The sequence below is a fragment of the Scyliorhinus canicula genome, chromosome 6 (genome assembly GCF_902713615.1).
Source record: "Scyliorhinus canicula chromosome 6, sScyCan1.1, whole genome shotgun sequence".
Taxonomy (NCBI): Eukaryota; Metazoa; Chordata; class Chondrichthyes; order Carcharhiniformes; family Scyliorhinidae; genus Scyliorhinus; species Scyliorhinus canicula.
This window is the reverse complement of record NC_052151.1, coordinates 1501644-1573732: the sequence shown is the minus strand read 5'-3', so window position 1 is coordinate 1573732 and position 72089 is coordinate 1501644. Positions and strand designations below refer to the sequence as shown.

General features: G+C 52.5%; 2 protein-coding genes across 2 annotated transcripts in view; one reads left to right on the top strand and one right to left on the bottom strand.

Moving 5' to 3' along the window:
• The window catches only part of klhdc3 (kelch domain containing 3), a 225802-nt gene extending 219854 nt beyond the window's left edge, over positions 1–5948 (top strand). Inside the window, exon 12 of the mRNA XM_038798866.1 lies at positions 4239–5948. Coding sequence (XP_038654794.1) covers positions 4239–4378 — 140 coding nt within the window. The 3' untranslated portion in view covers positions 4379–5948. The remainder of the gene's footprint in view (positions 1–4238) is intronic.
• Positions 5949–40179: 34231 nt separating this feature from the next.
• LOC119966778 (transmembrane protein 121-like) lies at positions 40180–41818 on the bottom strand. The gene has a single exon (XM_038798756.1). It carries the CDS (start codon positions 41689–41691, stop codon positions 40750–40752), a length of 942 nt encoding a protein of 313 aa, XP_038654684.1. The 5' UTR covers positions 41692–41818; the 3' UTR covers positions 40180–40749.
• Between the last annotated feature and the right edge of the window lie 30271 nt (positions 41819–72089).

Below are 72089 nucleotides of genomic sequence, written 5' to 3'. Positions count from 1 at the left end.
CACACACTGACTCTCACTGGGGTACAGTTCCACACACACTGACTCTCACTGGGTACAGTTCCACACACACTGACTCTCACTGGGATACAGTTCCACACACACTGACTCTCACTGGGATACAGTTCCACACACACTGACTCTCACTGGGATACAGTTCCACACACACTGACTCTCACTGGGATACAGTTCCACACACACTGACTCTCACTGGGATACAGTTCCACACACACTGACTCTCACTGGGATACAGTTCCACACACACTGACTCTCACTGGGATACAGGTCCACACACACTGACTCTCACTGGGATACAGTTCCACACACACTGACTCTCACTGGGGTACAGTTCCACACACACTGACTCTCACTGGGGTACAGGTTCCACACACACTGACTCTCACTGGGGTACAGGTTCCACACACACTGACTCTCACTGGGGTACAGTTCCACACACACTGACTCTCACTGGGATACAGTTCCACACACACTGACTCTCACTGGGGTACAGTTCCACACACACTGACTCTCACTGGGGTACAGTTCCACACACACTGACTCTCACTGGGATACAGTTCCACACACACTGACTCTCACTGGGATACAGTTCCACACACACTGACTCTCACTGGGATACAGTTCCACACACACTGACTCTCACTGGGATACAGTTCCACACACACTGACTCTCACTGGGATACAGTTCCACACACACTGACTCTCACTGGGATACAGTTCCACACACACTGACTCTCACTGGGATACAGTTCCACACACACTGACTCTCACTGGGGTACAGTTCCACACACACTGACTCTCACTGGGATACAGTTCCACACACACTGACTCTCACTGGGATACAGTTCCACACACACTGACTCTCACTGGGTACAGTTCCACACACACTGACTCTCACTGGGATACAGTTCCACACACACTGACTCTCACTGGGGTACAGTTCCACACACACTGACTCTCACTGGGATACAGTTCCACACACACTGACTCTCACTGGGATACAGTTCCACACACACTGACTCTCACTGGGGTACAGGTTCCACACACACTGACTCTCACTGGGATACAGTTCCACACACACTGACTCTCACTGGGATACAGTTCCACACACACTGACTCTCACTGGGGTACGGTTCCACACACACTGACTCTCACTGGGATACAGTTCCACACACACTGACTCTCACTGGGTACAGGTTCCACACACACTGACTCTCACTGGGGTACAGTTCCACACACACTGACTCTCACTGGGATACAGTTCCACACACACTGACTCTCACTGGGATACAGTTCCACACACACTGACTCTCACTGGGATACAGTTCCACACACACTGACTCTCACTGGGGTACGGTTCCACACACACTGACTCTCACTGGGGATACAGGTCCACACACACTGACTCTCACTGGGATACAGTTCCACACACACTGACTCTCACTGGGATACAGTTCCACACACACTGACTCTCACTGGGATACAGTTCCACACACACTGACTCTCACTGGGATACAGTTCCACACACACTGACTCTCACTGGGATACAGTTCCACACACACTGACTCTCACTGGGTACAGGTTCCACACACACTGACTCTCACTGGGATACAGTTCCACACACACTGACTCTCACTGGGATACAGTTCCACACACACTGACTCTCACTGGGGTACAGTTCCACACACACTGACTCTCACTGGGATACAGTTCCACACACACTGACTCTCACTGGGGTACAGTTCCACACACACTGACTCTCACTGGGATACAGTTCCACACACACTGACTCTCACTGGGATACAGGTTCCACACACACTGACTCTCACTGGGATACAGTTCCACACACACTGACTCTCACTGGGATACAGTTCCACACACACTGACTCTCACTGGGATACAGTTCCACACACACTGACTCTCACTGGGATACAGTTCCACACACACTGACTCTCACTGGGATACAGTTCCACACACACTGACTCTCACTGGGGTACAGGTCCACACACACTGACTCTCACTGGGATACAGTTCCACACACACTGACTCTCACTGGGATACAGTTCCACACACACTGACTCTCACTGGGATACAGTTCCACACACACTGACTCTCACTGGGATACAGGTTCCACACACACTGACTCTCACTGGGATACAGTTCCCACACACTGACTCTCACTGGGATACAGTTCCACACACACTGACTCTCACTGGGGTACGGGTTCCACACACACTGACTCTCACTGGGGTACGGGTCCCACACACACTGACTCTCACTGGGATACAGTTCCACACACACTGACTCTCACTGGGATACAGTTCCACACACACTGACTCTCACTGGGGTACAGTTCCACACACACTGACTCTCACTGGGATACAGTGCCACACACACTGACTCTCACTGGGGTACAGTTCCACACACACTGACTCTCACTGGGTACAGTTCCACACACACTGACTCTCACTGGGATACAGGTTCCACACACACTGACTCTCACTGGGATACAGTTCCACACACACTGACTCTCACTGGGATACAGTTCCACACACACTGACTCTCACTGGGATACAGTTCCACACACACTGACTCTCACTGGGATACAGTTCCACACACACTGACTCTCACTGGGCCCCACACACACTGACTCTCACTGGGATACAGTTCCACACACACTGACTCTCACTGGGATACAGTTCCACACACACTGACTCTCACTGGGATACAGGTTCCACACACACTGACTCTCACTGGGGTACGGTCCCACACACACTGACTCTCACTGGGGTACAGGTTCCACACACACTGACTCTCACTGGGGTACAGGTTCCACACACACTGACTCTCACTGGGTACAGTTCCACACACACTGACTCTCACTGGGGTACGGGTTCCACACACACTGACTCTCACTGGGGTACGGTTCCACACACACTGACTCTCACTGGGTACAGTTCCACACACACTGACTCTCACTGGGATACAGTTCCACACACACTGACTCTCACTGGGATACAGTTCCACACACACTGACTCTCACTGGGATACAGTTCCACACACACTGACTCTCACTGGGGTACGGATCCCACACACACTGACTCTCACTGGGATACAGTTCCACACACACTGACTCTCACTGGGGTACGGGTCCCACACACACTGACTCTCACTGGGATACAGTTCCACACACACTGACTCTCACTGGGATACAGTTCCACACACACTGACTCTCACTGGGGTACAGGTCCCACACACACTGACTCTCACTGGGATACAGTTCCACACACACTGACTCTCACTGGGGTACGGGTCCCACACACACTGACTCTCACTGGGATACAGTTCCACACACACTGACTCTCACTGGGATACAGTTCCACACACACTGACTCTCACTGGGGTACAGGTTCCACACACACTGACTCTCACTGGGATACAGTTCCACACACACTGACTCTCACTGGGATACAGTTCCACACACACTGACTCTCACTGGGGTACGGGTTCCACACACACTGACTCTCACTGGGGTACGGGTTCCACACACACTGACTCTCACTGGGATACAGTTCCACACACACTGACTCTCACTGGGATACGGGTTCCACACACACTGACTCTCACTGGGATACAGTTCCACACACACTGACTCTCACTGGGATACAGTTCCACACACACTGACTCTCACTGGGATACAGTTCCACACACACTGACTCTCACTGGGATACAGTTCCACACACACTGACTCTCACTGGGATACAGTTCCACACACACTGACTCTCACTGGGATACAGTTCCACACACACTGACTCTCACTGGGATACAGTTCCACACACACTGACTCTCACTGGGATACAGTTCCACACACACTGACTCTCACTGGGATACAGTTCCACACACACTGACTCTCACTGGGGTACAGTTCCACACACACTGACTCTCACTGGGATACAGTTCCACACACACTGACTCTCACTGGGATACAGTTCCACACACACTGACTCTCACTGGGGTACAGTTCCACACACACTGACTCTCACTGGGATACAGTTCCACACACACTGACTCTCACTGGGATACAGTTCCACACACACTGACTCTCACTGGGGTACAGGTCCCACACACACTGACTCTTGTCTCGTTGGTAAATTCAGCAGTTTATTTATTTCACAATGTGAACTGTGCCTATAAGCAAACTCCATGTTTCTTCTGGTTCACAGCTGATCAGCGGAAGCTGGAGTTGACGGAGAAATACCTGGATCTGAAGAAACGTGGAAAAGTGGAGAGATTCCTCGCCAGTAGGAGAAAACGCAATGCAACCAAAGATCGCCGCAATCTACCTGGCAAAAAATCCCACTGAGAACTGTGCTGGGATTGTCCGAAATTCCCACTGGGATCTGTGCTGGGATTGTCTGGAATTCCCACTGGGATCTGTGCTGGGATTGTCTGGAATTCCCACTGGGATCTGTGCTGGGATTGTCTGGAATTCCCACTGGGATCTGTGCTGGGATTGTCTGGAATTCCCACTGGGATCTGTGCTGGGGTTGTCTGCCAATCCCACTGGGACCTGTACCCGGATTGTCCAGAAACCCCACTGGGATCTGTGCTGGGATTGTCCAGAAATACCACTGGGATCTGTGCTGGGATTGTCCGGAATTCCAACTTGGATCTGTGCTGGGATTGTCCAAAAACCCCACTGGGATCTGTGCTGGGATTGTCCAGAAATCCCACTGGGATCTGTGCTGGGATTGTATAGAAACCCCACTGGGATCTGTGCTGGGATTGTCTGGAATTCCCACTGGGATCTGTGCTGGGATTGTCTGGATTTCCCACTGGGATCTGTGCAGGGATTGTCTGGAACTCCAACTGGGATCTGTACTGGGATTGTCCAGAATTCCAACTGGGATCTGTGCTGGGATTGTCCAGAATTCCCACTCGGATCTGTGCTGGGATTGTCCGGAATTCCCACTGGGATCTGTGCTGGGATTGTCTGGAATCCCCACTGGGATCTGTGCTTGGTTTGTCTGGAATTCCCACTGGGATCTGTGCTGGGTTTGTCCAGAATTCCAACTGGGATCTGTGCTGGGATTGTCCAGAAACCCCACTGGGATCTGTGCTGGGATTGTCCAGAAATCCAACAGGGATCTGTGCTGGGATTGTCCAGAATTCCCACTGGGATCTGTGCTGGGATTGTCTGGAATTCCACTGGGATCTGTGCTGTGATTGTCCAGAATTCCCACTGGGATCTGTGCTGGGATTGTCCGGAATTCCCACTGGGATCTGTGCTGGGATTGTCCAGAAACCCCACTGGGATCTTTGCTAGGATTTTCTGCCAATCCCACTGGGATCTGTGCTGGGATTGTCCGGAATTCCCACTGAGATCTGTGCTGGGATTGTCCGGAACTCCCACTGGGATCTGTGCTGGGGTTGTCCAGAAACCCCACTGGGATCTGTGCTGGGATTATCCAGAATTCCCACTGGGATCTATGCTGGGATTGTCCGGAATTCCCACTGGGATCTGTGCTGGGTTTATCCGGAATTCCCACTGGGATCTGAGCTGGGATTGTCTGGAATCCCCACAGGGATCAGTTCTGGGATTGACCGGAATTCCCACTGAGATCTGTGCTGAGATTGTCTGGAATTCCCACTGGTATCTGTGCTGGGATTGTCCAGAATTCCCACTGGGATCTGTGCTGGCATTGTCCAGAAACCCCACTGGGATCTGTGCCGGGATTGCCCCGAATTCCCACTGGGATCTGTGCTGCGATTATCCCGAATTCCGACTGGGATCTGTGCTGGGATTGTCTGCCAATCCCACTGGGATCTGTGCTGGGATTGTCTGCCAATCCCACTGGGATCGATGCTGGGGTTGTCCCCAATTCCCACTGGGATCTGTTCTGGGATTGTCCGGAATTCCCACTGAGTTCTGTGCTGCGATTGTCCTGAATTCCCACTGCGATCTGTTCTGGGATTGTCTGGAATTCCCACTGAGATCTGTGCTGGGATTATCCAGAAACCCCACTGGGATCTGTGCTGGGATTGTCCAGAATTCCCACTGGGATCTGTGCTGGGATTGTCCAGAATTCCCACTGGGATCTGTGCTGGGATTGTCTGGAATTCCCACTGGGATCTGTGCTGGGATTGTCCAGAAACCCCACTGGGATCTGTGCTGGGATTGTCCGGAATTCCCACTGAGATCTGTGCTGGGATTTTCCGGAATTCCCACTGGGATCTGTGCTGGGGTTGTCCAGAAACCCTACTGGGATCTGTGCTGGGATTATCCAGAATTCCCACTGGGATCTATGCTGGGATTGTCCGGAATTCCCACTGGGATCTGTGCTGGGTTTATCCGGAATTCCCACTGGGATCTGTGCTGGGATTGTCCGGAATTCCCACTGGGATCTGTGCTGGGATTGTCCAGAAACCCCACTGGGATCTGTGTTGGGATTGTCCAGAATTCCCACTGGGATCTGTGCTGGGATTATCCAGAATTCCCACTGGGATCTGTGCTGGGATTATCCAAAATTCCCACTGGGATCTGTGCTGGCATTGTCCAGAAACCCCACTGGGATCTGTGCCGGGATTGTCCCGAATTCCCACTGGGATCTGTGCTGCGATTATCCCGAATTCCGACTGGGATCTGTGCTGGGATTGTCTGCCAATCCCACTGGGATCTGTGCTGGGATTGTCCAGAAACCCCACTGGGATCGATGCTGGGTTTGTCCCCAATTCCCACTGGGATCTGTGCTCGGATTGTCTGGAATTCCCACTGCGATCTGTGCTGGGATTGTCTGGAATTCCCACTGAGATCTGTGCTGGGATTATCCAGAAACTCCACTGGGATCTGTGCTGGGATTGTCCAGAATTCCCACTGGGATCTGTGCTGGAATTGTCTGCCAATCCCACTGGGATCTGTGCTGTGATTGTCCGGAAACCCCACTTGGTTCTGTTCTGGGATTGTCCGGAATTCCCATTGGGATCTGTGCTGGCATTGTCCAGAAACCCCACTGGGATCTGTGCTGGGATTGTCTGGAATTCCCACTGGGATCTGTGCTGGGATTGTCTGCCAATCTCACTGGGATCTGTGCTGGGATTGTGCAGAAACCCCACTGGGGTCTGTGCTGGGATTGTCTGGAATTCCAACTGGGATCTGTGCTGAGATTGTCCAGAAACCCCACTAGGATCTGTGCTGGGATTGTCCCGAAATCCCACTGGGATCTGTGCTGGGATTGTCCAGAATTCCCACTGGTATCTGTGCTGGGATTATCCGGAATTCCCACTGAGATCTGTGCTGGGATTGTGCAGAAACCCCACTGGGATCTGTGCTGGGATTGTCCAGAATTCCAACTGGGATCTGTGCTGGGATTGTCCGGAATTCCCACTGGGGTCTGTGCTGGGATTGTCTGGAATTCCCACTGGGGTCTGTGCTGGGATTGTCCAGAATTCCCACTGGGATCTGTGCTGTGATTGTCCAGAATTCCCACTGGGATCTGTGCTGGGATTATCCAGAATTCCCACTGGGATCTGTGCTGGGATTATCCAAAATTCCCACTGGGATCTGTGCTGGCATTGTCCAGAAACCCCACTGGGATCTGTGCCGGGATTGTCCCGAATTCCCACTGGGATCTGTGCTGCGATTATCCCGAATTCCGACTGGGATCTGTGCTGGGATTGTCTGCCAATCCCACTGGGATCTGTGCTGGGATTGTCCAGAAACGCCACTGGGATCGATGCTGGGTTTGTCCCCAATTCCCACTGGGATCTGTGCTCGGATTGTCTGGAATTCCCACTGCGATCTGTGCTGGGATTGTCTGGAATTCCCACTGAGATCTGTGCTGGGATTATCCAGAAACTCCACTGGGATCTGTGCTGGGATTGTCCAGAATTCCCACTGGGATCTGTGCTGGAATTGTCTGCCAATCCCACTGGGATCTGTGCTGTGATTGTCCGGAAACCCCACTTGGTTCTGTTCTGGGATTGTCCGGAATTCCCATTGGGATCTGTGCTGGCATTGTCCAGAAACCCCACTGGGATCTGTGCTGGGATTGTCTGGAATTCCCACTGGGATCTGTGCTGGGATTGTCTGCCAATCTCACTGGGATCTGTGCTGGGATTGTGCAGAAACCCCACTGGGGTCTGTGCTGAGATTGTCTGGAATTCCAACTGGGATCTGTGCTGAGATTGTCCAGAAACCCCACTAGGATCTGTGCTGGGATTGTCCCGAAATCCCACTGGGATCTGTGCTGGGATTGTCCAGAATTCCCACTGGTATCTGTGCTGGGATTATCCGGAATTCCCACTGAGATCTGTGCTGGGATTGTGCAGAAACCCCACTGGGATCTGTGCTGGGATTGTCCAGAATTCCAACTGGGATCTGTGCTGGGATTGTCCGGAATTCCCACTGGGGTCTGTGCTGGGATTGTCTGGAATTCCCACTGGGGTCTGTGCTGGGATTGTCCAGAATTCCCACTGGGATCTGTGCTGTGATTGTCCAGAAAATTCACTCGGATCTGTACTGGGATTGTCCAGAATTCCCACTGGGATCTGTGCTTGGATTGTCCGGAGATCCCACTGGGATCTGTGCTGGGATTGTCCGGAATGCCCACAGGAATCTGTGCTGGGATAGTCCGGAATTCCCACTGGGATCTGTGCTGGGATTGTTCGGAATTCCAACTGGGATTTGTGCCAGGGATTGTCCTGAATTCCCACTGGGATCTGTGCTAGCATTGTCTGATACTCGCTCCCTCTCTCTGTGTGTTGTTGCTGACTGCACACTCTCTCTCCTGTTTACTTGCGTTCTTGAAAAAAGTATTTTTATTAAAGATTTTTGTATATAAACAATAATGTGAATCAGTTAATACAAGTTATTATGGAAGAACAGAATAAAGAATCTCGAAGCCACACAATCGGAGAATCGCCCCAAACATTGCATTGCTGTAGTGAGTCCATTCCTGCTTCCACCTCAAACTAAAATAAGAGAGGGAAGAGAGTGAGACAGTACTTGAGGAGAGCACGAGACCTCCGAGGGACACTCAGTGCTGAGTGTGGATTTAAGAAGGCAGCTGATTGCTGAGTACTTCCTATTCATTAAAGTAATTTAACAGAGAATTAATCATTAGTTGGTGAGAATTAGTTGGTGGGGCTTGGTGTTCCACCTGCGACATGTGGGCAATCATAAATACTGACCACATCCCTGTCGATGACATCTACGGGAAATGTTTCTCGCACCTGGTGTCTGAAAGAATGGAAGGGTTTGAGCAGCAGCTGGAGGTACTAAGAAACAACCAAATGGCGGAAAGCACCATGGCTAGAAGTTATAGAGACACGTGGTCACACCCAAGGTACAGGAAGAAAGATGGGTGACCGCTAGGCAGGGTGGAGGAGTCCCCTGTGGCTGTGCCCCTCTCTAACTGGCATGCCCCTTTGGATACTGATGAGGGGAAAGACCCAATAGGTGACAGTAGCAGCAGTAGTAGCCAGCGCAGTGGCACCATGGCTGGCTCTACTGTACAGAGATGGGGAACAGCAAGGTCGTGCAAAGACACTACAGGGAGTTCGGTAGTTAGCTAAAAAGCAAGTCCTCGAGGGTAGTCATTCCGGGATCACTCCCCGTGCCACGTGCTAATGAGGCTAGGAACGGAGAGATAGTACAGTTGAACATGTGGCTAAAGAGCTGGTGTAGCGGGGAGAGCTTCAGATATGTGGATCATTGGGATGTCTTCCAGGAAGGTGGGATCTGTACAAGCAGGACGGGTTACACCTAAACTGGAGTGGCACCAATATCGTGGCCGGGAGGTTTGCTAATGTGGTTCAGGAGGGTTTAAACTTGTATGGCGGGGGTGGAAATCGGAGCAGCAGGCCATCACGTGTAGAGACTGAGGGAGACTAAGACACGATAGCAAAGAGAGAGAGCAGGCAGGGGGAGATCGCTGATCTCAGTGAGTCTGGAGGTCTGGAATGGGTTTGCTTCAAGCACAAAGTTTAACAGGACAGGTAGATGATGTGGGGAATTATGATATTATTGCTATTGTATAGACGTGGTTAAAGGAGGGACAGGACTGGCAGCTTAACATTCCGGGATATCGTTGTTTTAGACGAGACAAAGGGGATGGCAGAAAGGGTGAGGGAGTTACATTACTGGTGAGGGAACACATCACAGCTGTGATGAGGAGGACGTCTTGGTGGAATCCTGTAGTGAGGCATTATGGGTAGAGCTGACCAATAGGAGAGCTGCAATCACAATGTTGGGGTTGTGGTTCCCAACAGCCAGCGAGGTACAGAGGAGCAGATATGTACTCAGCTTCTGCAAAGGTGTGAAAATAGCAGAGTTGTTGTGGTGGGTGATTTTTATTTCCCCCATATTGACTGGGAGCCCCTTCGTGCCAGAGGTTTGGATGGAGAGTAATTTGTTAGGTGTGCCCAAGAGGGCTTTTTGGAAACCAGGGAGGGGGCTTTACTGGACCTGGTATTGGGGAATGAGCCCGGCCAGGTGACCAAAGTTTCAGTAGGGAACAATTTTGGGAACAGTGATCATAATTCCGTAGGATTTCAAATACTCATGGATAAGGCAAGAGCTGGAGAATGTGGATTGGGAGAGGCTGTTTGAAGGTAAATCCACATTTGATATGTGGGATCTTTTAAAGACCAGTTGATTAAGGGGCTGGTTTAGCGCAATGGGCTAAACAGCTGGCTTGTCATGCAGAACAATGACGGCAGTGCGGTTTCAATTCTCGTACCGGCCTCCCTGGACAGGCGCCGGAATGTGGCGACTAGGGGCTTTTCACAGTAACTTCATTGGAGCCTACTCGTGACAATAAGAGATTATTATTATTATTGGAGTGCAGGGCAGGCATATCCCTGTGAAAGTGAAGGAGAGAAGTGGCAGGATTAGGGAACCATTGATGACGGGAAATTGGGAGACGAGCTAAGAGGGAAAAAAGAAGCAGACGCAAGATCGCGGCAATTTCTGAGAAAGGAGAAACACTCAAACAGGGAGTTAGGAGTTCTAATAGAGGCCATGAAATATTGGCAAGCAGGGTCAAGGAAAATCCCAGGGCCTTCTAATCATAGATAAGGAGCAAGAGGGTAGCTGGGGAAAGTGTAGGCCCATTCGAGGACAGAGGAGAGAAGGTATGTGTGGAGCCAGAGGAACTGGGTAAGACCCTTGCATCATTATTGACCAAGGTAGGGCAGCACGGATGTTGAGGTTAGGGGTGGGTACAGACGCCCACACAGAACGGGTTGTTAAGAAGCATGTCCATTTATCACCCACCGATCAACGGCAAAAATGAAAGAAATGGGAAATAAGGGAATGAACTGGTCCAGTCCATTAGCATAATTTAATTTATGGAGCGAGGCCCAATCGTGGGCCGCCCAGATAATGAAACTTTGATCTGGCCAGAGTAAAAGGTAACATCCCCAGCTTGGCTGCCCTTGGGGTGGGGGGGTTAACTGGAAAACATTCGCTATTCGCCAAATCCAACTTCTACCCAGCGAAGGAGCCAAAACACTTCAGTGAATACTGGATCTGTAATATACAGAATCAGATCATCTGTGTACAAGGACACCCTATGCTCCACCCCCACCCCCCGATTTATCTCACTGCAAGGCCTCAAGGCTATGGCAAGCGGTTCTATTGTCAAAGCAAATAGGAGTGGAGACTACAGGCACATTCTACAGGGTCCTTGTCCTTCAGGGGTAGGGTATTAGAGGCCTTTGCGGGTGTAATGGGTAATGAACCCGGCACAAATCATTAAACATATCTAAAATAGTGGGACTAATTGTTCCTCAAACAAGACACTTCCACGTCTTGTATCGCAATGCCATGCACATTTCCCATCTCGTTGGTCTTTTCCAATGCCAACCACATGGGAGCCAGGGCCTTGTCCATTGACATATCAAGGTCACCCAACACAACCTGCCTTTGATTCACAAATTCCATGGCCACGATGCCGGTGGGCTTCCCGGCCGTGAATGGAGTGGCCGGAGACATAAAAGCTGCCTCTGCCATTTTCTACAGCGATGAGTGCCGAAAAGCCAATTCAGTCGACAAATTATCGCTATCGGCATCCCCCACGTCTTCCTGGGCACATAGCCCTGATGTAGACACTTTCAGCGGGATTCTCTGGTGGCTGACGAAATTGGGAAACACGATTAGGCGGAGAATTGGTTCCGACCCCAAAAACGCTGCGGGCGCCGATTTGACACCAAATCACAATTGACAGCACGTCAATGCATTCCGAAACACACGTACAGGAAACACTGTTTGCTTATCATTAATGGGCCCAGTATTCTCCAGGGCCTCTGCGATTATCTGCCTACTGTGGGCTGCCGGGCTGGACACAGGCCGGCTGGGGTGGGTTGGGGGAGGAGGGAGGACACAGAGAGGAGTGACTGTGGGCTGCCGGGCTGGACACAGGCCGGCTGGGGTGGGCTGAGAGAGGAGGGAGGACACAGAGAGGAGTGACTGTGGGCTGCCGGGCTGGACACAGGCCGGCTGGGGTGGGTTGAGAGAGGAGGGAGGACACAGAGAGGAGTGACTGTGGGCTGCCGGGCTGGACACAGGCCGGCTGGGGTGGGTTGGGGGAGGAGGGAGGACACAGAGAGGAGTGACTGTGGGCTGCTGGGCTGGACACAGGCCGGCTGGGGTGGGTTGGGAGAGGAGGGAGGACACAGAGAGGAGTGACTGTGGGCTGCCGGGCTGGACACAGGCCGGCTGGGGTGGCTGAGAGAGGAGGGAGGACACAGAGAGGAGTGACTGTGGGCTGCCGGGCTGGACACAGGCCGGCTGGGGTGGGCTGAGGGAGGAGGGAGGACACAGAGAGGAGTGACTGTGGGCTGCCGGGCTGGACACAGGCTGGCTGGGGTGGGTTGGGAGAGGAGGGAGGACACAGAGAGGAGTGACTGTGGGCTGCCGGGCTGGACACAGGCCGGCTGGGGTGGGTTGGGGGAGGAGGGAGGACACAGAGAGGAGTGACTGTGGGCTGCCGGGCTGGACACAGGCCGGCTGGGGTGGGTTGGGGGAGGAGTGGGGACACAGAGAGGAGTGACTGTGGGCTGCCGGGCTGGACACAGGCCGGCTGGGGTGGGTTGGGGGAGGAGGGAGGACACAGAGAGGAGTGACTGTGGGCTGCCGGGCTGGACACAGGCCGGCTGGGGTGGGCTGAGAGAGGAGGGAGGACACAGAGAGGAGTGACTGTGGGCTGCCGGGCTGGACACAGCCCGGCTGGGGTGGGTTGGGGGAGGAGTGGGGACACAGAGAGGAGTGACTGTGGGCTGCCGGGCTGGACACAGGCCGGCTGGGGTGGGTTGAGAGAGGAGGGAGGACACAGAGAGGAGTGACTGTGGGCTGCCGGGCTGGACACAGGCCGGCTGGGGTGGGTTGGGGGAGGAGGGAGGACACAGAGAGGAGTGACTGTGGGCTGCCGGGCTGGACACAGGCCGGCTGGGGTGGGTTGGGAGAGGAGGGAGGACACAGAGAGGAGTGACTGTGGGCTGCCGGGCTGGACACAGGCCGGCTGGGGTGGGTTGGGGGAGGACACAGAGAGGAGTGACTGTGGGCTGCTGGGCTGGACACAGGCCGGCTGGGGTGGGTTGGGGGAGGAGGGAGGACACAGAGAGGAGTGACTGTGGCCTGCCGGGCTGGACACAGGCCGGCTGGGGTGGGTTGGGGGAGGAGGGAGGACACAGAGAGGAGTGACTGTGGGCTGCCGGGCTGGACACAGGCCGGCTGGGGTGGGCTGAGAGAGGAGGGAGGACACAGAGAGGAGTGACTGTGGGCTGCCGGGCTGGACACAGGCCGGCTGGGGTGGGTTGGGGGAGGAGGGAGGACACAGAGAGGAGTGACTGTGGGCTGCTGGGCTGGACACAGGCCGGCTGGGGTGGGTTGGGGGAGGAGGGAGGACACAGAGAGGAGTGACTGTGGGCTGCCAGGCTGGACACAGGCCGGCTGGGGTGGGTTGGGGGAGGAGGGAGGACACAGAGAGGAGTGACTGTGGGCTGCCGGGCTGGACACAGGCCGGCTGGGGTGGGTTGGGGGAGGAGGGAGGACACAGAGAGGAGTGACTGTGGGCTGCCGGGCTGGACACAGGCCGGCTGGGGTGGGTTGGGGGAGGAGGGAGGACACAGAGAGGAGTGACTGTGGGCTGCTGGGCTGGACACAGGCCGGCTGGGGTGGGTTGGGGGAGGGGGGAGGACACAGAGAGGAGTGACTGTGGGCTGCTGGGCTGGACACAGGCCGGCTGGGGTGGGTTGGGGGAGGAGGGAGGACACAGAGAGGAGTGACTGTGGGCTGCTGGGCTGGACACAGGCCGGCTGGGGTGGGCTGAGAGAGGAGGGAGGACACAGAGAGGAGTGACTGTGGGCTGCCGGGCTGGACACAGGCCGGCTGGGGTGGGTTGGGGGAGGACACAGAGAGGAGTGACTGTGGGCTGCTGGGCTGGACACAGGCCGGCTGGGGTGGGTTGGGGGAGGACACAGAGAGGAGTGACTGTGGGCTGCTGGGCTGGACACAGGCTGGCTGGGGTGGGTTGAGGGAGGAGGGAGGACACAGAGAGGAGTGACTGTGGGCTGCCGGGCTGGACACAGGCCGGCTGGGGTGGGTTGGGGGAGGAGTGGGGTGAGCAGAAACGTGGCTGGATGACCCCCCTACAGGACTGAGGCTGTGACCAGTCACGGACCACCATCACCGCGGCCTGCAAGCAGGGCATCAGGCGGCCCACTCGAGGCCAACACTCTATGGGCAGCACCGTTACCTTAATGTCCAATTCACCTTAGGAGCAAGTGAATTTCGGGACTTGTGGGAGGAAACCGGAGGAAACCCACGCAGACACGGGGAGAACGTGCAGACTGCACAGTGACCCAGCGGAGAAGCAAACCTAGGACCCTGTGAAGCAGCAGTGCTAACCACTGTGCTACTGTGCTGTCCTCAAGGACTTCATCTGTCCTGAGTCTTTTAGACCTTACGAATGTTTCCTTTTTGTTTTTGACAAGGTTCATAATATCCCTCGTTATCCAAGGTTCCCTATACTTGCCACCCTTATCTTTCATCCTCACACGTACATGCTGGTCCTGAATTGGGCAGCACGGTAGCACAAGTGGCTAGCACTGTGGCTTCACAGCGCCAGGGTCCCAGGTTCGATTCCCTGCTGGGTAACTGTGCGGAGTCTGCACGTTCTCCCCGTGTCTGCGTGGGTTTCCTCCGGGTGCTCCGGTTTCCTCCCACAGTCCAAAGACATAGAACATAGAACAGTACCGCACAGAACAGGCCCTTCGGCCCTCAATGTTGTGCCGAGCCATGATCACCCTACTCAAACCCACGTATCCACCCTATACCTGTAACCCAACAACCCCCCCCCCCCCCCTTAACCTTACTTTTATTAGGACACTATGGGCAATTTAGCATGGCCAATCCACCTAACCTGCACATCTTTTGACTGTGGGAGGAAACCGGAGCACCCGGAGGAAACCCACGCACACAGGGGGAGGACGTGCAGACTCCACACAGACAGTGACCCAGCCGGGAATCGAACCTGGACCCTGGAGCTGTGAAGCATTTATGCTAACCACCATGCTACCGTGCTACCCCTAGGTTAGGTGGATTGGCCGTGATAAATTGCCCTTAGTGACCAAAAAGGGTAGGAGGGGTTATCGAGTTACGGGGATAAGGTGGAAGCGAGGGTTTAAGTGGGTCAGTGCAGATCGATGGGCTGAATGGCCTCCTGCACTGTATGTTCTATGAATTCTAATCAACGGACATTTAAAAGCCTCCCACATGCCAGATGTTGATTTTTCCTCAAACAGCCTCGTATTCAACACTCCCCAGTCCGGCCTAATGCTGTTGTAATTCGCCTTCCCCCAGTCTAAAAGCTTCACCCGACAACCATTCTTGTCCTTCTCCATAAGCAGCTTAAAACATACAGAATTATGATCACTGTTCCCGAAATGGTCTCCTACTGAAACTGCGATCACCTGGCTGGGTTCATTCCCCAGCACCAGGTCTAAATTGGCTCCTTCCCGAGTTGGGCTATTTACATATTGTTTCAAAAAACCCTCCTGGACGCTCCTGACAAATTCTGCTCCGTCCATGCCTCGAGCAGTAAGTGTGTCCCAGTCAATATCGGGAAAGTTAACATCATCCACTACAACAACCCTATTGTTTATGCATCTTCCCAAGATCTGTTTGCATATCGGCTCCTCTATCTCCCCCTGGCTGTTAGGGGGTCTGTAGTAAACCCCCAACAGTGTGACAGCACCCTTCCTATTCCTGAGCTCTACCCAGATTGCCTCGCTGCCTGAACCCTCCATGTGCCCTCCCTCAGCACAGCTGTGATATTCTCCTTAACCAATAAAGCAACTCCCCCACCCCTTTTACATCCCCCTCTATCCTGCCTGAAACAGCTAAATCCTGGAATGTTTAGTTGCCAATCCTGTCCCTCTTTCAACCAAGTTTCTGTAATAGCAGCAACATCATAATTCCACGTACTAATCCGAGCTCATCTGTTTTACCTGAAATACTCCTCGCGTTGAAACTAACGCACTTCAGCCCACCAGCCCCACTGCATTGACCAACCACTCCGTGCTGCATTGACCAACCGCTCCCTGCTGCATTGACCAACCGCTCCCTGCTGCATTGACCACTTCCTGCTGCATTGACCAACCGCTCCCTGCTGCATTGACCAACCGCTCCCTGCTGCATTGACCACTCCCTGCTGCATTGACCAACCACTCCCTGCTGCATTGACCAACCGCTCCCTGCTGCATTGACCAACCGCTCCCTGCTGCATTGACCAACCGCTCCCTGCTGCATTGACCAACCACTCCCTGCTGCATTGACCAACCGCTCCCTGCTGCATTGACCACTCCCTGCTGCATTGACCACTCCCTGCTGCATTGACCAACCGCTCCCTGCTGCATTGACCAACCGCTCCCTGCTGCATTGACCGCTCCCTGCTGCATTGACCACTCCCTGCTGCATTGACCAACCGCTCCCTGCTGCATTGACCACTCCCTGCTGCATTGACCAGCCGGTCCCTGCTGCATTGGCCAACCACTCCCTGCTGCATTGACCGCTCCCTGCTGCATTGACCAACCGCTCCCTGCTGCATTGACCGCTCCCTGCTGCATTGACCATCCGCTCCCTGCTGCATTGACCACTCCCTGCTGCATTGACCAACCGCTCCCTGCTGCATTGACCACTCCCTGCTGCATTGACCACTCCCTGCTGCATTGACCAACCACTCCCTGCTGCATTGACCAACCGCTCCCTGCTGCATTGACCAACCGCTCCCTGCTGCATTGACCACTCCCTGCTGCATTGACCAACCACTCCCTGCTGCATTGACCACTCCCTGCTGCATTGACCACTCCCTGCTGCATTGACCACTCCCTGCTGCATTGACCACTCCCTGCTGCATTGACCACTCCCTGCTGCATTGACCAACCGCTCCCTGCTGCATTGACCACTCCCTGCTGCATTGACCACTCCCTGCTGCATTGACCACTCCCTGCTGCATTGACCAACCGCTCCCTGCTGCATTGACCAACCGCTCCCTGCTGCATTGACCAACCACTCCCTGCTGCATTGACCAACCGCTCCCTGCTGCATTGACCACTCCCTGCTGCATTGACCACTCCCTGCTGCATTGACCAACCGCTCCCTGCTGCATTGACCACTCCCTGCTGCATTGACCAACCGCTCCCTGCTGCATTGACCACTCCCTGCTGCATTGACCACTCCCTGCTGCATTGACCAACCGCTCCCTGCTGCATTGACCACTCCCTGCTGCATTGACCAACCACTCCCTGCTGCATTGACCAACCGCTCCCTGCTGCATTGACCACTCCCTGCTGCATTGACCACTCCCTGCTGCATTGACCACTCCCTGCTGCATTGACCACTCCCTGCTGCATTGACCAACCACTCCCTGCTGCATTGACCACTCCCTGCTGCATTGACCACTCTCTGCTGCATTGACCACCCACTCCCTGCTGCATTGACCAACCACTCCCTGCTGCATTGACCAACCACTCCCTGCTGCATTGACCACTCCCTGCTGCATTGACCACTCCCTGCTGCATTGACCACTCCCTGCTGCATTGACCACTCCCTGCTGCATTGACCAACCGCTCCCTGCTGCATTGACCAACCGCTCCCTGCTGCATTGACCACTCCCTGCTGCATTGACCAACCGCTCCCTGCTGCATTGACCACTCCCTGCTGCATTGACCACTCCCTGCTGCATTGACCACTCCCTGCTGCATTGACCACCCACTCCCTGCTGCATTGACCAACCACTCCCTGCTGCATTGACCAACCACTCCCTGCTGCATTGACCAACCACTCCCTGCTGCATTGACCACTCCCTGCTGCATTGACCAACCACTCCCTGCTGCATTGACCAACCACTCCCTGCTGCATTGACCAACCACTCCCTGCTGCATTGACCACTCCCTGCTGCATTGACCAACCACTCCCTGCTGCATTGACCAACCACTCCCTGCTGCATTGACCAACCACTCCCTGCTGCATTGCCCACTCCCTGCTGCATTGACCACTCCCTGCTGCATTGACCACTCCCTGCTGCATTGACCATCCGCTCCCTGCTGCATTGACCAACCACTCCCTGCTGCATTGACCAACCGCTCCCTGCTGCATTGACCAACCGCTCTCTGCTGCATTGACCAACCACTCCCTGCTGCATTGACCAACCGCTCCCTGCTGCATTGACCACTCCCTGCTGCATTGACCACTCCCTGCTGCATTGACCAACCGCTCCCTGCTGCATTGACCACTCCCTGCTGCATTGACCAACCGCTCCCTGCTGCATTGACCACTCCCTGCTGCATTGACCAACCACTCCCTGCTGCATTGACCAACCACTCCCTGCTGCATTGACCAACCACTCCCTGCTGCATTGACCAACCACTCCCTGCTGCATTGACCAACCGCTCCCTGCTGCATTGACCACTCCCTGCTGCATTGACCAACCGCTCCCTGCTGCATTGACCACTCCCTGCTGCATTGACCAACCACTCCCTGCTGCATTGACCAACCACTCCCTGCTGCATTGACCAACCACTCCCTGCTGCATTGACCGCTCCCTGCTGCATTGACCACTCCCTGCTGCATTGACCACTCCCTGCTGCATTGACCACTCCCTGCTGCATTGACCAACCGCTCCCTGCTGCATTGACCGCTCCCTGCTGCATTGACCACTCCCTGCTGCATTGACCAACCGCTCCCTGCTGCATTGACCAACCGCTCCCTGCTGCATTGACCAACCGCTCGCTGCTGCATTGACCAACCGCTCCCTGCTGCATTGACCAACCACTCCCTGCTGCATTGACCAACCACTCCCTGCTGCATTGACCACTCCCTGCTGCATTGACCACTCCCTGCTGCATTGACCAACCGCTCCCTGCTGCATTGACCACTCCCTGCTGCATTGACCACACCCTGCTGCATTGACCACCCACTCCCTGCTGCATTGACCAACCGCTCCCTGCTGCATTGACCACTCCCTGCTGCATTGACCAACCGCTCCCTGCTGCATTGACCACTCCCTGCTGCATTGACCACTCCCTGCTGCATTGACCACTCCCTGCTGCATTGACCAACCACTCCCTGCTGCATTGACCAACCGCTCCCTGCTGCATTGACCAACCGCTCCCTGCTGCATTGACCACTCCCTGCTGCATTGACCACCCACTCCCTGCTGCATTGACCAACCGCTCCCTGCTGCATTGACCAACCGCTCCCTGCTGCATTGACCACTCCCTGCTGCATTGACCACTCCCTGCTGCATTGACCAACCGCTCCCTGCTGCATTGACCAGCCACTCCATGCTGCATTGACCACTCCCTGCTGCATTGACCACTCCCTGCTGCATTGACCACTCCCTGCTGCATTGACCACTCCCTGCTGCATTGACCACACCCTGCTGCATTGACCACCCACTCCCTGCTGCATTGACCAACCGCTCCCTGCTGCATTGACCACTCCCTGCTGCATTGACCAACCGCTCCCTGCTGCATTGACCACTCCCTGCTGCATTGACCACTCCCTGCTGCATTGACCACTCCCTGCTGCATTGACCAACCACTCCCTGCTGCATTGACCAACCGCTCCCTGCTGCATTGACCAACCGCTCCCTGCTGCATTGACCACTCCCTGCTGCATTGACCACCCACTCCCTGCTGCATTGACCAACCGCTCCCTGCTGCATTGACCAACCGCTCCCTGCTGCATTGACCACTCCCTGCTGCATTGACCACTCCCTGCTGCATTGACCAACCGCTCCCTGCTGCATTGACCAACCACTCCATGCTGCATTGACCACTCCCTGCTGCATTGACCACTCCCTGCTGCATTGACCACTCCCTGCTGCATTGACCAACCGCTCCCTGCTGCATTGACCAACCACTCCATGCTGCATTGACCACTCCCTGCTGCATTGACCACTCCCTGCTGCATTGACCACTCCCTGCTGCATTGACCAACCACTCCATGCTGCATTGACCACTCCCTGCTGCATTGACCACTCCCTGCTGCATTGACCACTCCCTGCTGCATTGACCACTCCCTGCTGCATTGACCAACCACTCCATGCTGCATTGACCACTCCCTGCTGCATTGACCACTCCCTGCTGCATTGACCACTCCCTGCTGCATTGACCAACCGCTCCCTGCTGCATTGACCAACCGCTCCCTGCTGCATTGACCACCCACTCCCTGCTGCATTGACCAACCGCTCCCTGCTGCATTGACCAACCGCTCCATGCTGCATTGACCACTCCCTGCTGCATTGACCACTCCCTGCTGCATTGACCAACCGCTCCCTGCGGCATTGACCAACCACTCCCTGCTGCATTGACCACTCCCTGCTGCATTGACCACCCACTCCCTGCTGCATTGACCAACCGCTCCCTGCTGCATTGACCACTCCCTGCTGCATTGACCAACCGCTCCCTGCTGCATTGACCACTCCCTGCTGCATTGACCACTCCCTGCTGCATTGACCAACCGCTCCCTGCTGCATTGACCACTCCCTGCTGCATTGACCAACCGCTCCCTGCTGCATTGACCACTCCCTGCTGCATTGACCACTCCCTGCTGCATTGACCAACCGCTCCCTGCTGCATTGACCACTCCCTGCTGCATTGACCACTCCCTGCTGCATTGACCAACCGCTCCCTGCTGCATTGACCAACCGCTCCCTGCTGCATTGACCAACCACTCCCTGCTGCATTGACCAACCGCTCCCTGCTGCATTGACCAACCACTCCCTGCTGCATTGACCAACCGCTCCCTGCTGCATTGACCACTCCCTGCTGCATTGACCAACCACTCCCTGCTGCATTGACCAACCGCTCCCTGCTGCATTGACCACTCCCTGCTGCATTGACCACTCCCTGCTGCATTGACCACTCCCTGCTGCATTGACCACTCCCTGCTGCATTGACCAACCACTCCATGCTGCATTAACCAACCGCTCCCTGCTGCATTGACCACTCCCTGCTGCATTGACCAACCACTCCCTGCTGCATTGACCACTCCCTGCTGCATTGACCACTCCCTGCTGCATTGACCAACCTCTCCCTGCTGCATTGACCAACCGCTCCCTGCTGCATTGACCAACCGCTCCCTGCTGCATTGACCACTCCCTGCTGCATTGACCATCCGCTCTCTGCTGCATTGACCACCCACTCCCTGCTGCATTGACCAACCACTCCCTGCTGCATTGACCAACCACTCCCTGCTGCATTGACCACTCCCTGCTGCATTGACCGCTCCCTGCTGCATTGACCACTCCCTGCTGCATTGACCAACCGCTCCCTGCTGCATTGACCAACCGCTCCCTGCTGCATTGACCAACCGCTCCCTGCTGCATTGACCACTCCCTGCTGCATTGACCGCTCCCTGCTGCATTGACCGCTCCCTGCTGCATTGACCAACCGCTCCCTGCTGCATTGACCAACCGCTCCCTGCTGCATTGACCGCTCCCTGCTGCATTGACCAACCGCTCCCTGCTGCATTGACCACTCCCTGCTGCATTGACCAACCACTCCCTGCTGCATTGACCAACCACTCCCTGCTGCATTGACCACTCCCTGCTGCATTGACCAACCGCTCCCTGCTGCATTGACCACTCCCTGCTGCATTGACCACTCCCTGCTGCATTGACCACTCCCTGCTGCATTGACCACCCACTCCCTGCTGCATTGACCAACCACTCCCTGCTGCATTGACCAACCACTCCCTGCTGCATTGACCAACCACTCCCTGCTGCATTGACCACTCCCTGCTGCATTGACCAACCACTCCCTGCTGCATTGACCAACCACTCCCTGCTGCATTGACCAACCACTCCCTGCTGCATTGACCACTCCCTGCTGCATTGACCACTCCCTGCTGCATTGACCACTCCCTGCTGCATTGACCAACCACTCCCTGCTGCATTGACCAACCACTCCCTGCTGCATTGACCAACCACTCCCTGCTGCATTGACCACTCCCTGCTGCATTGACCACTCCCTGCTGCATTGACCGCTCCCTGCTGCATTGACCAACCACTCCCTGCTGCATTGACCAACCACTCCCTGCTGCATTGACCAACCACTCCCTGCTGCATTGACCACTCCCTGCTGCATTGACCACTCCCTGCTGCATTGACCGCTCCCTGCTGCATTGACCAACCACTCCCTGCTGCATTGACCAACCACTCCCTGCTGCATTGCCCACTCCCTGCTGCATTGACCACTCCCTGCTGCATTGACCACTCCCTGCTGCATTGACCATCCGCTCCCTGCTGCATTGACCAAACACTCCCTGCTGCATTGACCAACCGCTCCCTGCTGCATTGACCAACCGCTCTCTGCTGCATTGACCAACCACTCCCTGCTGCATTGACCAACCGCTCCCTGCTGCATTGACCACTCCCTGCTGCATTGACCACTCCCTGCTGCATTGACCAACCGCTCCCTGCTGCATTGACCACTCCCTGCTGCATTGACCAACCGCTCCCTGCTGCATTGACCACTCCCTGCTGCATTGACCAACCACTCCCTGCTGCATTGACCAACCACTCCCTGCTGCATTGACCAACCACTCCCTGCTGCATTGACCAACCACTCCCTGCTGCATTGACCAACCGCTCCCTGCTGCATTGACCACTCCCTGCTGCATTGACCAACCGCTCCCTGCTGCATTGACCACTCCCTGCTGCATTGACCAACCACTCCCTGCTGCATTGACCAACCGCTCCCTGCTGCATTGACCAACCGCTCCCTGCTGCATTGACCACTCCCTGCTGCATTGACCAACCACTCCCTGCTGCATTGACCACTCCCTGCTGCATTGACCAACCGCTCCCTGCTGCATTGACCAACCACTCCCTGCTGCATTGACCAACCACTCCCTGCTGCATTGACCAACCGCTCCCTGCTGCATTGACCAACCGCTCCCTGCTGCATTGACCGCTCCCTGCTGCATTGACCACTCCCTGCTGCATTGACCACTCCCTGCTGCATTGACCACTCCCTGCTGCATTGACCAACCGCTCCCTGCTGCATTGACCAACCGCTCCCTGCTGCATTGACCAACCGCTCCCTGCTGCATTGACCAACCGCTCCCTGCTGCATTGACCAACCACTCCCTGCTGCATTGACCAACCACTCCCTGCTGCATTGACCACTCCCTGCTGCATTGACCACTCCCTGCTGCATTGACCAACCGCTCCCTGCTGCATTGACCACTCCCTGCTGCATTGACCACACCCTGCTGCATTGACCACCCACTCCCTGCTGCATTGACCAACCGCTCCCTGCTGCATTGACCACCCACTCCCTGCTGCATTGACCACTCCCTGCTGCATTGACCACTCCCTGCTGCATTGACCACTCCCTGCTGCATTGACCAACCACTCCCTGCTGCATTGACCAACCGCTCCCTGCTGCATTGACCAACCGCTCCCTGCTGCATTGACCACCCACTCCCTGCTGCATTGACCGCTCCCTGCTGCATTGACCACTCCCTGCTGCATTGACCACTCCCTGCTGCAGGACCAACCACTCCCTGCTGCATTGACCAAACCGCTCCCTGCTGCATGACCAACGCCCTGCTGCATTGACCACTCCCTGCTGCATTGACCACCAACTCCTGCTGCATTGACAACCGTCCCTGCTGCATTGACCAACCGCTCCCTGCTGCATTGACCACTCCCTGCTGCATTGACCACTCCCTGCTGCATGACAACGCTCCTGCTGCATTGACCAGCCACTCCCTGCTGCATTGACCAAACCGCTCCCTGCTGCATGACCAACCACTCCATGCTGCATGACCACTCCTGCTGCATTGACCACTCCCTGCTGCATTGACCACTCCCTGCTGCATTGACCAACCGCTCCCCTGCTTGACCAACCACTCCATGCTGCATTGACCACTCCTGCTGCATTGACCATCCCTGCTGCATTGACCACTCCTGCTGCATGACCAACTCCTGCTGCATTGACCACTCCCTGCTGCATTGACCACTCCATGCTGCATTGACCACTCCATGCTGCATTGACCACTCCATGCTGCATTGACCACTCCCTGCTGCATTGACCACTCCCTGCTGCATTGACCACTCCCTGCTGCATTGACCACTCCCTGCTGCATTGACCAACCACTCCATGCTGCATTGACCACTCCCTGCTGCATTGACCACTCCCTGCTGCATTGACCACTCCCTGCTGCATTGACCAACCACTCCCTGCTGCATTGACCAACCGCTCCCTGCTGCATTGACCACTCCCTGCTGCATTGACCACCCACTCCCTGCTGCATTGACCAACCGCTCCCTGCTGCATTGACCAACCGCTCCATGCTGCATTGACCACTCCCTGCTGCATTGACCACTCCCTGCTGCATTGACCAACCGCTCCCTGCGGCATTGACCAACCACTCCCTGCTGCATTGACCACTCCCTGCTGCATTGACCACCCACTCCCTGCTGCATTGACCACTCCCTGCTGCATTGACCAACCGCTCCCTGCGGCATTGACCAACCACTCCCTGCTGGATTGACCACTCCCTGCTGCATTGACCAACCGCTCCCTGCTGCATTGACCACTCCCTGCTGCATTGACCAACCACTCCCTGCTGCATTGACCAACCACTCCCTGCTGCATTGACCACTCCCTGCTGCATTGACCAACCGCTCCGTGCTGCATTGACCACTCCCTGCTGCATTGACCAACTGCTCCCTGCTGCATTGACCAACCACTCCCTGCTGCATTGACCAACCGCTCCCTGCTGCATTGACCACTCCCTGCTGCATTGACCACTCCCTGCTGCATTGACCAAACGCTCCCTGCTGCATTGACCACTCCCTGCTGCATTGACCAACCACTCCCTGCTGCATTGACCAACCACTCCCTGCTGCATTGACCACTCCCTGCTGCATTGACCATCCGCTCCCTGCTGCATTGACCACTCCCTGCTGCATTGACCAACCACTCCCTGCTGCATTGACCAACCACTCCCTGCTGCATTGACCACTCCCTGCTGCATTGACCACTCCCTGCTGCATTGACCAACCGCTCCCTGCTGCATTGACCAGCCACTCCCTGCTGCATTGACCAACCGCTCCGTGCTGCATTGACCAACCGCTCCGTGCTGCATTGACCACTCCCTGCTGCATTGACCAACTGCTCCCTGCTGCATTGACCAACCGCTCCCTGCTGCATTGACCACTCCCTGCTGCATTGACCAACCACTCCCTGCTGCATTGACCACTCCCTGCTGCATTGACCACTCCCTGCTGCATTGACCAAACGCTCCGTGCTGCATTGACCACTCCCTGCTGCATTGACCAACCGCTCCCTGCTGCATTGACCACTCCCTGCTGCATTGACCAACCACTCCCTGCTGCATTGACCAACCGCTCCCTGCTGCATTGACCAACCGCTCCCTGCTGCATTGACCGCTCCCTGCTGCATTGACCACTCCCTGCTGCATTGACCACTCCCTGCTGCATTGACCAACCACTCCCTGCTGCATTAACCAACCACTCCCTGCTGCATTGACCAACCGCTCCCTGCTGCATTGACCACTCCCTGCTGCATTGACCAACAGCTCCCTGCTGCATTGACCAACCGCTCCCTGCTGCATTGACCACTCCCTGCTGCATTGACCACTCCCTGCTGCATTGACCAACCGCTCCCTGCTGCATTGACCACTCCCTGCTGCATTGACCACTCCCTGCTGCATTGACCACTCCCTGCTGCATTGACCACTCCCTGCTGCATTGACCAACCGCTCCCTGCTGCATTGACCACTCCCTGCTGCATTGACCACTCCCTGCTGCATTGACCAACCGCTCCCTGCTGCATTGACCACTCCCTGCTGCATTGACCAACCGCTCCCTGCTGCATTGACCAACCGCTCCGTGCTGCATTGACCACTCCCTGCTGCATTGACCAACCGCTCCCTGCTGCATTGACCGCTCCCTGCTGCATTGACCAACCACTCCCTGCTGCATTGACCAACCGCTCCCTGCTGCATTGACCACTCCCTGCTGCATTGACCACTCCCTGCTGCATTGACCGCTCCCTGCTGCATTGACCAACCGCTCCCTGCTGCATTGACCACTCCCTGCTGCATTGACCACTCCCTGCTGCATTGACCAACCGCTCCCTGCTGCATTGACCAACCACTCCCTGCTGCATTGACCAACCGCTCCCTGCTGCATTGACCGCTCCCTGCTGCATTGACCACTCCCTCCTGCATTGACCACTCCCTGCTGCATTGGCCACTCCCTGCTGCATTGACCAACCGCTCCCTGCTGCATTGACCGCTCCCTGCTGCATTGACCACTCCCTCCTGCATTGACCAACCACTCCCTGCTGCATTGACCACTCCCTGCTGCATTGACCGCTCCCTGCTGCATTGACCAACCGCTCCCTGCTGCATTGACCACTCCCAGCTGCATTGACCAACCGCTCCCTGCTGCATTGACCAACCGCTCCCTGCTGTATTGACCAACCACTCCCTGCTGCATTGACCAACCACTCCCTGCTGCATTGACCAACCGCTCCCTGCTGCATTGACCAACCGCTCCCTGCTGTATTGACCACCACACCCTGCTGCATTGACCAACCACTCCCTGCTGCATTGACCACTCCCTGCTGTATTGACCAACCACACCCTGCTGCATTGACCATCCGCTCCCTGCTGCATTGACCACTCCCTGCTGCATTGACCACTCCCTGCTGCATTGACCATCCGCTCCCTGCTGCATTGACCACTCCCTGCTGCATTGACCACTCCCTGCTGCATTGACCGCTCCCTGCTGCATTGACCAACCACTCCCTGCTGCATTGACCAACCACTCCCTGCTGCATTGACCACTCCCTGCTGCATTGACCATCCGCTCCCTGCTGCATTGACCACTCCCTGCTGCATTGACCAACCGCTCCCTGCTGCATTGACCAACCGCTCCCTGCTGCATTGACCGCTCCCTGCTGCATTGACCAACCACTCCCTGCTGCATTGACCAACCACTCCCTGCTGCATTGACCAACCGCTCCCTGCTGCATTGACCGCTCCCTGCTGCATTGACAGCTCCCTGCTGCATTGACCAACCGCTCCCTGCTGCATTGACCACTCCCTGCTGCATTGACCAACCGCTCCCTGCTGCATTAACCAACCGCTCCCTGCTGCATTGACCACTCCCTGCTGCATTAACCAACCGCTCCCTGCTGCATTGACCACTCCCTGCTGCATTGACCAACCGCTCCCTGCTGCATTAACCAACCGCTCCCTGCTGCATTGACCACTCCCTGCTGCATTGACCACTCCCTGCTGCATTGACCAACCGCTCCCTGCTGCATTGACCAACTGCTCCCTGCTGCATTGACCAACCACTCCCTGCTGCATTGACCAACCGCTCCCTGCTGCATTGACCATCCGCTCCCTGCTGCATTACCAACCACTCCCTGCTGCATTGACCAACCGCTCCCTGCTGCATTGACAAACCGCTCCCTGCTGCATTGACCACTCCCTGCTGCATTGACCAACTGCTCCCTGCTGCATTGACCAACCGCTCCCTGCTGCATTGACCACTCCCTGCTGCATTTACCACTCCCTGCTGCATTGACCAACCGCTCCCTGCTGCATTGACCAACCACTCCCTGCTGCATTGACCGCTCCCTGCTGCATTGCCCAACCACTCCCTGCTGCATTGACCAACCGCTCCCTGCTGCATTGACCAACCGCTCCCTCCTGCATTGACCAACCACTCCCTGCTGCATTGACCAACCGCTCCCTGCTGCATTGACCACTCCCTGCTGCATTGACCAACCACTCCCTGCTGCATTGACCAACCGCTCCCTGCTGCATTGACCACTCCCTGCTGCATCGACCACTCCCTGCTGCATGACCAACCACTCCCGCTGCATTGACAAACCAACCCTGCTGCATTGACCACTCCCTGCTGCATTGACAACGCTCCTGCTGCATTGACCAACCGCTCCCTGCTGCATTGACCAACTGCTCCCTGCTGCATTGACCATCCGCTCCCTGCTGCATTGACCAACCGCTCCCTGCTGCATTGACAACCGCTCCCTGCTGTATTGACCAACCACACCCTGCTGCATTGACCACTCCCTGCGGCATTGACCAACCGCTCCCTGCGGCATTGACCGCTCCCTGCTGTATTGACCAACCACACCCTGCTGCATTGACCAACCGCTCCCTGCTGCATTGACCACTCCCTGCTGCATTGACCACTCCTTGCTGCATTGACCAACCGCTCCCTGCTGCATTGACCACTCCCTGCTGCATTGACCACTCCCTGCTGCATTGACCATCCGCTCCCTGCTGCATTGACCACTCCCTGCTGCATTGACCAACCACTCCCTGCTGCATTGACCAACCGCTCCCTGCTGCATTGACCGCTCCCTGCTGCATTGACCAACCACTCCCTGCTGCATTGACCAACCACTCCCTGCTGCATTGACCAACCGCTCCCTGCTGCATTGACCGCTCCCTGCTGCATTGACCGCTCCCTGCTGCATTGACCAACCGCTCCCTGCTGCATTGACCACTCCCTGCTGCATTGACCAACCGCTCCCTGCTGCATTAACCAACCGCTCCCTGCTGCATTGACCACTCCCTGCTGCATTGACCTCCCTGCTGCATTGCCACCACCTGCTGCATTGACCACTCCTGCTGCATTGACCAACCGCTCCCTGCTGCATTAACAACCGCTCCCTGCTGCATTGACCACTCCCTGCTGCATTGACCAACCGCTCCCTGCTGCATTAACCAACCGCTCCCTGCTGCATTGACCACTTCCTGCTGCATTGACCAACCACTCCCTGCTGCATTGACCACTCCCTGCTGCATTGACCACTCCCTGCTGCATTGACCAACCGCTCCCTGCTGCATTGACCAACTGCTCCCTGCTGCATTGACCAACCACTCCCTGCTGCATTGACCAACCGCTCCCTGCTGCATTTACCAACCACTCCCTGCTGCATTGACCAACCGCTCCCTGCTGCATTGACAAACCGCTCCCTGCTGCATTGACCACCCACTCCCTGCTGCATTGACCAACTGCTCCCTGCTGCATTGACCACTCCCTGCTGCATTGACCAACCGCTCCCTGCTGCATTGACCCTCCCTGCTGCATTTACCACTCCCTGCTTGCATTGACCACCGCTCCTGCTGCATTGACCAACACTCCTGCTGAATTGACCGCTCCCTGCTGCATGACCAACACTCCCTGCTGCATGGACAACGCCTCCCTGCTGCATTGACCACGCTCCCTCTGCATTGACAACCATCCCTGCGCATGCCAACCGCTCTGCTGCATGACCACTCCCTGCTGCATTGACCAACCACTCAGCTGACTGCATTGACACTCCCTGCTGCATGACCAACCGTCCCTGCTGCATGACCACTCCCTGCTGATTGACACTCCATGCTGCATTGACCAACACTCCCTTGCTGCATTGACCACTCCCTGCTGCATTGACCAACCAACTCCCTCTGCATTGGCCCATCCATGCTGCATTGACCAACCACACCTTCTGCATTGACCAACACTCCCTGCTGCATTGTCCCAACCACACCGCTGCATTGACCAACCACTCCCTGCCTGCATTGACGCCTCCCTGCTGCATTGACCGCTCCCTGCTGCATTGACCATCCGCTCCCTGCTGCATTGACCAACCGCTCCCTGCTGCATTGACCACTCCATGCTGCATTGACCAACCGCTCCCTGCTGCATTGACCACTCCCTGCTGCATTGACCACTCCCTGCTGCATTGACCAACCGCTCCCTGCTGCATTGACCACTCCCTGCTGCATTGACCGCTCCCTGCTGCATTGACCATCCGCTCCCTGCTGCATTGACCAACCGCTCCCTGCTGCATTGACCACTCCATGCTGCATTGACCAACCGCTCCCTGCTGCATTGACCACTCCCTGCTGCATTGACCAACCGCTCCCTGCTGCATTGACCAACCGCTCACTGCGGCATTGACCACTCCCTGCTGCATTGACCAACCGCTCCCTGCTGCATTGACCAACCGCTCCCTGCTGCATTGACCGCTCCCTGCTGCATTGACCAACCGCTCACTGCTGCATTGACTAACCGCTCCCTGCTGCATTGACCACTCCCTGCTGCATTGACCAACCGCTCCATGCTGCATTGACCACTTCCTGCTGCATTGACCAACCGCTCCATGCTGCATTGACCACTCCCTGCTGCAATGACCAACCGCTCCCTGCTGCATTGACCAACCGCTCCCGGCTGCATTGACCAACCGCTCCCTGCTGCATTGACCAACCGCTCCCTGCTGCATTGACCACTCCCTGCTGCATTGACCAACCACTCCCTGCTGCATTGACCACTCCCTGCTGCATTGACCAACCGCTCCCTGCTGCATTGACCAACCACTCCCTGCTGCATTGACCCCTCCCTGCTGCATTGACCACTCCCTGCTGCATTGACCAACCGCTCCCTGCTGCATTGACCAACCACTCCCTGCTGCATTGACCAACCACTCCCTGCTGCATTGACCACTCCCTGCTGCATTGACCAACCGCTCCCTGCTGCATTGACCAACCGCTCCATGCTGCATTGACCAACCGCTCCCTGCTGCATTGACCAACCGCTCCCTGCTGCATTGACCACTCCCTGCTGCATTGACCAACCGCTCCCTGCTGCATTGACCAACCGCTCCCTGCTGCATTGACCACTTCCTGCTGCATTGACCAACCGCTCCCTGCTGCATTGACCACTCCCTGCTGCATTGACCCCTCCCTGCTGCATTGACCACTCCCTGCTGCATTGACCAACCGCTCCCTGCTGCATTGACCAACCACTCCCTGCTGCATTGACCACTCCCTGCTGCATTGACCAACCACTCCCTGCTGCATTGACCAACCGCTCCCTGCTGCATTGACCACTCCCTGCTGCATTGACCAACCGCTCCCTGCTGCATTGACCACTCCCTGCTGCATTGACCAACCACTCCCTGCTGCATTGACCAACCGCTCCCTGCTGCATTGACCAACCGCTCCCTGCTGCATTGACCAACCACTCCCTGCTGCATTGACCAACCGCTCCCTGCTGCATTGACCCCTCCCTGCTGCATTGACCCCTCCCTGCTGCATTGACCAACCGCTCCCTGCTGCATTGACCACTCCCTGCTGCATTGACCAACCACTCCCTGCTGCATTGACCAACCGCTCCCTGCTGCATTGACCACCCACTCCCTGCTGCATTGACCACTCCCTGCTGCATTGACCAACCGCTCCCTGCTGCATTGACCAACCGCTCCCTGCTGCATTGACCAACCACTCCCTGCTGCATTGACCAACCGCTCCCTGCTGCATTGACCACTCCCTGCTGCATTGACCAACCGCTCCCTGCTGCATTGACCAACCGCTCCCTGCTGCATTGACCACTCCCTGCTGCATTGACCACTCCCTGCTGCATTGACCAACCGCTCCCTGCTGCATTGACCACTCCCTGCTGCATTGACCAACCGCTCCCTGCTGCATTGACCAACCACTCCCTGCTGCATTGACCACTCCCTGCTGCATTGACCAACCACTCCCTGCTGCATTGACCACTCCCTGCTGCATTGACCATCCGCTCCCTGCTGCATTGACCACTCCCTGCTGCATTGACCAACCGCTCCCTGCTGCATTGACCACTCCCTGCTGCATTGACCAACCACTCCCTGCTGCATTCACCACTCCCTGCTGCATTGACCAACCACTCCCTGCTGCATTGACCAACCGCTCCCTGCTGCATTGACCACTCCCTGCTGCATTGACCATCCCTGCTGCATTGACCGCTCCCTGCTGCATTGACCACTCCCTGCTGCATTGACCACTCCCTGCTGCATTGACCATCCGACCTGCTGCATTGACCACTCCATGCTGCATGACAACCGCTCCTGCTGCATTGACCAACTGCTCCCTGCTGCATTGACCACTCCCTGCTGCATTGACCAACCGCTCCCTGCTGCATTGACCAACCACTCCCTGCTGCATTGACCACTCCCTGCTGCATTGACCACTCCCTGCTGCATTGACCAACCACTCCCTGCTGCATTGACCACTCCCTGCTGCATTGACCACTCCCTGCTGCATTGACCATCCGCTCCCTGCTGCATTGACCACTCCCTGCTGCATTGACCAACCGCTCCCTGCTGCATTGACCAACCACTCCCTGCTGCATTGACCAACCACTCCCTGCTGCATTGACCACTCCCTGCTGCATTGACCACTCCCTGCTGCATTGACCACTCCCTGCTGCTTGACCAACCACTCCCTGCTGCATTGACCAACCGCTCCCTGCTGCATTGACCACTCCCTGCTGCATTGACCGCTCCCTGCTGCATTGACCACTCCCTGCTGCATTGACCACTCCCTGCTGCATTGACCATCCGCTCCCTGCTGCATTGACCACTCCATGCTGCATTGACCAACGCTCCTGCTGCATTGACCAACCACTCCCTGCTGCATTGACGCTCCCTGCTGCATTGACCACTCCCTGCTGCATTGACCAACCACTCCCTGCTGCATTGACCAACCGCTCCCTGCTGCATTGACCAACCGCTCCCTGCTGCATTGACCAACCGCTCCCTGCTGCATTGACCACTCCCTGCTGCATTGACCAACCACTCCCTGCTGTATTGACCAAGCTCCCGCTGCATTGACCAACCACGCTCCCTGCGCATTGACCAACCACTCCCTGCTGCATTGACCAACCATCCCTGCTGCATTGACCACTCCCTGCTGCATTGACCACCACCGCTCCCTGCTGCATTGACCAACATCCCTGCTGCATTGACCACCGTCCCTCCTGCATTGACCACTCCCTGCTGCATTGACCAACCGCTCCCTGCTGCATTGACCAACCACTCCCTGCTGCATTGACCAACCGCTCCTGCTGCATTGACCACTCCCTGCTGCAATTGACCAAACCGCTCCCTGCTGCATTGACCAACCGCTCCCTGCGGCATTGACCAATCTCCCTGCTGCATTGACCACCGCTCCCTGCTGCATTGACCAACCGCTCCCCTGCTGCATTGACCACCTCCCTGCTGCATTGACCACCGCTCCCTGCTGCATTGACCAACCGCTCCCTGCTGCATTGACCAACCCTGCTGCATGACCACTCCCTGCTGCATTGGTGACCAACCCTCCTGCTGCATTGACCATCCGCTCCTGCTGCATGACCACTCCCTGCTGCATTGACCAGCCACTCCTGCTGCATTGACCACTCCCTGCTGCATTGACCACTCCCTGCTGCATTGACCACTCCCTGCTGCATGACCAACCACTCCTGCTGCATTGACCAACCGCTCCCTGCTGCATTGACCAACCGCCTGCTGCATTGACCACTCCCTGCTGCATTGACCACTCCCTGCTGCATTGACCAACCACTCCCTGCTGCATAGACCACTCCCTGCTGCATTGACCAACCACTCCCTGCTGCATTGACCAACCACTCCCTGCTGCATTGACGCTCCCTGCTGCATTGACCAACCGCCCTGCTGCATTGACCACTCCCTGCTGCATTGACCAACCACCCTGCTGCATTGACCGCTCCCTGCTGCATTGACCGCTCCCTGCTGCATTGACCAACCGCTCCCTGCTGCATTGACCAACCGCTCCCTGCTGCATTGACCACTCCCTGCTGCATTGACCAACCACTCCCTGCTGCATTGACCGCTCCCTGCTGCATTGACCGCTCCCTGCTGCATTGACCACTCCCTGCTGCATTGACCAACCACTCCCTGCTGCATTGACCGCTCCCTGCTGCATTGACCAACCGCTCCCTGCTGCATTGACCGCTCCCTGCTGCATTGACCACTCCCTGCTGCATTGACAACCGCTCCCTGCTGCATTGACAACCGCTCCCTGCTGCATTGACAACCGCTCCCTGCTGCATTGACAACCGCTCCCTGCTGCATTGACAACCGCTCCCTGCTGCATTGACCAACCGCTCCCTGCTGCATTGACCAACCGCTCCCTGCTGCATTGACCACTCCCTGCTGCATTGACCGCTCCCTGCTGCATTGACCAACCGCTCCCTGCTGCATTGACCAACCGCTCCCTGCTGCATTGACCAACCACTCCCTGCTGCATTGACCGCTCCCTGCTGCATTGACCAACCACTCCCTGCTGCATTGACCAACCGCTCCCTGCTGCATTGACCACTCCCTGCTGCATTGACCAACCGCTCCCTGCTGCATTGACAACCACTCCCTGCTGGCATTGACCACTCCCTGCTGCATTGACCAACCGGCCCTGCTGCATTGACCCCGCTCCCTGCTGCATTGACCAACCGCTCCTGCTGCATTGACCACCACGTCCCTGCTGCATTGACCCAACCGCTCCCCTGCTGCATTGACCACCCGCTCCCTGCTGCATTGACCACCCTCCCTGCTGCATTGACCAAACCACGTCCCTGCTGCATTGACCAACCACTCCCTGCTGCATTGACCACCGCTCCCTGCTGCATGACCAAACCGCTCCCTGCTGCATTGACCAACCACTCCCTGCTGCATTGACCATCCGCTCCCCTGCTGCCTTGACCAACCAACCACTCCCTGCTGCATGACCAACCGCTCCTGCTGCATGACCAACCGCTCCCTGCTGCATTGACCACTCCCCTGCTGCATTGACCAACCGCTCCCGGCTGCATTGCCAACCGCTCCCTGCCTGCATTGACCACTTCCCTGCTAGCCATTGACCAAACCCGCTCCCTGCTGCATTGACCAATCCCTGCTGCATTGACCAACCACTCCCTGCTGCATTGACCACTCCCTGCTGCATTGACCAACCACTCCCTGCTGCATTGACCACTCCCTGCTGCATTGACCAACCGCTCCCTGCTGCATTGACCACTCCCTGCTGCATTGACAACCGCTCCCTGCTGCATTGACCAATCCCTGCTGCATTGACCAACCACTCCCTGCTGCATTGACCGCTCCCTGCTGCATTGACCGCTCCCTGCTGCATTGACCAACCGCTCCCTGCCGACTCTTCCTCTTAATATTCCTGTCGTTAGTCAGTAGCTCTCCCTCAGTTATTGCTCTCGCTGACCTACTGCTCTGGTTCCTACCCCCCTGCCATACTAGGCAGTTCAATCTGTTTCTCTGCCATCCACTTTTTTTCTGACTAGCTTTTTGTTTCTGTCCCCTCTTTTCTACCCTCTGACTTCCTGCATTGGTTCCCATCCCCCTGCCACATTAGTTTAAACCCTCCCCAATAGCGCGAGCAAACAACCCCCCCTCGGACATTGCTTCAGGTCCTGCTCAGATATAGAGCATCAGATTTGTAATGGTCCCACTTCCCCCAGAACCAGTTCAAATGTCCCAAAAATCCGAATCCATCCCTCCTGCCCCATCTTTCGAGCCACACAATCATCCTGTCTATCCTGTCATTCCTACTCTGACTAGCTCGTGGCACTGGTAGCAATCCTGAGATTACTGCCTTTGAGGTCCTACTTTTTAGTTTATCTCCTAACTCCCTGAATTCAGCACGTAGGACCTCATCCCGTTTTTTACCTATATCGTTGGTGCCTATATGCACCATGACAGCTGGCTGTTCACCCTCCCCCCCCCCCCAGAATGCCCTGCAGCCGCTTTGAGACATCCCTGACCCGAGCACCCGAGAGGCACCATACCCTCCTGGCGTCTTCTTTGTGTCCGCAGGAACTTCTGTCTACTCTTACAATCGAATCCTCTATCACTAAAGCTCTACCACTCTTTTTGTCCTGCCCTGCTGTGCAGCAGAGCCAGCCACGGTGCCATGATCCTGGCTGCTGCTGCCTTCCCCTGGTGAGCCATCTTCCCCCAACAGTGTCCAAAACGGTATATCTGACCGCAGGGGACCCCTGCACTGTCTTCCTACTCTGCCTGTGCCTGGTGGTAACACATTTCCTCTCCCCCCTCAGTGCTCTTTATCTGCAGCATGACCAAGCATCACTTCCTCAGCATCGCAGATGCTCCAAAGTGAGTCCATCCGCAGCTCCAGAGCCGTCAAGCGGTCTAACAAGAGCTGCAGCTGGACACACGTCTTGCACGTGAAGGGGCCAGGGTCAGTGGACGTGTCCCTGAGTTCCCACATCGCACAAGAGGAGCATGACACGGGTCTGGGATCTCCTGCTATGTCTAAACCCTTAAGTTAACTACAATGAAAGGAAAAGCTACTTACTAGTCACCAAAAAATCACTTACCTGCGGGTCAATGAGACAATAGAGCTATCCTGTCAATCACACTCCTTTACCAGACACAGTGGCAGCTAAACTCCTTGTTTGAAAGGCCTTCCTGCTCCCAACACAAGCAGGCTTGGCTACCGAGTGCCCACCCCGAAATCGATGTGGCAGCCCCTGATTGGACTTAATCGATCAGGGAGATCGAGCCCTGATCAATTTATTGGCAATGACCCAAAGACCGGCCACCAAAGAGCACCAAATCCAAGCAGGTTAAAAGGTGCTGCACCCCCTTCGAATCTCTGCATCAACAACGAAACAACGGTGATCTTCACCGGCCATCGTGAGGAGGTCCACCACGTCACAGAGCAGGAGGATGACCAGAGGCGGAGCAGCAGACCAGAACAAGGACTGAACATCGTATACAGATAAACAAAGGCCTTTATCTGCCTGGGTTCTTGTTAGTCACTATAAAGTTAAGGTCTAAAGGCAGCACAGTGGGTTAGCACTGCAGCATCGCGGCTCCGAGATCCCAGGTTCGATCCCGGCCCCGGGTCACTGTCCGTGTGGAGTTTGCACATTCTCCCCGTGTCTGTGTGGGTCTCACCCCCACAACCCAAAGATGTGCAGGGTGGGTGGATTGGCCACGCTAAATTACCTCACAATTGGGAAATATGAATTGAGTACTCTAAAGTCATTTTTTAAAAATTAAGGTCTTGTATGAATTTTACTATTCTGCGAAATAACTTGTGTCTTTTGGTGTGATTGATTAACACTAATATTGTGCGAGTGTGAATAAATATTATTTGATTAAACAAAGCCAGGCCACAGTCATTTGTCCATTGCACACGATTTAAAGATACACTGTTGGAGCAACACAGGGGCAATGATCCGGAATGTTCTGTCTGAGAGTGGGGGGGGGGGAGACAGGGGCAATGATCCGGAATGTTCTGTCTGAGAGTGGGGGGGGGGGGGGGGAGACAGGGTCAATGATCCGGAATGTTCTGTCTGAGAGTGGGGGGGGGGAGACGGGTCAATGATCTGGAATGTTCTGTCTGAGAGTGTGGGGGAGACAGGGTCAATGATCCGGAATGTTCTGTCTGAGAGTGTGGGGGGGGGGGGGGGGGGGGGGGGAGACAGGGTCAATGATCTGGAATGTTCCATCTGAGAGTGTGTGGGAGACAGGGGCAATGATCTGGAATGTTCCATCTGAGAGTGTGGGGGGAGACAGGGTCAATGATCTGGAATGTTCCATGTGAGAGTGTGGGGGGGGACAGGGGCAATGATCCGGAATGTTCCATCTGAGAGTGTGGGGGGAGACAGGGGCAATGATCTGGAATGTTCTGTCTGAGAGTGTGGGGGGAGACGGGGCAATGATCCGGAATGTTCTGTCTGAGAGTGTGGGGGGAGACAGGGGCAATGATCTGGAATGTTCCATCTGAGAGTGTGTGGGAGACAGGGGCAATGATCTGGAATGTTCCATCTGAGAGTGTGTGGGAGACAGGGTCAATGATCTGGAATGTTCCATCTGAGAGTGTGTGGGAGACAGGGGCAATGATCTGGAATGTTCCATCTGAGAGTGTGTGGGAGACAGGGGCAATGATCTGGAATGTTCCATCTGAGAGTGTGTGGGAGACAGGGGCAATGATCTGGAATGTTCCATCTGAGAGTGTGTGGGAGACAGGGGCAATGATCTGGAATGTTCCATCTGAGAGTGTGGGGGAGACAGGGGCAATGATCTGGAATGTTGACTTGATTAGGGAGCTTGAGGTGAAGGAACCCTTAGGGAACAGTGACCACAATATGATAGAATTTACCCTGCAGTTTGAGAGGGAGAAGCTGCAATCAGATGTAACGGTATCAGAATTAAATAAGGGTAACTACAAAGACATGAGGGAGGAGCTGGCCAGAGTTGATTGGAGAAGGAGCCTAGCAGGGGAGACAGTGGAACAGCAATGCCAGGGGTTTTGGGGGATTATTCGGGAGGCACAACAGAAATTCATCCCAAGGAGGAGGAAACATGGGGAGGACAAGGCATCCATGGCTGATGAGGGAAATCAAGGGCAGCATAAAGGCTAAAGAAACAGCATACAAAGTGGCGAGGATTAGTGGGAAACCAGAGGATTGGGAAGCCTTTAAAAGTGAGCAGAGGACAACTAAAAAAGCAATAAGTGGGGAGAAGATGAAGTATGAGTGTAAGCTAGCTAGTAATATAAAGGAAGATAGGAAGAGTTTTTTTCAATATATAAAAGGTAAGAGAGGCAAAAATAATCATTGGACCACTGGAAAATGTGGCTGGAGAAGTAATAATAGGAAACAAAGAAATGGCAGAGGAACTGAATAGTTACTTTGCATCAGTCTTCACTGTGGAAGACACCAGTGGGATGCCAGAGCTCCAGGAGAACCAGGGGGCAGATGGAGTGCAGTGACCATTACTAAGGAGAAGGTTCTGGGGAAACTGAAAGGTCTGAAGGTGGATAAATCACCTGGACCAGATGGACTACACCCCAGGGTTCTAAAAGAGCTAGCTGAGGAAATTGTGGAGGCATTGGTGATGATCTTTCAGAACAAAGAACAAAGAAAAGTACAGCACAGGAACAGGCCCTTCGGCCCTCCAAGCCCGTGCCGACCATGCTGCCCGTCTAAACTAAAATCTTCTACACTTCCTGAGTCCGTATCCCTCTATTCCCATCCTATTCATGTATTTGTCAAGGTGTCCCTTAAACGTCACTATCGTCCCTGCTTCCACCACCTCCTCCGGCAGCGAGTTCCAGGCACCCACTACCCTCTGTGTAAAAAACTTGCCTCGTACATCTCCTCTAAACCTTGCCCCTCGCACCTTAAACCTATGCCCCCTAGTAATTGACCCCTCTACCCTGGGGAAAAACCTCTGACTATCCACTCTGTCTATGCCCCTCATAATTTTGTAGTGGAATCGCTGGAGACAGGGAGGGTCCCAGAGGACTGGAAAGTGGCTAATGTAACACCACTGTTTAAGAAGGGAGGGAGGCAGAAGACGGGAAATTATAGGCCGGTTAGCCTGACTTCGGTCATTGGTAAGATTTTAGAGTCTGTTATTAAAGATGAGATTGCGGAGTACTTGGAAGTGCATGGTAAAATAGGGCTGAGTCAGCACGGCTTTGTCAAAGGGAGGTCATGTCTGACGAATCACACCATCCCGGGATGGTCCCGGGCAGAGATTGGGAAGGTGAGCATTCCTCGGAGCAATGTCTCAGAGATAGCTGTGCATTTCTGACACATTCCTCCAAATCTCCAGGAAATTAAACCATCCAGAAGTGATAATTATTCCCATCTTTGTTTAATCAGCACGGGCAACAAGCAAAAGAAACCTTTCTTTGCAAAATATTAATCTCTTGAAAAAGTGTGACATTCATCAATCCGGTGAACTGTGACCCCCCCCCCCCCCCCTCCCTTCCCTCCCTTCAGAATCAACCAACTTCACCACAAAGACAAGTGTTTTCAGCAGCTGTTCATCTCATTCCAAATCAGAAAGTGTTGGACAATCCCGGCAGCATCTGTGGAGAGAGAGAAGGGAGCTAACGTTTCGAGTCTGGATCACTTTGTCAGATCTGCTCATTGTTGGTTTTGGGATCTTGCTCTGTACTGCTGAGTTACAGCGGCCAATGTCTGCGAATGCATGGAGACGTCCTGAGGTGCGAGAGGACATGGTCTTTTGCTTCTCCATCTGATTGGTTGATCCTGTCCAATGGGAGGACTTGTACCACCTCAGTGGGACTTGTTCCTGGGTTACGTTGATCAACCTGTTCCTCTGTTGAATTGGTTGTTGTTTGGAGAGGGGGGGGAGATGCAAAGACAGGAGACTGGAGCTGATGGTGAGGAACGTCAATGGGTGGAGAGGATTGAACCCTCCAGGCATCTCCCAATGAGAGGAAGGGAAGGGTGGAGGAGAAGTCACCGTTTATTTACCCGTCAAAATCCAGGCGATGGCAGCAAGGGTGAGTTGGCAAAGGAAGGGCACCCATCACCTATTATCACTACTGGGGGCCTCCACTGTTGCTGCCTGCTTCATCGGATGGATGGTAACAAGGGTGCCAATGGGGCGAGAGTTCTGCTGGAGCTCGGGTACAGGGGCTAGAGTGAAGTCAGGCAGGCGCCTCCTGTACTGGACGAAGCTGCAGATCTTGAGGGCGATGGCGAGAACATTCTTACCAATGAAGATGCCTGAGGCCCTGGCATCGTGGAAGAAGAGAAGATTACATCCTCGGATCAAGATGGTGATGACGTTGATCGTGATGAAGCTAAGGATTGGGTAGAGCATCATCTTGTGGGGGAGAATGTGGACACCTTGCATGCTAATCTCACTGAGGGAGAGGCAAGGCAGGATCAGCAGGAGGATGTAGCAGTAGAAGAACATCAGACCTTCGGCCCACAGTGGGAGACCTTTCTTCGGAGGTTCCCACAAGTTGGCCTGAATATCCAACACATCCAGCAGGTCCACCACAACCCACAATAGGCGGATCCTCACCTCCTCTTTCTTCTTTAAGGCCTTCAAATGTTCCATGTGGTCGACAGCCACCAGTATGAGATAGAGAGCCGGCACGCAGATAGACAGCGTCAGAGTAAGGGCTTTCCTGGCCAACAAACCCAGGCTGCCACGATCGGCCTTGTAATTCTGATAGACAAAGTAGAGCTTGATCTCCAACACAAAGATGTAGAGGAACCAGAGGACCATGGCGTAGCCACGCTTGGCTGTCCGCACCTCAGTGCCAACCCACACTGCCACATACCGCAGGCCCACCAGAAGGCAGACGTCACCCACTGTTACTATGATGGCAACTCCCATCTTCCTGGGGCCCTGGCTGTGCTGCTGGATGAGGTAGCAATCCATGATAGCCATGCTGCTGAGGATGACCACGGTGGAGAGACAGACATGGGGTTTACTGCCAGAGACCGGGGGGGCCATTTTTTCACAATCACAATCCACCCTCTCTATCTGTCTGTCTGTCTCTCTATCTCTGTCCCACTCTCCCTAGGTCTGTCTATCTCTGTCTCTCTGTTTGCCTCTCTGCATCTGTCTCTATCACTGTCTCTCTCTCTCTGTCTCTGTCTGCTTCTCTCTGTCTCACTCCCTGTCTCTCTCTCTCTGTCTCGCTCTATCTTTACCTGTCTCCCTCTGTTTCACTCTTTGTCTCTCTCCCCATGTCTCTCTCCCTCTGTGTGCCTCTCTCTACCCTCTGTCTCACTCTCTTTGTCTCTCAGCCTCTCTGTCTATCCCTCTTCTCTCTCCGTCTCTCTGTCTTCTGTTTCTCCCTCTGCCTCTTGCTGTCTCAGTCTCTTTATCTCTGTTTCTCTGCCTCTCTCTGTCTATCCCTCTGTCTCTATTTATCTCTGTGTTTCTGTCTCTATCTCTCTGTCTCTCTCTCCCCCTCTCTGCCTCTCTGTCTATCCCTCTGTCTCTCTATTTATCTCTGTGTTTCTGTCTCTATCTCTCTGTCTCTCTCTCCCCCTCTCTGCCTCTTTCTGTCTATCCCTCTGTCTCTCTATTTATCTCTGTGTTTCTGTCTCTCTCTGTCTCTCCCTCGTCCTCTCTGTCTCTCTCTGTCTTTCTGTCTCGCTCTCTCCCTCTCTCTGTCTCCCCCTCTGTCTCTGATTCTCTCTATCTCCCTGCCTCTCTCTCTGCCTCCCTCTCTCTCTGTCTCTCTCTCTGTCTCTCTCTCTCTGTCTCCCTCTCGCTTGTCAGTAATATCTCTTTCTTTCTCTCCCTCTCTTGTCAGAAATATCTCTCTCTGACTCTCTCTCTCTCTCTCTCTCTCTGCCTCTCTCTCTGTCTCCCTCTCCGTCTCTCTCTGTCTCTCTCTCCCTCTCTCTTGCTGTCAGTAATATCTCTCTGTCTGTCTCTCTGTCTCCCCCCCCCCTCTCTCTCTCTGTCTTTCTCTGTCTCTCTCTCCCCCTCTCCTCTCTCTGTGTCAGTAATATCTCCCTCTCCCCCTCTCCTCTCTTTGTGTCAGTAATATCTCTCTGTCTCTCTCTCCCCCTCTCTGTGTCAGTAATCTCTCTCTCCCTCCCCCTCTCTGTCTCCCCCTCTCTGTGTCAGTAATCTCTCTCTTTCCCCCCTCTCTCTCCCCTCTCTCTGTGTCAGTAATATCTCTCTCTCTCTCCCCTCTCTCTCTCCCTCTCTCTGTGTCAGTAATATCTCCCTCACCCTCTCCTCTCACTGTGTCAGTAATATCTCTGTCTCTCTCTCCCCCTCTCTCTGTGTCAGTAATCTCTCTCTCCCTCCCCCTCTCTCTCTCCCTCTCTCTGTGTCAGTAATATCTCCCTCTCCCCTCTCCTCTCTCTGTGTCAGTAATATATCTGTCTCTCTCTCCCCCTCTCTCTGTGTCAGTAATCTCTCTCTCCCTCCCCCTCTCTCTCTCCCTCTCTCTGTGTCAGTAATATCTCCCTCTCCCCCTCTCCTCTCTCTGTGTCAGTAATATCTCTCTGTCTCTCTCCCCCCCCCCTCTCTGTGTCAGTAATCTCTCTCTCTCCCTCTCTCTCTCTGTGTCAGTAATATCTCTCTCTCTCCCCCCTCTCTCTGTGTCAGTAATATCTCTCTCTCCCTCTCTCTGTGTCAGTAATATCTCTCTCTCTCCCCCCCTCTCTCTGTGTCAGTAATCTCTCTCTCTCCCTCTCTCTCTCTGTGTCAGTAATATCTCCCTCTCCCCCTCTCCCCCTCTCCTCTCTCTGTGTCAGTAATCTCTCTCTCCCCCTCTCCTCTCTCTGTGTCAGTAATATCTCCCTCTCCCCCTCTCCTCTCTCTGTGTCAGTAATCTCTCTCTCTCTCTGTGTCAGTAATCTCTCTCTGTCTCTCTCTCCCCCTCTCTGTGTCAGTAATCTCTCTCTGTCTCTCTCTCCCCCTCTCTGTGTCAGTAATCTATCTCGCTCTCCCCCTCTCCTCTCTCTGTGTCAGTAATATCTCCCTCTCCCCCTCTCCTCTCTCTGTGTCAGTAATATCTCTGTCTCTCTCTCCCCCTCTCTCTGTGTCAGTAATCTCCCTCTCCCCCTCTCCTCTCTCTGTGTCAGTAATATCTCTGTCTCTCTCTCTCCCCCTCTCTCTGTGTCAGTAATCTCTCTCTCTCTCTCTCCCTCTCTCTCTCTGTGTCAGTAATCTCTCTCTGTCTCTCTCTCCCCCTCTCTGTGTCAGTAATCTCTCTCTCCCTCTCTCTCTCTATATCAGTTATCTCTCCCTCTCTCTTTTTATCACTCTGTCTACCCCGTTTCTGTTTAGTGTTCCCTCTATCCCCTCCCTCCCTCTCACACACAGTGAGACGGTCCTCTCCTCCCCGTCCTCAGGCTGCTTTCTCTGTGTTGGGCCCTCAGGATTGTGGGAGTGTGAGGCAGGGCCTGGAGAGCAGTGATGTGACGTATCAGGCACTCGGTGGGAGAGTCAGCAGAAACCTGCGGGGAGGAGGGAGGGAAAACGTCAATAAACAACATTGGACAAAACATCAAAACCCACAAAATAACAAACAAACCAGCAGGAAATAGAAAATCCAGCGGTGCATTTATTGTGTGGACATCACTGATAAAGCTGTAATTATTCCCATCTTATTCACCCTCTGTAGTCCCTGTGGTGAAAGTGTTCACAAAATGCATCAAGAAGCTCTGTACCATCCAGGACAAAGCAGCCCCGCTTGATTGCTCCCCTCCCACAAACATTCACTCCCTCCACCACCGCCGCACAGTGGCAGCCGTGTGTACCATCTACAAGATGCATAGATACATAGATATATAGGGGCAGGAGGAGGCCTTTTGGCCCTTCGAATCCACTCCGCCATTCATCACCATCATGGCTGATCATCCAACTCAATAGCCTAGTCCTGCTTTCTCCCCATAGCCTTTGATCCCATTCTCCCCAAGTGCTGTACCTAGACGCCTCTTGAATATATTCAAAGTTTCAGCATCAACTACTTCCTGTGGTAATGAATTCCACTGGCTCACCACTCTTTGTCTCCTTATCTGTGTCTGAAATGGTTTACCCTGAATCCTCAGACTGTGACCCCTGGTTCTGGACACACCCATCATTGGTAACATCTTCCCTGCATCCACCCTGTCCAGTCCTGTTAGAATTTTATAAGTCTCTATGAGATTCCCCCTCATTCAGGGGCTGTTTAGCACACTGGGCTAAATCGCTGGCTTTTAAAGCAGACCAAGCAGGCCAGCAGCACGGTTCAATTCCCGTAACAGCCTCCCCGAACAGGTGCCGGAATGTGGCGACTAGGGGCTTTTCACAGTAACTTCGTTTGAAGCCTACTCGTGACAATAAGCCATTTCCATTTTCATTTCATTCATCTGAACTCCAGCGAGAACAATCCCAACCTCGTCAATCTCTCCTCATATGACAGTCCTGCCATCCCAGGAATCAGTCTGGTAAACCTTCACTGCTCTCCCTTGAGAGCAACATCCTTCCTCAGATATGGAGACCAAAACTGCCCACAATACTCCAGGTGTGGCCTCACCAAGGCCCTGTACAAATGCAGCAACACATCCCTGCTTCTATACTCGAAACCTCTCGCAATGAAGGCCAACATACCATTAGCCTTCGTAACCGCCTGCTGTACCTGCATGTTCGGATCATTCGGGAGGCAGAGGTGGTCATAGATAGGAGCTTCAGGGAGGTAGTTACTCCGAAGAATAAAGATAGATGGGTGACGGTGAGAGGGGCTGGGAGGGGGAAGCAGTCAGTACAGGGATCCCCTGTGGTCGTTCCCCTTAATAACAAGTATACCGCTTTGGATACTGTTGGGGTGGATGACTTACCAGGGGTCAGCCATGGGGTACAGGTCTCTGGCACAGAGTCTGTCCCTGTTGCTCAGATGGGAAGGGGGGAGAGGAGAAGAACATTACTCATTGGAGACTCCATAGTTAGGGGGAGGGATAGGAGATTCTGTGGGAACGAGAGAGACTCGCGGTTGGTGTGTTGCCTCCCAGGTGCCAGGATCCGCGATGTCTCGGATCATGTTTTCGGGATCCTTAAGGGTGTAGCTACCTGAGATGGCCACTAACGAACACAAAATGGAAGACTGCAAAGAATGCTGGGAAAACGGACATGTTAAAGAGCAAACAGCTTGCAGAGCAATTATGTATTGGGACAACTGCAGAAACCGGTTTCTAACTGCTGCAGAGACCAGGCAGCGCTGTGAAAGAGAAGTCGTTAGCATAGTAATGAGGTGATACCGGGCCAGTCCCAGGTACAATGGACACAAATTAAGTATCAATCGATGCATTCAATAGCAGACCAGACACGGTGGAGCCAGAGAAGCCCAGGACAATAAGTCCTAAGAACCGCCCCAGCGATCAAGGAACGGCCCTTGGATTGGGGGGTTCAAACCATATCGATTGGGAAGAGGCCCAATCGATCCCCAGCAGGTGAGGGAGCCCGCCCCAAGGGGCGCGGACCCCTGGGACCTATACAAGAAAGGTCCCACACATGGTTCAGTCTCCTGTCTCCGGTCTCCGGCCTCCGACTCCAGCCTCCAGACTCCTGTCTTCTACATCAGCAATTGAGCAGCAGCCGCCAATAAGTAAGTGCCTAACGACGACCGCTACCTGAAACCGGCATTACTTACACCCTTGCCGACTGATAGCGATCCGAAGCCTGCAGACCAGACCAGAACAAAGGCCTTGTTCCCTGACCTCGCAGTTCCTTCTTAGCTAAGTATTAGTTGTTTAGTGGTAGAAGCAAGTTTAATCTTTAGCGTGTGCATGAGTGTTATTATAATTGTTTTATAATAAGCTCTAATTGTTTTGGACTTACTAATTAGTGTACAGCTTTATTGCTTTGAACTTGACCTTGATACTTGTGACGGTGTCTTTATGGCACCTGGCGACTCCAGAGCTTAGAACGAGAAACAGAGCCAAGTGAGTGTTAAGCACACTCACCCAAAACGAGCAACATTTCGTGGCAGACTCTGCCGGGATTCGATTAGAAGTGGCCCCCCCCCACTCCGAGAGAACCCAGAAATTTGAATTGGAAATCTAATTGGGAAAAAAGAAAATACCACAGGTGTTCAAGGAGTTCAAATCAATAACGATAATTCGGAAGTGTGTTTTTGCATGCGTAACTAACAGGGTTGTAAGGTTAACCTGAGAGATTTTTGTGTTGCGACAAACTGTCGGGAGTTTTATAATCGGAACATAGCAAAAGCCGTACTCATATTTTGAAACATTACCTGATCACCCCCTGTTCCAAATTAAAGACAGAAAGAGGAAATGGCCATGCAGGCAATGGAACGCCTCATGAACCCAGAGCAGTTTGTGGTGGCAGCGACCAGCAGTAGCAGAGTAGGTCAGTGTCCCGTGTGGGAGCTGGAACTCCGCAAGTATCTGCAAGGAAAGGGATGGCCCCTTTGGAATGAGTTTTGTGTGAATGAGGAAACAGGTCCCGGGAGTATAGGACATACTTGGTGGGAAAACCTCTCTCAAATTCATAAAAAGAATCTAAGTAAAGCACGCAAGCCGATGGCAATCGTGTCCTGTTTGGCACAATTGCGAGGCACAGAGGAGGTCGTTCGGACGCTCCGAGCAGAGTTAGAGGAGAGGAATAGAGTGAGTAAAGTGGATGTCAGGGACATCGAAAGGGAAAACCTCGAGCTAAGAGGGAAGCTGCCAGAGAAGGTTACAGAGGTGGATGATGCCAAGAGGGCACATCAGTCGTGTCTAGCCCATCTGAGCAGTTCCCAGACCCAGTATGAAAAAGCCTATCAAGATGTGCAGCGTGCAGTCCTGATACGAGAAGAGTCAGAAAAGCAGGTAGAGGCATTGCAGAGGCAATGCTCTGACCTAAAGGCAGCTTTAAGAACACTCCATGCTGCCACTACTGAGCAAAGACAGAGCACAGTGGACCACGCAAAGTGTAGGAAGCAGATTGCAGAGCTACAATCGTTGCTTTCAGTACAGAATGGGTTCCAAAGCACCTTTGGAACACAGTTAGATGAGGAGAATGCCCCAGAAAGGCCCAGATATTAGAGAACCAAGTGATGTATTTGGGTACAGTCATCACGCACGGCAAACGCGAGATCGAGTTCAAAAGAATTGAATCGATTGTCAAATTGCCCCTTCCCCAGAATGTTTCAGCCCTCCGGTCATTTTTAGGACTGGTTGGGTATTGTCGGAACCATATCGATGGTTTTGCGACAAAGGCAGCCCCACTCTCAGACCTCCTTAAGAAAGGAGCCCCATGGGAATGGCTTCCGCAGCATACAGAGGCTGTGGAAGAATTAAAAAAGGCCCTTAGCGCAGCACCCGCGCTACAAGTCCCAGACCAACTCTCCCCCTATGCAATAGAGGTAGCGAGCACCGATCTGACCCTCTCGGCCGTGCTCCTTCAGGAACGGCACGAGCAGCTACGACCCGTGGCTTATGCCTCACAACTTTTAGACCCCGTGGAACAAGGATTTTCAGCCTGCGAGAGGCACCTCCTTGCAGTTTTCTGGGCAGTTCAGTACTTCTCGTACATTACCGGACTCAACCCCACCACCATTTTGACCGAGCACACCCCCATACAGTTACTCCTAGACGGTCGACTGAAGGACGGTTCAGTTAGCCAGATTAGGGCAGCTAGGTGGACGTTACTGTTACAGGGATGGGACATAACAGTTAAACGGACCAAAACACACACATTTTTAGCAGACAACCTCCAATATCCAGGACAACCCCATGAATGTGAAATTGTACCACCCCTACACAACACAGGACCCTTCATTGCAAAGACGCCCCCCAGGAAGATAGGGAATTCAAGCCAGAGCCCCAACACACAGACACGTGTGCCCCACTGAAAATATATGTGGACGGTTCATCCACAGTTTTAGATGGCGAATGCATCACTGGATGCGGGATCTATGTGGAGGATACGCAGGGTCGCGCACTAGAGGAAATTTATTTTAAATTACCAGGTCACTTAGGCGCGCAGGCAGCAGAGCTCGCGGCCATAGCTTATATAGTGGACCACCCCGATTCTTTCCCCAGCCCGGCAGACATATATTCGGACAGCTTATATGTTTGCAACAGCTTGACCGATTTTCTACCCCTGTGGAGGACACGAGGTTTTGTCTCCGCGGACGGGAAACCCCTTCCATCAGCCCCATTACTCCGCCGTATCCTAGAGAAGGCAAAGGATAGGACGTATGGCATAGTTAAAGTTAGGAGTCACCATAGGTCATCCCCCCCTGGAAATGTAAAAGCCGACGCACTGGCTAAAGCAGGTTCCAGGCGAGGACACTTGTGGACACCCCCAGCTAGCGCACCAGCTAGCGCCCCTGTGAGCGCAGTTCAGGTCTCACAGACAGACATCAAAGATTTAGTACAGGCACAGAAACAGGACGGAAATCTCCGGGAGATTTTTAAAGGAACCTTTGTAGCACAGTATGATAGATTCAAACACGCTTTGACCACACATGAGGGTGTGATCATTAAAGACAAACTGTATGTGGTTCCTGAACAAGATAGGAATCAAATGATTGCCTTATTCCATGACAGTTATGGACACCAAGGGATCGACCCGACCACAAGACACCTTAGACAACTCTGTTGGTGGCCCAACTTACGACAGGATGTAACACACTACATAGATGTAACACACTAATTTGCGCCCAGAATAACCCGGAGAGGTATTCAAAGAAGGCACAACTCAGCCACACTCGCCCCGTTAATGGCCCCTGGACAAACCTCCAGATCGATTTTATAGGACCATTGCCCCCTTGCAGGAATGGCTATAAATATGTTCTGGTGTTTATAGATACCTTTACCAAATGGGTAGAGGCCTTCCCTTCACGAACCAACAGAGCTTAGAACGAGAAACAGAGCCAAGTGAGTGTTAAGCACACTAACCCAAAACGAGCAACAAGGGGGAGGGGGAGCAGCCCCAAGTCGTGGTCCACATATGCACCAACGACATAGGTAGGAAAAGGGATAGGGATGTAAGGCAGGAATTCAGGGTGGAAACTTAGAGCTAGGACAAACAGAGTTATTATCTCTGGGTTGTTACCCGTGCCAAGTGCTAGCGAGACGAGGAGTAGGGAGAGAGAGCAGTTGAACACGTGGCTACAGGGATGGTGCAGGAGGGAGGGTTTCAGATACCTGGATAATTGGGGCTCATTCTGGAATAGGTGGGACCTCTACAAACGGGATGGTCTACACCTGGACCAGAGGGGTACCAATATCCTGGGGGGGAGGTTTGCTAATGCTCTCCGGGAGGGTTTAAACTAGTTCAGCAGGGGATTGGGAACCTGAATTGTTGCTCCAGTACACAGGAGGCTGAGAGTAGTGAGGTCATGAGTAAGGTTTCAAAGTTGCAGGAGTGTACCGGCAGGAAGGAAGGTGGTTTAAAGTGTGTCTACTTCAATACCAGGAGCATCCGGAATAAGGTGGGTGAACTTGCGGCATGGGTTAGTACCTGGGACTTCGATGTTGTGGCCATTTCGGAGACATGGATAGAGCAGGGCGAGGAATGGTTGTTGCAGGTGCCTGGGTTTAGATATTTCAGTAAGCTCAGGGAAGGTGGTAAGAGAGGGGGAGGGGTGGCATTGTGAGCCAAGGACAGTATTACGGTGGCAGAAAGGACGTTTGATGAAGACCCGTCTACTGAGGTAGTATGGGCTGAGGTTAGAAACAGGAAAGGAGAGGTCACCCTATTAGGGGTTTTCTATAGGCCTCCGAAAAGTTCCAGAGATGTAGAGGAAAGGATTGCAAAGATGATTCTGGATAGGAGCGAAAGTAACAGGGTAGTTGTTATGGGGGACATTAACTTTCCAAATATTGACTGGAAACACTATAGTTCGAGTACTTTAGATGAGTCCGTTTTTGTCCAATGTGTGCAGGAGGGTTTCCTGACACAGTATGTAGATAGGCTAACGAGAGGCGTTGAACCAGGACAGGTGTTAGATTTGGAGGTAGGTGAGCACTTTGGTGATAGTGACCACAATTCGTTTAAAGTACATTTACTTTAACGATGGAAAGGGATAGGTATGTACCGCAGGGCAAGAGTTATATCTGGGGGAAAGGCAATTAAGATGCGATGAGGCAAGACTTAGGATGCATCGACTGGAGAGGGAAACTGCAGGGGATGGGCACAATGGAAATGTGGAGCTTGTTCAAGGAACAGCTACTGCGTGTCCTTGATAAGTATGTACCTGTCAGGCAGGGAGGAAGTGGTCGAGCGAGGGAACTGTGGTTTACTAAAGTAGTTGAATCACTTGTCAAGAGGGAGAAGGAGGCTTATGTAATGATGAGACGTGAAGGTTCAGTTAGGGCGCTCGAGAGTTACAAGTTAGCTAGGAAGGACCTAAAAAGAGAGCAGCAGGGTAGCATGGTGGTTAGCATAAATGCTTCACAGCTCCAGGGTCCCAGGTTTGATTCCCGGCTGGGTCACTGTCTGTGTGGAGTCTGCACGTCCTCCCCCTGTGTGCGTGGGTTTCCTCCGGTTGTGCTATCCACAATGCTACTGTGCTGCCCCTATTCCAATCCCTCTTTTTCTCTCTGCCATTTCCCCTCTCGCTCTCTCTCTCGCGCTCTCCCTGTGTTCTAATCCCTCTGTTCACTCTCTCTCTCTGCCTTTCCCTCTCTCCCTCTCACTCTCTCTCTGTTCCAATAACTCTGTTCACTCTCTCTCTCTGCCTTTCTGTTATTGTGTGGCCCCTTTAAGGGGTGATCTTTAGTCGGATAGTACTCTCACTAACCAGTGATGGTTAGCACTGTTGCTTCACAGCTCCAGTGCCCCAGGTTCGATTCCCGGCTTGGGTCACTGTCTGTGCGGAGTCTGCACGTTCTCCCCATGTCTGCGTGGGTTTCCTCCGGGTGCTCCGGTTTCCTCCCACAAGTCCCGGAAGATGTGCTTGTTAGGTGAATTGGACATTCTGAATTCTCCCTCTGTGACCCGAACAGGCACCAGAATGTGGCGACGAGGGGATTTTCACAGTAACCTCATGTGGTAGTATGACTAGGGATATTACGGTACCTGGGAGTGTGAGCTGCCATTGGTGCAGAGGACTCGCTGCCCAGGTATCGTGTGCCTCTTAAACCTATTGGCTAAGAGGAAGGTAGCTCCGCCTATGAGGCGGGGTATAAGAACCCGTGTTCCCCAGCAGCCTGGCCATTTCCTGTACGTCTGCTGCCGGGCTCACTTCTTGCTAATTAAAGCCTTTCGTTTCGGACTTCACTACGTTTCGTGTCCATTGATTGTGCATCGCTTCATTACAGTTTTAATGTAAGCCTACTTGTGACAATAAAGATTATTATTATTACGACGATCTGCTTGGGGCCTATCATGTGGGAGCATGTGAGTTCCAAACCCGGGGAAAGGCATGGGGCCCTGGGATCAGGGACTGGGGCTGTGTGCAGCTCCCGCAAGTCAGGGAGTAAAGATCTGTTGGATATTTCTCTGAGCTGGGGAATCACTAAACCTTATCGTTGATTCCAATAAACCTCCTGGTTATACAGGATCCCTTTGCGATTCCCCAACAATACCCACAGAGATTCTGATCCTATATTGCCCCTTGCTATCGATTTAACTTCATTCCTTACTAACAATGCAACCCCGCCCCCTTTTCCCATCTGCCTGTCCTTTCGATAGGACACATATCCTTGGATATTTAGATCCCAGCCCTGATCCCCTTGCAGCCACGTCTCTGTGATGCCCACAACATCGTACCGGCCAATTTCAATGTGCCCAACATTTACCTTGTTCCAGATACTGAGCGCATGAAGGTACAACACCCTCAATCCTGCATTGACACCCTCCCTTCTCACACTTGTCACCTTTTTTGCTCTGCCTGAGGACGATGTTGTTCTCTTATTTTTGTTCTTTATTTCCCCTTCAGTTATTACACCTTCTCAGCTAACCCTCTGGTTCCCACCCCAATTTAGGATACTCAACACTTCCTCCTTTGATATATTGACGTTCTCAAGATCGTTCACACACCTATCCCTGACCTCAACATCCGTCATGTCCCTCTCCCTGGTGAATACCGATACAAAATACTCATTAAGGATTTCACCCACTTAGAACATAAGAACATAAGAACTAGGAGCAGGAGTAGGCCATCTGGCCCCTCGAGCCTGCTCCGCCATTCAATTAGATCATGGCTGATCTTTTGTGGACTCAGCTCCACTTTCCGGCCCGAACACCATAACCCTTAATCCCTTTATTCTTCAAAAAACTATCTATCTTTACCTTAAAAACATGTAATGAAGGAGCCTCAACTGCTTCACTGGGCAAGGAATTCCGTAGATTCACAACCCTTTGGGTGAAGAAGTTCCTCCTAAACTCAGTCCTAAATCTACTTCCCCTTATTTTGAGGCTATGCCCCCTAGTTCTGCTGTCACCCGCCAGTGGAAACAACCTGCCCGCATCTATCCTATCTATTCCCTTCATAATTTTAAATGTTTCTATAAGATCCCCCCTCATCCTTCTAAATTCCAACGAGTACAGTCCCAGTCTACTCAACCTCTCCTCATAATCCAACCCCTTCAGCTCTGGGATTAACCTAGTGAATCTCCTCTGCACAGCCTCCAGCGCCAGTACGTCCTTTCTCAAGTAAGGAGACCAAAACTGAACACAATACTCCAGGTGTGGCCGCACTAACACCTTATACAATTGCAACATAACCTCCCTAGTCTTAAACTCCATCCCTCTAGCAATGAAGGACAAAATTCCATTTGCCTTCTTAATCACCTGTTGCACTTGTAAACCAACCTTCTGTGACTCATGCACTAGCACACCTAAGTCTCTCTGAACAGCATGCTTAAAGCGGCATGCTTTAATATTTTATCGTTTAAATAATAATCCCGTTTGCTGTTATTCCTACCAAAATGGATAACCTCACATTTGTCAACATTGTATTCCATCTGCCAGACCCGAGCCCATTCACTTAGCCTATCCAAATCCCTCTGCAGACTTCCAGTATCCTCTGCACTTTTCGCTTTACCACTCATCTTAGTGTCATCTGCAAACTTGGACACATTGCCCTTGGTCCCCAACTCCAAATCATCAATGTAAATTGTGAACAATTGTGGGCCCAACATGGATCCCTGAGGGACACCACTAGCTACTGATTGCCAACCAGAGAAACACCCATTTATCCCAACTCTTTGCTTTCTATTAATTAACCAATCCTCTATCCATGCTACTACTTTACCCTTAATGCCATGCATCTTTATCTTATGCAGCAACCTTTTGTGTGGCACCTTGTCAAAGGCTTTCTGGAAATCCAGATATACCACATCCATCGGCTCCCCGTTATCTACTGCACTGGTAATGTCCTCAAAAAATTCCACTAAATTAGTTAGGCATGACCTGCCTTTTACGAACCCATGCTGCGTCTGCCCAATGGGACAATTTCTATCCAGATGCCTCGCAATTTCTTCCTTGATGATAGATTCCAGCATCTTCCCTATTACCGAAGTTAAACTCACTGGCCTATAATTTCCTGCTTTCTGCCTACCTCCTTTTTTAAACAGTGGCGTCACGTTTGCTAATTTCCAATCCACCGGGACCACCCCAGAGTCTAGTGAATTTCGGTAAATTATCACTAGTGCATCTGCAATTTCCCTAGCCATCTCTTTTAGCACTCTGGGATGCATTCCATCAGGGCCAGGAGACTTGTCTACCTTTAGCCCCATTAGCTTGCCCATCACTCCCTCCTTAGTGATAACAATCCTCTCAAGGTCCTCACCTGTCATAGCCTCATTTCTATCAGTCGCTGGCATGTTATTTGTGTCTTCTACTGTGAAGACCGACCCAAAAAACCTGTTCAGTTCCTCAGCCATTTCCTCATTTCCCATTATTAAAACTCCCTTCTCATCCTCTAAAGGACCAATATTTACCTTAGCCACTCTTTTTTGTCTTATATATTTGTAAAAACTTTTACTGTCTGTTTTTATATTCTGAGCAAGTTTACTCTCATACTCTATCTTACTCTTCTTTATAGCTTTTTTAGTAGCTTTCTGTTGCCCCCTAAAGATTTCCCAGTCCTCTAATCTCCCAGCAATCTTGCCACTTTATATGCTTTTTCCTTCAATTTGATACTCTCCCTTATTTCCTTAGATATCCATGGTCGATTTTCCCTCTTTCTTCCGTCCTTCCTTTTTGTTGGTATAAACCTTTGCTGAGCACTGTGAAAAATCGCTTGGAAGGTTCTCCACTGTTCCTCAACTGTTCCACCATAAAGTCTTAGCTCCCAGTCTACCTTAGCTAGTTCTTCTCTCATCCCCTTGTAATCTCCTTTGTTTAAACACAAAACACTAGTATTTGATTTTACTTTCTCACCCTCCATCTGTATTTTAAATTCCACCATATTGTGATCGCTCCTTCTGAGAGGATCCCTAACTATGAGATCATGAATCAATCCTGTCTCATTACATAGGACAAGATCTAGGACCGCTTGTTCCCTCGTAGGTTCCATTACATACTGTTCTAGGAAACTATCGCGGATACATTCTATAAACTCCTCCTCACGGTTGCCTTGACCGACCTGGTTAAACCAATCGACATGTAGATTAAAATCCCCCATGATAACTGCTGTACCATTTCTGCATGCATCAGTTATTTCTTTGTTTATTGCCTGCCCCACCATCTCGTTACTATTTGGTGGCCGATAGACTACTCCTATCAGTGACTTTTTCGCCTTACTATTCCTGATTTCCACCCAAATGGATTCAACCTTATCCTCCATAGCACCGATGTCATCCCTTACTATTGCCCGGATGTCATCCTTAAATAACAGAGCAACACCACCTCCCTTACCATCCACTCTGTCCTTCCGAATAGTTTGATACCCTCGGATATTTAACTCCCAGTCGTGACCATCCTTTAACCATGTTTCAGTAATGGCCACTAAATCATAGTAATTTACGATGATTTGTGCCACCAACTCATTTACTTTATTCCGAATACTACGAGCATTCAGGTAAAGTACACTTATGTTGGTTTTTTTACCTCTGTTTTGAATCTTAACATCTCCAGTTTTATTCCTTTTGTTATTACTGGGCCTATTCACTGAGCTCCCCTCAGTCACTGTACCTTGTACTGTCGCCCTTATGGATTTCTGACTATGTCTTCTCTGCCTTGCACTTTTCCCCTTACTTCCTTTTGCTTCTGTCCCTGTTTTACTACCTTCCAACTTCCTGCATCGGTTCCCATCCCCCTGCCACATTAGTTTAAACCCTCCCCAACACTTCCTGTGGTTCCAGACATAACTTCCCTCCATTGCCTCTGAGTGGGCCGACTCTTTCTCTAGATATCCTCTTGCATCCAGTATATCCATAAAGAGCCTTGGGATTCTCCTTGACCATTTCATGGCCCCTTTTAGAGCCTCCTAATTCCACGTTTAAATTCCTTTCTACTTTCACTGTATCCCTCAAAGTCTTTGTCAGTTTTTAGATGCCCAGACCTATCTGATGCTTCCTTTTCCCTTTGACTGAGCTTATAATTTCCCTTGTCATCCATGGTTCCCGAATCCTGCCATTTCCCGAATCCTGCCGTTTCCCGAATCCTGCCGTTTCCCGAATCCTGCCATTTCCCGAATCCTGCCGTTTCCCGAATCCTGCCATTTCCCGAATCCTGCCATTTCCCCGAATCCTGCCGTTTGTCTGTCGTGGTCTGTCGTGCATTTGTTTTAATGCGAGAAGTGTAGCAGGTAAGGCAGATGAACTTAGGGCTTGGATCAGTACCTGGGAATATGATGTTATTGGTATTACTGAGACTTGGTTGAGGGAAGGGCAGGACTGGCAACTGAATATCCCAGGGTATAGATGCTTCAGGAGGGATAGAGAGGGAGGTAGAAGGGGTGGAGGAGTTGCATTACTGGTCAGAGATGATATCACAGCTGTGATTAAGGAGCCATGATGTGGAGATGCCGGCGTTGGACAGGGGTGAGCACAGTAAGAAGTCTTACAACACCAGGTTAAAGTCCAACAGGTTTGATTCAAACACGAGCTTTCGGAGCACTGCTCCTTCCTCAGGTGAATGGCGAGGTATGTTCCAGAAACATTTATATAGACAAAGTCAGAGATGCTGGACAATGCTTGGAATGCGAGAATTTGCAGGTAATCAAATCATTACAGATCCAGGGAGAGGGATAATCACAGGTTAAAGAGGTGGGAATTGTCTCAAGCCCGAACAGTTGGTAGGATTTTGCAAGTCCAGGCCAGATGGTGGGGGTTGGATGTAATGCGACATGAATCCCAGATCCTGGTTGAGGCCGCACTCATGCGTGCGGAACTTAGCTATAAGTTTCTGCTCGGCGATTCTGCGTTGTCGCGTGTCCTGAAGACTGCCTTGGAGAACGCTTACCCGGAGATCAGAGGCTGAATGCCCTTGACTGCTGAAGTGTTCCCCGACTGGAAGGGAACATTCCTGCCTGGTGATTGTCGCACGATGCCCGTTCATTCGTTGTCGCAGTGTCTGCATGGTCTCGCCAATGTACCACGCTTCGGGACATCCTTTCCTGCAGCGTATGGGGTAGACAACATTGGTCAAGTCGCACGAGTATGTGCCGCGTACCTGGTGGGTGGTGTTACCACGTGTAATGGTGGTATCCGAGTCGATGATCTGGCATGTCTTGCAGAGATTGCCCTGGCAGGGTTGTGTGGTGTTGTGGTCGCTGTTCTGAAGGCTGGGTAATTTGCTGCAAACAATGGTTTGAGGTTGCGCGGTTGTTTGAAGGCCAGTAGTGGGGGTGTGGGGATGACCTTGGCAATATGTTCATCTTCATTGATGATGTGTTGAAGGCTGCGAAGAAGATGTCGTAGTTTATGTCCAGCCTTAAGAACAGCGACCACGACACCACACAACCCTGCCAGGGCAATCTCTGCCAGACATGCCAGATCATCGACTCGGATACCACCAATACACGTGGTAACACCACCCACCAGGTACGCGGCACATACTCGTGCGACTCGACCAATGTAGTCTACCTCTTACACTGTAGGAAAGGATGTCCCGAAGCATGGTACATTGGCGAGACCATGCAGACACTGCGACAACGAATGAACGGGCATCGTGCAACAATCACCAGGCCGGAATGTTCCCTTCCAGTCGGGGAACACTTCAGCAGTCAAGGGAATTCAGCCTCTGATCTTCGGGTAAGCGTTCTCCAAGGCGGCCTTCAGGACACGCAACAACGCAGAATTGCCGAACAAAAACTTATAGCTACGTTCCGCCCGCATGAGTGCTGCCTCAACAGGGATCTTGGATTCATGTTGCATTACATCCACCCCCCCACCATCTGGCCTGGGCTTGCAAAATTCCACCAACTGTTCTGGCTTGAGACAATTCCCACCTCTTTAACCTGTGATTATCCCTCTCCCTGGATCTGTAATGATTTGATTACCTGCAAATTCTCGCATTCCAAGCATTGTCCAGCATCTCTGACTTTGTCTATATAAATGTTTCTGGAACATACCTCTCCATTCATCTGAGGAAGGAGCTGCGCTCCGAAAGCTCGTGTTTGAATCAAACCTGTTGGACTTTAACCTGGTGTTGTAAGACTTCTTACTGTGATTAAGGAGGGCACGATAGAGGATTCGAGCACTGAGGCAATATGGGTGGAGCTGAGAAATAGGAAGGGTGCAGTAACATTGTTGGGACTTTACTACATGCCTCCCAAAAGTGAGCATGAAGTAGAGGTACAAATATGTAGACAGATTATAGAACAATGTAGGAGCAATAGGGTGATTGTGATGGGAGATTTTAACTTCCCCAACATTGAATGGGATTCGTGTAGTGTTGGAGGCGTAGATGGAGCAGAGTTTGTGAGGAGCATCCAGGAGAGTTTTTTAGAGCAGTATGTAAATAGTCCAACTCGGGAAGGGGCCATACTGGACCTGGTATTGGGGAATGATCCCGGCCAGGTGGTTGATGTTTCAGTCGGTGATTACTTTGGGAATAGCGATCACAATTCTGTAAGTTTTAGAATACTCACGGACAAGGACAAGAGGGGTCCGAAAGGAAGAGTGCTAAATTGGGGAAAGGCAGAGTATAACAAAATTCGGCAGGAGCTCGGGAATGTGGATTGGGAGCAGCTGTTTAAGGGTAAATCCACATTTGAAATGTGGGAGTCTTTTAAGGAAAGGTTGATTAGAGTGCAGGACAGACATGTTCCTGTGAAAATGAAAGATAGAAATGGCAAGATTAGGGAACCATGGATGACGGGTGAAATTGTGAGACTAGCTAAGATGAAAAAGGAAGCATACATAGGATCGAGGCAACTCAAAACTGATGAAGCTTTGGAGGAATATCGGGAAAGTAGGACGAATCTCAAACGCGCAATAAAAAGGGCTAAAAGGGGTCATGAAATATCTTTGGCTAACAGGGTTAAGGAAAATCCCAAAGCCTTTTATTCGTATGTAAGGAGCAAGAGGGAATCTAGAGAAAGGATTGGCCCACTCAAAGACAAGAGAGGGAATTTATGCGTGGACTCAGAGGAAATGGGTGAGATTCTTAATGAGTATTTTGCATCGGTATTCACAAAGGAGAGGGACAAGACGGATGTTGAGGCTAGGGATGGATGTTTAAATACTCTCGGTCAAGTTGTCATACAGAAAGGGGAAGTTTTGGGTATTCTAAAAGACATTAAGGTGGACAAGTCCCCAGGACCGGTTGGGATCTATCCCAGGTTACTGAGGGAAGCGAGGGTCGAAATAGCTGGGGCCTTAACAGATATCTTTGCAGCATCCTTGAGCACGGGTGAGGTCCCGGAGGACTGGAGAATTGCTAATGTTGACCCTTTGTTTAAGAAGGGTCGCAGGGAAAATCCAGGGAATTACAGACCTGTGAGCTTGACGTCAGTGGTAGGCAAAGTGTTGGAGAAGATACTGAGGGATAGGATCTATTCACATCTGGAAGAAAATAGACTTATCAGTGATAGGCAGCATGGTTTTGTGCAGGGAAGGTCATGTCTTACAAACCTAATAGAATTCTTTGAGGAAGTGACAAAGTTAATTGATGAGGGAAGGGCTGTAGATGTCATATACATGGACTTTAGTAAGGCGTTTGATAAGGTTTCCCATGGCAGGTTGATGGCAAAAGTGAAGTCGTATGGGGTTCAGGGTGTACTAGCTAGATGGATAAAGAACTGGCTGGGCAACAGGAGACAGAGAGTAGTGGTGGAAGGGAGTGTCTCAAAATGGAGAAGGGTGACTAGTGGTGTTCCACAGGGATCCGTGCTCGGACCACTGTTGTTTGTGATCTACATAAATGACCTGGAGGAAGGTATAGGTGGTCTGATTAGCAAGTTTGCAGATGATACTAAGATTGGTGGAGTTGCAGATAGCGAGGAGGACTGTCAGAGAATACAACAAAATATAGATAGATTGGAGAGTTGGGCAGAGAAATGGCAGATGGAGTTCAATCCAGGTAAATGTGAGGTGATGCATTTTGGAAGATCAAATTCAAGAGCGGACTATATGGTCAATGGAAGGGTCCTGGGGAAAATTGATGTACAGAGAGATCTGGGAGTTCAGGTCCATTGTACCCTGAAGGTGGCAACGCAGGTTGATAAAGTGGTCAAGAAGGCATACAGCATGCTTGCCTTCATCGGACGGGGTATTGAGTACAAGAGTAGGCAGGTCATGTTACAGTTGTATAGGACTTTGGTTAGGCCACATTTGGAATACTGCGTGCAGTTCTGGTCGCCACATTACCAGAAGGATGTGGATGCTTTAGAGAGAGTGCAGAGGAGGTTCACCAGGATGTTGCCTGGTATGGAGGGTGCTAGCTATGAAGAAAGGTTGAGTAGATTAGGATTGTTTTCGTTGGAAAGACGGAGGTTGAGGGGGGACCTGATTGAGGTATACAAAATTATGAGAGGTATGGACAGGGTGGATAGCAACAAGCTTTTCCCAAGAGTGGGGGTGTCAATTACAAGGGGTCACGATTTCAAGGTGAGAGGGGGAAAGTTTAAGGGAGATGTGTGTGGAAAGTTTTTTACGCAGAGAGTGGTGGGTGCCTGGAACGCTTTGCCAGCGGAGGTGGTAGAGGGGGGCACGATAGCATCATTTAAGATGCATCTGGATAGTTATATGAACGGGTGGGGAACAGAGGGAAGTAGACCTTGGAAAATAGGCAACAGGTTTAGATAAAGGATCTGGATCGGTGCAGGCTGGGAGGGCCGAAGGGCCTGTTCCTGTGCTGTAATTTTCTTTGTTCTTTAAATAGGCCTGAGATAGGGAGAGATTTCTTCCCTCAAAGGGCTGTGAATCTGTGGAATTATCCAGTCTATAATGAATGCTTCATCATTGAGAATACTGAAGGCTAAGACAGTGAGACTTTAGGATTCTAGGTTCCTCGCAGGTGTAGTAAAAGACCATAAGGCATAGGAGCAGAATTAGGCCACTCGGCCCATCGAGTCTGCTCCGCCATTCAATCATGGCTATTATTTCCTCATCCCCATTCTCCTGCCTTCTCCCCATTTTTATAAATGACCTAGAGGAGGGCGCAGAAGGATGGGTGAGTAAATTTGCAGACGACACTAAAGTCGGTGGAGTTGTAGACAGTGCGGAAGGATGTTGCAGGTTACAGAGGGACATAGATAAGCTGCAGAGCTGGGCTGAGAGGTGGCAAATGGAGTTTAATGTGGAGAAGTGTGAGGTGATTCACTTTGGAAAGAATAACAGGAATGCGGAATATTTGGCTAATGGTAAAATTCTTGGTAGTGTGGATGAGCAGAGGGATCTCGGTGTCCATGTACATAGATCCCTGAAAGTTGCCACCCAGGTTGATAGGGTTGTGAAGAAGGCCTATGGTGTGTTGGCCTTTATTGGTAGAGGGATTGAGTTCCGGAGCCATGAGGTCATGTTGCAGTTGTACAAAACTCTAGTACGGCTGCATTTGGAGTATTGCGTACAGTTCTGGTCGCCTCATTATAGGAAGGACGTGGAAGCTTTGGAACGGGTGCAGAGGAGATTTACCAGGATGTTGCCTGGTATGGAGGGAAAATCTTATGAGGAAAGGCTGATGGACTTGAGGTTGTTTTCGTTAGAGAGAAGAAGGTTAAGAGGTGACTTAATAGAGACATACAAAATGATCAGAGGGTTAGATAGGGTGGACAGCGAGAGCCTTCTTCCGCGTATGGAGGTGGCTAGCACGAGGGGTTATAGCCTTAAATTGAGGGGTAATAGATATAGGACAGAGTTCAGAGGTGGGTTTTTTACGCAAAGAGTGGTGAGGCCGTGGAATGCCCTACCTGCAACAGTAGTGAACTCGCCAACATTGAGGGCATTTAAAAGTTTATTGGATAAGCATATGGATGATAAGGGCATAGTGTAGGTTAGATGGCCTTTAGTTTTTTCCATGTCGGTGCAACATCGATGGCCGAAGGGCCTGTACTGCGCTGTATCGTTCTATGTTCTATGTTCTATAACCCCTGATCCCCTTATTAATCAAGAACCTATCCATCTCTGTCTTAAAGACACTCAGTGATTTGGCCTCCACAGCCTTCTGCTGCAAAGAGTTCCACAGATTCACCACCCTCTGGCTGAAGAAATTCCTCCTCATCTCTGTTTTAAAGGATCGTCCCTTTAGTCTGAGATGGTGTCCTCTGGTTCTAGTTTTTCCCACAGGTAGAAATATCCTCTCCACGTCCACTCTATCCAGGCCTCGCAGTATCCTGTAAGTTTCAATAAGATCCCCCCCCATCCTTCTAAACTCCAACGAGTACAGGCCCAGAGTTCTCAAATGTTCCTCATACGACAAGTTCTTCATTCCAGGGATCATTCTTGTGAACCTCCTCTGGACCCTTTCCAAGGCCAGCACATCCTTCCTTAGATACGGGGCCCAAAACTGCTCACAATACTCCAAATGGGGTCTGATCAGAGCCTTATACAGCCTCAGAGGTACATCCCTGGTCCTGTATTCTAGCCCTCTCGACATGAATGCTAACATTGCATTTGCCTTCCTGACTGCCGACTGAACCTGCACATTAACCTTAAGTGAATCGTGAACAAGGACTCCCAAGTCCCTATGAGCTTCTGATTTCCGAAGCATTTCCCCATTTAGAAAATAGTCTGTGCCTCCATTCCTTCTTCCAAAGTGCATAACCTCACACTTTTCCACATTGTATTCCATCTGCCACTTCATTGCCCACCCTCCCAGCCTGTCCAAGTCCTTCTGCAGCCTACCTGCTTCCTCAATACTACCTGCCCCTCTACAGATCTTTATATCATCTGCAAACTTAGCAACAGATTCTTCCAGATCATTAATGTATATTGTGAAAAGTTATGGTCCCAGCACAGACCCCTGAGGCACATTACTAGTCACCGGCTGCCATCCTGAAAAAGGCCCCTTTATCCCCACTCTCTGCCTTCTGCCAGCCAGCCAATCCTCTATCCATGTCAGTATCTGACCCTTATCACCATGGGCTCTCAACTTATTCAACAATCTCCTATGCGGCACCTTGTCAAAGGCCTTCTGGAAATCTAAATAAATCCTGTCCACTGGTTCTCCTTTGTCTAACTTCCTTGTTACTTCTTCAAAGAACTCTAACAGATTTGTCAGACATGACCTCTCCTTGACGAAGCCGTGCTGACTCAGTCCTATTTCATCATGCACTTCCAAGTACTCCGCGATCTCATCATTAATTTTTAAAAATAAATTTAGAGTTCCCAATTCATTTTTTCCAATTAAGGGGCAATTTAGCGTGGCCAATCCACCCACCCTGCACATCTTTGGGTTGTGGGGGCGAAACCCACGCAGACACGGGGAGAATGTGCAAAGTCCACACGGACAGTGACCCAGAGCTGGGATCGAACCTGGGACCTCGGTGCCGTGAGGCAGCAGGGCTAACCCACTGCGCCACCGTGCTGCCCGATCTCATCATTAATAACAGACTCTAAAATCTTACCAATGACCGAAGTCAGGCTAACCGGCCAATAATATCCTGTCTTCTGCCTCCCTCCCTTCTTAAACAGTGGTGTTACATTAGCCACTTTCCAGTCCTCTGGTACCCTTCCTGCCTCCAGTGATTCCTGAAAGATCATCACCAATGCCTCCACAATTTCCTCAGCTGTCTCTTTTAGAACCCTGGGGTGTAGTCCATCCGGTCCAGGTGACTTATCCACCTTCAGACCTTTCAGTTTCCCCAGAACCTTCTCCTTAGTGATGGTCACTGCACTCACCTCTGCCCCCTGGTTCTCCTGGAGCTCTGGCATCCCACTGGTGTCTTCCACCATGAAGACTGATGCAAAGTAACTATTCAGTTCCTCTGCCATTTCTTTGTCCTATTATTACTTCTCCAGCCACATTTTCCAGTGGTCCAATGTCTATTTTTGCCTCTCTTACCTTTTATATATTGAAAGAATCTCTTCCTATCTTCCTTTATATTACTAGCTAGCTTGCACTCATACTTCATCTTCTCCCCCCTTATTGCTTTTTTAGTTGTCCTCTGCTCACTTTTAAAGGCTTCCCAATCCTCTGGCTTCCCACTAATCCTCGCCACTTTGTATGCTTCTTTTGCTTTTATGCTGCCCTTGACTTCCCTCGTCAGCCATGGATGCCTTGTCCTCCCCTTAGCATGTTTCCTCCTCCTTGGGATGAATTTCTGTTGTGCCTCCCGAATAACCCTCAAAACTCCTGCCATTGCTGTTCCACTGCCTTCCCTGCTAGGCTCCTTCTCCAATCAACTCTGGCCAGCTCCTCCCTCATGTCTTTGTAGTTACCCTTATTTAATTCTGATACTGTTACATCTGATTGTAGCTTCTCCCTCTCAAACTGCAGGATAACTCTAAAGTTGAAAGAGTGAATGAGGGGGTCAGGAAAATCAATCTGGAAGTGGGGATGTCAAGCCTCCCATCAATAACTCCAAACTCTTTTCCCAGGGCAGTCCATGCAGGACATGAATACTGTTCCCACACCTGGGAGCCGAGGACAGGCCCCTCAACACTGATGGGTTTTGGTGCCAGTTCAGTTGTGTCACATGGTGATGGATTTTATTTTCTTGTTTTAGAATTATATTGAGATGGAATTCAAAGAACGCAAGAGGGTTGAAACTGACGTTAATGCAGCGGATATTGAAAGTGCGCTGGCGATCGGTCTGGAGAAACTATTCAGTTATGCACGTTGTGGGAATGTTGCAGGTATGTCAGATGTTCCTTCAAAGTAACAACAGATTATAAAACAACCGTTCACCCTTTAACCTGTCAGGTTTGAAACTTTCTGTACAGACTGATACACTGACCAAAGAATTGTCAATCCCAGAGTGATCCTCGGTCACATGGGGCAGCACGGTAGCATGGTGGTTAGCATAAATGCTTCACAGCTCCAGGGTCCCAGGTTCGATTCCCGGCTGGGTCACTGTCTGTGCGGAGTCAGCATGTTCTCCCCGTGTCTGCGTGGGTTTCCTCCGGGTGCTCCGGTTTCCTCCCACAGTCCAAAGATGTGCGGGTTAGGTGGATTGGCCATGCTAAATTGCCCGTAGTATCCTAAAAAGTAAGGTTAAGGGGGGGGGGGCTGTTGGGTTACGGGTATAGGGTGGATATGTGGGTTTGAGTAGGGTGATCATGGCTCGGCACAACATCGAGGGCCGAAGGGCCTGTTCTGTGCTGTACTGTTCTATGTTCTATGTGACTAGTGGGTTGAGGCGCTATTTGGGCTACTGCTTTGATACCTGCCGGCTTTATATTCCCAGAATCCGGGACGGTTCCCCACGTGTACAGGCAGTGAGATTCCAGCTGTGGTTGCTGAATTTCCCCAGTGTAACAAAGGCTCTTTGTCAGGCATGAACCCGCTATTGGAGTCGACATGAACCCTTGTAGAAGCTGAGAAACAGCATCTCTCTCAGCTCAGTGGATGCTGCAGGAAAGCTGGCTCCTGTCTGAGACTCAGTGACAGGAAATTCTACCTTGTTAAAGAGAAATCGTCTGTAACTAACTGTGTCCAGTTATTTCATGGTTAATGGTGGATAATGGTGAATGGTTAATGGTTAATGGTGGTTGAGGGTGAATGTTTAATGTTTAATGGTGGTTGAGGGTGAGTGTTTAATGGTTAATGGTGGTTGAGGCTGAATGTTTAATGGTTAATGGTGGTTGAGGGTGAATGTTTAATGGTTAATGGTGGTTGAGGGTGAATGTTTAATGGTTAATGGTGGTTGAGGGGGAATGTTTAATGGTTAATGGTGGATAATGGTGAATGGTTAATGGTTAATGGTGGTTGAGGGTGAATGTTTAATGTTTAATGGTGGTTGAGGGTGAGTGTTTAATGGTTAATGGTGGTTGAGGCTGAATGTTTAATGGTTAATGGTGGTTGAGGGTGAATGTTTAATGGTTAATGGTGGTTGAGGGTGAATGTTTAATGGTTAATGGTGGTTGAGGGTGAATGTTTAATGGTTAGTGGTGGTTGTGGGTGAATGTTTAATGGTTAATGGTGGTTGAGGGTGAATGTTTAATGGTTTGTGGTGGTTGAGGGTGAATGTTTAATGGTTAATGGTGGTTGTGGGTGAATGTTTAATGGTTAATGGTGGTTGAGGGTGTACAGTTGATGTTATGTATGTAAACTTTCAAAAGGAGTTTGACAAATTACTATTTTTACAATAGACTGTTAGCAAACTTTAAACTCATGTGCTGGGAGGGATCGGCAGCATTGATCCAGAATTGATCCACGGGCAGAGAGTAGAGAATAATGGTGAACAGTGGGGGTTTTTAGACTGGGGGATGTAGACAGTGATGTTCCCCAGAGCCTATTACATACTTGATGAATATTATTCATCTAGATTTGGTATAATGTCAACATTTACAGATAATCAAGGAGTTGGGAAATGCCGTAATCAATCAGGAAGATCCTAACTGGAATACCAATGATATGATCCGACAGATGGCAACTGCCAGGCTTCTCAAATCCCAAACGGAAACTTGGGACAAGCTATCACAATAATGTACAATTTGTTATTTAGAATGAGAAGCGTCAGGAGCACAAATTTCAAACCACTCATGGAGATTGTAAATTTGAGAATTAAATTCTTTATTTAAAAAGAAGAATACTTAAACACACATAATTACAGTTCCATAGTTGACAGTAGGTCTCAAAAAGATTTCTGCTTGTTAAACACGAAGCTAAACATCCCTTTTAGGCAAGAGTCCTCATAGATTTCCTCCATGCAAACACCAGTAAAGACAGCACAAAGATCTCCTGCAGCTGCTGGGTCTGTGAGGGTGGCTGCAAGCTGCATTCTTCACAGCTCAGCTTTCTGCACACGCTCTCCTCAAGATCACAAAATAGCACCATAGACACAGAACCAGAGAAATGATACAGCCCAGAAGGGTGGCCATTCGAACTGTCTTATTCATGCTAACCCAAATATATCCAGGTGTCCTTTCTAATCCCATTGTGCATAGGATATACATCCTATCTCTTATAAACCTTTCCAAGAATTTGCCCACAACAGAAGTAAAGCTCACTGGTCTATAGTTACCGGGGTTGTCTCTACTCCCCTTTTTGAACAAGGGGCCAACATTTGCTACCCTCCAGTCCTCTGGCACTATTCCTGTAGACGATGATGACATAAAGATCAAAGCAAAAGGCTCAGCAATCTCCTCCCTAGCTTCCCAGGGAATCCTAGGATAAATCCCATCCGGCTCAGGGGACTTATCTATTTTCACACTTTCCAGAATTGCTAGCATCTCCTCCTTATGAACCTCAAGCCCTTCTAGTCTAGTAGCCTGTATCTCAGTATTCTCCTCAACAACATTGTCTTTTTCCTGTGTGAATACTGACGAAAAATATTCATTTAGCACCTCTCCTATCTCCTCAGACTCCACGCACAACTTCCCACTACTGTCCTTGACTGGCCCTACTCTTACCCTAGTCATTCTTTTATTCCTGACATACTTATAGAAAGCTTTAGGGTTATCCTTGATCCTACCTGCCAAAGACTTCTTATGTCCCCTCCTGGCTCTTCTTAGCCCTCTCTTTAGGTCCTTCCTAGCTAACTTGTAACTCTCGAGCGCCCTAACTGAACCTTCACGTCTCATCTTTACATAAGCCTCCTTCTCCCTCTTGATAAGTGATTCAACTACTTTAGTAAACCACAGTTCCCTTGCTCGACCACTTCCTCCCTGCCTGACAGGTACATACTTATCAAGGACACGCAGTAGCTGTTCCTTAAACAAGCTCCACATTTCCATTGTGCCCATCCCCTGCAGTTTTCCTCTCCAGTCGATGCATCCTAAGTCTTGCCTCATCGCATCATAATTGCCTTTCCCCCAGATATAACTCTTGCCCTGCGGTACATACCTATCCCGAATTGTGGTTACTATCACCAAAGTGCTCACCTACCTCCATATCTAACAATCTAACAGCTGTCCTGGTTCATTCCCCAGTACCAAATCCAATGTGGCCTCACCTCTCGTTGGCCTATCTACATACTGTGTCAGAAAACCCTCCTGCACACATTGATCATCCAACTCAATAGCCTAATCCTGCTTTCTCCCCATAGCCTTTGATCCCATTCTCCCCAAGTGCTATATCCAACCGCCTCTTGACTATATTCAGTGTTTTAGCATCAACTACTTCCTGTGGTAATGAATTCCACAGGCCGACCACTCTTTGGGTGAAGAAACGTCTCCTTATCTCTGTTCGAAATGGTTTACCCTGAATCTTCAGGCTGTGACCCCTGGTTCTGGACACCCCCATCGCTGGGTGCCTTTAGTTAGGCCAGCATTTATTGCCCATCCCTAATTGCCTTTCAGAAGGTGGGGGTGAGCTGCCTTCTTGAACCCGCTGCAGTCCCTGAGGTGTAGGTACACCCACTGCGCTGTTAGGGAGGGAGTTCTAGCGACAGTGAAGGAACAGCCGATATATTTCCAAGTCAAGGTGGGGAGTGACTTGGAGGGGAACCTCCAGGTGGTGGGGTTCCCAGGTATCTGCTGCTCTTGTCCTTCTGGATGGTAGTGGCCGTGGGTTTGGAAGGTGCTGCCTAAGGAACCCTTGGTGAGTTACTGCAGTGAATCTTGTAGATGGCACACACGGCTGCCACTGTGCGTCGGTGGTGGAGGGAGTGAATGTTTGTGGAAGGGGGAGCAATCAAACATGGCTGCTTAGTCCTGGATAGTGTTGAGCTTCTTGAGTGTTTTTGGAGCTACATTCACCCAGGCAAGTGGAGAATATTCCATTCCACTCCTGATCTGTGTCTAAAAGTCGACAACACGCTGGTGAAAAATTCCATTGCAAGTCTCCCAATGTCGGGTTAATGGTGATGAAAGCTGTCGTGAACAGGGTGGCTCTCCGTTCACCTGATATTTGAGGTGAATCCAACACTGCCACAGTGCTGCATTGCTCCTGATGCACTGTTCAGCACACTTCCTACCTTCTATCTCCATGCCCAGCGAGACTTCATGGACAGCACCATGCTGCTGAACACATGGACACTCCTGTGTCACCGTTTCCTGTTCAATACTGTGCCAGCTTGGCGAGTACAGGGGTCTCCTCCTCCCCCTTCCAGCAGTGACACACACCAGTGTCTATCTGGGCAGCTCTGTGCTGTCTGCCCTTCCAGCAGGGACACAGACCAGTGTCTATCTGGGCAGCTCTGTGCTGTCTGCCCTTCCAGCAGGGACACACACCAGTGTCTATCTGGGCAGCTCTGTGCTGTCTGCCCTTCCAGCAGTGACACAGACCAGTGTCTATCTGGGCAGCTCTGTGCTGTCTGCCCTTCCAGCAGTGACACACACCAGTGTCTATCTGGGCAGCTCTGTGCTGTCTGCCCTTCCAGCAGTGACACACACCAGTGTCTATCTGGGCAGCTCTGTGCTGTCTGCCCTTCCAGCAGGGACACAGACCAGTGTCTATCTGGACAGCTCTGTGCTGTCTGCCCTTCCAGCAGGGACTCACACCAGTGTCTATCTGGGCAGCTCTGTGCTGTCTGCCCTTCCAGCAGGGACACACACCAGTGTCTATCTGGGCAGCTCTGTGCTGTCTGCCCTTCCAGCAGTGACACAAACCAGTGTCTATCTGGGCAGCTCTGTGCTGTCTGCCCTTCCAGCAGGGACACACACCAGTGTCTATCTGCACAGCTCTGTGTTGTCTGCCCTTCCAGCAGGGACACACACCAGTGTCTATCTGGGCAGCTCTGTGCTGTCTGCCCTTCCAGCAGTGATACACACCAGTGTCTATCTGGGCAGCTCTGTGCTGTCTGCCCTTCCAGCAGTGACACAGACCAGTGTCTATCTGGGCAGCTCTGTGCTGTCTGCCCTTCCAGCAGTGACACACACCAGTGTCTATCTGCACAGCTCTGTGCTGTCTGCCCTTCCAGCAGGGACACAGACCAGTGTCTATCTGGACAGCTCTGTGCTGTCTGCCCTTCCAGCAGTGACACACACCAGTGTCTATCTGGGCAGCTCTGTGCTGTCTCCCCCTTCCAGCAGTGACACACACCAGTGTCTATCTGGACAGCTCTGTGCTGTCTGCCCTTCCAGCAGGGACACACACCAGTGTCTATCTGGGCAGCTCTGTGCTGTCTGCCCTTCCAGCAGTGACACAGACCAGTGTCTATCTGGGCAGCTCTGTGCTGTCTGCCCTTCCAGCAGTGACACAGACCAGTGTCTATCTGGACAGCTCTGTGCTGTCTCCTCCTTCCAGCAGTGACACAGACCAGTGTCTATCTGGACAGCTCTGTGCTGTCTGCCCTTCCAGCAGTGACACAGACCAGTGTCTATCTGGGCAGCTCTGTGCTGTCTGCCCTACCAGCAGTGACACACACCAGTGTCTATCTGGGCAGCTCTGTGCTGTCTGCCCTTCCAGCAGGGACACACACCAGTGTCTATCTGGGCAGCTCTGTGCTGTCTCCTCCTTCCAGCAGTGACACAGACCAGTGTCTATCTGGACAGCTCTGTGCTGTCTGCCCTTCCAGCAGTGACACACACCAGTGTCTATCTGGGCAGCTCTGTGCTGTCTGCCCTTCCAGCAGGGACACACACCAGTGTCTATCTGGACAGCTCTGTGCTGTCTGCCCTTCCAGCAGGGACACACACCAGTGTCTATCTGGGCAGCTCTGTGTCACTCAGCAGCCACAATAAAGGTACAAAGTTTGACCAGGGGAGGAGTGTGAGGAGTGTTGGAGTCGGGGGTTGGGGGTTACTGATGGCTTGACGAAGACAAGAGAGGCAATGTGGAAAGAAGGGTGTGCAAGGGCTGGCGAGTGGTGTGGGGCATAGGCTGAGGGGTGTGGTGGGCGGTGAGGAAGTTGGCGTCCAAAATGGCGGCCCCCATGGATCGGACGTGGCTGGCTGCGTGGGGGAGGATGGCCAAAATGGCGGCCCCCATGGATCAATGTGGCTGGCTGCGTGGGGGAGGATGGCCAAGATGGCGGCCCCCATGGATCAATGTGGCTGGCTGCGTGGGGGAGGATGGCCAAGATGGCGGCCCCCATGGATCAATGTGGCTGGCTGCGTGGGGGAGGATGGCCAAGATGGCGGCCCCCATGGATCAATGTGGCCGGCTGCATGGGGGAGGATGGCCAAGATGGCGGCCCCCATGGATCAATGTGGCTGGCTGCGTGGGGGAGGATGGCCAAGATGGCGGCCCCCATGGATCAATGTGGCTGGCTGCGTGGGGGAGGATGGCCAAGATGGCGGCCCCCATGGATCGGACGTGGCTGGCTGCGTGGGGGAGGATGGCCAAGATGGCGGCCCCCGTAAGTCGCACAGGTTATGTGGAGGCGGTGTCAGCAGACACGCTGCCACATTGTGGGGTCTGTGAGCCTGAGGGTCGGAGGAGTGAGTGTTCAAGCTGGGGTTCGAGTTTTTGGATTTTCCCAGGCAGTCCTTAGCGAAGTGACCTTTACGCCCGCAGCTGCTGCAGGTCGCGTTGCGGGCCGGGCATTGCTGCCGGGGATGGTGTGGTTGGCCACAGAAATGGCACGATAGCCCTCCCTGGTGGGCGGGTGGCCACACGGCGCAGGCCTGGGGCAGCCTTTTGTCGGGGGCTCCACGATGGGGTCGCCTGATCGGCTGGGAACGCAGTTAGGCTTCGGAAAGCAACCTCCAGCGAGGTCGTCAGATTTACCGTGTCCTCCAGGTCCTGGGCTCCTTTCTCAAGAGGACGCTGCCGCACATAATTTGATTGTTCCCCGCAACGTGCGTGTCTCGGACGGCGAGTTCCATGTGCTGAGTGGCTGTCATGGCCTGGATGTTACAGTTGCGTGCTGGAGCTTTAAGGTCGCGCAGATAGTCTTCTAGCGACTCCCCGGGGCGCTGGCGACGAGTTGTGAAAATGTATCGCGCGTAGACTTCGTTCACGGGCCGCACATACAGGCGGTCGAGTATCGCGAGGGCCTCAATGTAAGAGTTAGCTTCATCAAGTTGAGTAGAAATACGATGGCTCACCCGTGCGTGGAGGAGACT

What these genes read in the sequence shown, in the direction of transcription:
- LOC119966778 (XM_038798756.1), bottom strand. Translation starts at nt 41,691, where the DNA reads ATGGCCCCCCCGGTCTCTGGCAGTAAACCCCATGTCTGTCTCTCCACC.